The following is a 72,089-nucleotide window of genomic DNA, read 5'->3' on the forward strand; positions in this document are numbered from 1 at the left end:
CCAATTTCTGGGCCACCTTGTCTCTCTTTAACTCCAAGTGAGGGGAAGTCCCGTTCAAAAGCAATTTTGTCCACATTGCTAACAACAGTACTGCGGTTAAAGAAACCATTGCCATTGGTGTAACTGCTTCTATTGGAATTGGTCAAGTGACTTGCTACCTTCCTTGGCCACATGTCACCCTGTTTTCCAGTCATTGGCAGCGAACCTTGCAATTTTTCTTTCTTGAACCTACTTAGTAAGATGCTCCCCAGTGAATCAGGAAGTTCATAGTGCTGTTGATCCCCCAAACCTGATTTATATGTATCACAATGATTGTTAATGTCCTCCCAATCCCTATCACAATAACTTCTACCAAAACTAATAAATGATGGCAGGTGAGTAGAACCATTACTACTGGTACTCTGGCGAAAATAAGTAGACCTACCAGAAGCAACTGTGGGGCCTATATCATAGTCACTACTCAGAGATGACTTATTCCTTTCATGCTTCGACACAAAGTGACCATCTACGAAAAAGAAACATCATTAGGATATTTATCTGAATGTCAATCAGAAAGCTCAAATTAATTCAATATGATAGATAAAATGAATATGAAACAGCATGCAAAAATATAATTTTATATTTTGTTTCACTTTTAGAAACATCACTACCATAAAAATAACAGAGAAAATCAAGGTTGTATCTAAGAGGAACTTCTTCCATGAAGTAGTGGTATCAATAAGAAAACAACTTTTTTCCAAGAATAGTTCTAAATTTATTACAAAACGCCAAAACATGGCTTTAAAAAACGTTATTAGAAATTCTTGAATGTCCTAAACTGTATTTGTAGAAATTTTGCCAGAAAGTCAATATTCTGCACATTTTGAGAATTTCAATGGGCTCATATGGACATTAAAACAATCAAGGTAAAAATTTTATTCCATAGCACGTGGGAAATTAAGCATCTAGATAATGACACTCAGAACAGAATTTGAGATACTTTTTTAATAAACATCAATAAACCCCTTAAAGCTGCAAAAGCCTTAACAAGACACCTGTAAACCATAAAACATTGAGTAGAGGTTCAAATTTTCATCAATCATTTCCATCCTTAACTTCAACTGCAGCCAAACATTAGGTGAATAATTCTATAAGTCAAGTAAACAAGTTTACCAGGATACAAATTCTGTGACCCGAAAGGCTGGCTTGCACGGCCACCACCAGTAACAGTTCCGCTGTTTTTCAACCATTCTGGCACTAAAGCAGGCTCACTTCTTTCCATCACGAGTACAAAACATGATCACATAGAAGAAAACCAAAAAACCAAAAAAAGAACTCTTCTTCCTCGTAAGTTCACTAAACTGCTACTTTCAGTTTCTTCGGAAACCCAACAAATTTCACCTTCAACCCACTCTCCGTTTCTTAAAATCCCACTCACATCCGCCTACTAAATACAAAAACGATTTGGATCAATAAAAATTCTGAAACCCCAAATTTTCCTAAATGTTCTGTACACTGAAAAAATTAGGGTTTCTATGTTCTCACTGTACACTTTTACTCCTTTACCCAACAAATTCTTGAGCCAAAAACAACTTCAATTAATAAATCAATCAACCAACCAACCAATCAACCAATTAAGTCAAAAACTAGAGCGTTCCTCTTAATCATGTTAAGAAAAAGAACTTAAATTCCAAAGGGCTTCTCCAAAAAACAATTTCGTCCAAATAAAAATAAATGAATTCTGTTAGAAATGCTAATTCTAGGGTTCTTCAGAGAACAATGAAGACTCTCATCCCTGCCAAACGAAACAAATATAGGTCTCAGAACACTCTTACCCTTACCCTTTCAATAATGAAGAACAAAACAATGCAATGCAACAACTACTATATAAACTCATTCTTCTAAAAAATCAAACAACTCAAAGAAACCTAAACTATTCCAACCCAAATCACTGTACTCCCCAAAAGCAAATAATAATTCTTTGAGAGAAAATTTGGATGATAATTTCCGGCAATTGCGGTAACTAACCCTCAACTGGATTAGAACCAACCCAGAACCAACACAACAAAAGAGATGAAACTAAATAGTACGCCTGCCAACGCCGGGCGTTTCAACTACTATGAACTTCAATTCATCGAAAGGAAATGGCAAACAGTTTTTTATAGATTTAAAAGGGCAAAAACTGAGTGTTGGGAGAAACAATTACTGATAAAGCGCACCACAGGGAAGATAAAGAGACAAGAAAATGGAATTCTTATAGAAAAGAGGAGGAAGTGTTTGTGTTTAGTTTTTCTTGTTTTCTTGGGTATCAACAGACGGCTGGGTTTGTCCTTCTACGATGCTGTTTCTTTAAAATAGTCACATGTCATGAGGGTCGGGGCCTTCAGCGTCGGCGTCCCGCAATTTGTGGGTGGCACTCGCCCTAGAAGCCATGTGGGTTGTACCGTGGGTCTTAGAGTTAGACTCGTTATATGGGTCTAGTTTACACAATTAATGAAAAATATTAAAAAAGTAATTAAAAATAATAAATAAATATAATATAGCGGGTTGCCGCATGTAAGCCACCCAGCCGAAGATCTACAAAGGGATGGCCTAGAGCCTAGGGCCTTGAGCCTTGCCAGGTCGCGGATTGGCATGACCAACAAAGTTCGCCTTTTGACAAGCTTTAACACAACACAATGAGAATTCAACATAGTCTGATATAGTTCGCGGACGCATCTGATTATATGTACGCACAAGTATCCCCTGTAAAGGCTGCCACGTAATTATCAGTATTATATAATATATAATATATAATATATATTATATATTATATATTTTAAATTATATCAAAATTTGATATAATATAATTTGTATTGTTAGAGTTAGTGTCTTAAAGTCAATCTTTATGATAATACAAATTTATTAATAAAAATCATATTTGTAATTTTTCATTATTTTCTTTCTATCCATTATAGCATATTAATCAATATATACTCAAATAAATGCTATAAGAATAGTTGAATCAGGTGAGAGGATCAATGCATGACACCTATTCATGATTACCTTATGTGTACATTAAGTGATTATTCTTAAAACATTTGTAACGTTGATATTACCATGACCAAGGATACAGGTAATAATCATAAAATTATCATAGTATTAAACAGTCTCATCGAAAAATGATAACAATTCTCACGTGTTAAAATTATTTGTTGATGACTTAGTACAACAAATAGGTGCACGTTGTAGACAGTTCTCACGCCTCAAGTATTTATGGAAAATATTCTCTTAGTGAACGAAAATACATGTAATTCTTAGACTTGAGGTCACTAGGCCGTCTTGCATAAAGATCGATATAGTATAACACTAACCCAACATAATCTAATCAAATGATTACCAAAAAGATGACGATTGGTCATATTGAGATTTGTACGAAGCAATAGTAGATCAATAAAAGATGCATCACTCTCAATCAATCATGGAATCTGATAACTTAGTTAAGATTTACTAATATATGTCAATGATCAACTAAATATGTGTTCACAGTTGGATTGAGTTGATATTTGATTCAATATTATTTGGTCATTGACAAAAGTCAATTTATGTAATTCAGAGACCCTTGAGGGAAACATTTAATCTATACCTTACCTCGAAGAGATATCATATGATCAAACAAGTAACCATATCATTAACAAGTTAAAAGAAGTCATATGTTGACCTCTATTAATTGGGTAGTCATGATGTCTTAATGTCGAGCCTATGGTCACACATAAAAGGTGTCTATGAACTCTAGAGGTATAAGGATTGTATAAATTGGATTCAATTCAAATTTCGAATAGAGAATCAAGAATCTTGGAAGGATTTATGGCCTTGAAATATATTGTATTGTATTTTAGGTCATTAGTGTAATAATCCCAAAGGCTAAGGGTGTTTACAAGAATAGACAAGATTAAGTTGGATTGACTCAAATCTACATTATCTAATTTGACATTCAAAATAAGCTAATGATAGAATTTTATCATATTTTGATTGATGTTGAAATCTTATGAATTTGGGTTGAATGCCAAAAATCATGGAGAATTGATTTGGGAATATACACGTTGACCAAAAGATAGCTTACATGGGCTATGCATGTACATGTACGAGTGGGAATTATTCCACCCGTATAATGTACACCTGAGGCACACATGCCCCCAAGGGTACATGTTTACCATGTACAGGTGAGACTTGTCCTACCCATACATGGTACACTAGAGAGAGGTTTATCTCCCTAGTGTACATGGTTACCATGTATAGGTGATACATGGTAATCGGGGAGAAGTTTATCTCCTGAGTGTACATGGTACCCCAGGGAGAGATTTATCTCTCGGGTTTACATGTATGGGTGGAAATTATCCCACCCATACATGGCACCCCCGGGAGAGTTAAGTCTCGGAGGTGCATGGGCAAACCTTCTAGACATATATAAGTCTCAGAATGAAGGCCCATGTGTCACATGTGTGCCCTATATATATATGTGTGTGTGTGTGTGTGTGTATACATATATATGCATGTGCGTGTGTGTGTGTGTATACATATGTATGTATGTATATATACACATACATGCATACATACATATATGTGTGTGTGTGTGTATATATATATATATACACACACACACACATATACACACACACATACATTTACCTTAGCCATCAAACGCCGAAAGTCTTTATTCAACCCTGTCATTATAAAAACTATTTTCAATCTCTAACAGGTTTCAAGTACAGTCAAGTCTCATTCCAAGTTGTTGTTTTGTGTGGATACTAAAGAGTAGACCTTTTACTTGGTTCTAAAAGCATGACTTCGTAACCTCTCACCATCAAAGAAAAATGAAAGAGTCGTCAATGTAAGTATATTGAAAACACCTTATGCATGTCATTCACATATTTGTAAATTAATCTTACTACAAGGATAATCTAGAAAAAAGTTGTGGAGTGTATGTGTTATTAAATTAAAATTTTAATTTGTTATTTCGCTACCAAATATTACAAAATCCCTACATGCATATCGTACAATACAACACATATTGGTTAATATCGGTAAAATTAACGATATGAACCGATACACCTTTTTAAACTAAATTAAACATGTAATTAGGGTGGATACAAATTGGGCCAAGCTCGAACACCCCTTGGCTCGAGTTTGAGTCAAATATAACATAATTTGATTTGGTTTAATTTGAATTGATGGCTTGAATTCATGACTTAATTCGATTCTGATTTATAGTTTGAATCGATTGTTCAAATTTGTAGTTCAAATTCATGACTCGAGTTCATGGCTCATTGACCAAAAAATATTATTTTACCAACAAAACGGTTGGTTCCAATCAAACTTTAGTCAAATCAAACGAAACACCCCCTAGGTTTGGTTTAAAAAACGAATAAAATCTTCTAATCCGAATTCAACTCAAATTCAAATTAAACAAATTTAAGTCGAATCAAACTGAGTCGAGCTAGCTTCCTAGACCGAGCTGACATAATTCAGATGTATCTCAAAACTAAGGCATGCAACTGAATCTATTTTCCTTTATTAAGTAGAAATGATTTAATTATTGTAATTATGTATTTAATATATAACTATATATTTTATTTATTTTCTATTGTATTTCTTATTTTGCATGATGAAACTTAATTATAATTCTTAATTTATATTCTTTTTTTACTAAGCTAGTAACAATTTGATAAAATGATTTTAGTGTTTTATTTATGTTTTGGAAACACTGGTGACATTAAATTGAAGTGGAAACCAAAATGAAAAATATAACAAAAAAAATTTTAATTTAATTTTTAATATTTTTTATTTTAAAAAAGATGTATCATATAATATGAGACGATACATAATATAAAAAATTAAGTTTTTGAAACACAATACGATACATAAGTCGACTATCAAAATTATACATTTTTCAATCTCAAACTCACGCTTATGCGCTAGCAAGCATTATGGTATAAAAGGGAAGTGACCTTTAGATCCCATTAGTTTCTCACATTGTCATATACATCTCTTATATATTTTAAAAAAGAGAAATTAAAGTAATCGGCCAAAAATGTCCTGCTTATCTGTAATGACCAAAATGCCCTTATATATAAAACAAGAATTTTACATATTCCATCCCAAATTTCCCTCGGTATACTGTTGAAAATTGAAGAAATTCACAGGTCTCCCACAGGCCTCTCATGACACAACGTCCCTTCGTGTTTTTTATCGACTTTTTCATGTTTTTTAGTGACCAAAAATGGAAAAGAAGATTAATACATCATCTCTAATCTTATTTGAATCAATTTATTGTTACGATTATTATGATTTGATAAAAATTTTGAGCGTTGAATGTTTAGGGTTTTAATTTTGAATAATGCATAAAATGTATTGATTCTTGATTGTTTTGATTAAAAATTTTTAGGGGTATTATGTTATAGGATGTGTAGATTTGATTTGTGTTAAAATTAGACGCTGAAATGACGATTTTGACTGAAAAATGCATTAGTTTGGCCAGAGATCCAACCTAGAAGACCTTTGGATTCCCCTGGGTGAATTAAATCTTGGTGAATTTTCACTTTTTCAAAAAATTAGGACCCAATTGAGGAGGGAAAAATTTTATAATAACCCGAGGGGTGATCTGTGGAACACGAGGAATACAGGGATGGGAAAAATTGACTTTTTCGAAATTATATAACCTATTGGAGATTAGAAAATTGATAAGAAGGTAAAGGAAAACTATAAAACATGTGTGAGAGTAGAAAATATATAAGGGAGTACATTGATATTTTTCACACCTAAGGTTTTTTGATGTATAGTTTTTGAATTTCATATCCGTTTTTCCCATTTTTAGGTTTTTCAATATGTAATTTTCAAATTTGAAGTCCGTTTCTTGATTTTTGTGTTTTCCTAGGCTTGTTACAATGTAATTATTAAATTTCAAATTGATTTTTTAGTTTTTGTCATACTACACTAATTCAACATTTAGTTTTCAAATTTCATATCTGTTTTTCCTGTTTAGGGTTCTTGGACGTGTCATTTTTTAATTTCATGTTTATTTCTTTGTTTTTGTGTTTTCTAGGCCGTTTTCTTATGTAATTTCTAAATTTCAGTTTGATATTTTGATTTTTTCGTTTCTAAGCTTTTTCAATATTTAGTTTTCGAAATTTAGATCCATTTTTTATTTTTAGTCATTTTAGGATATTTCGACTTGTATTTTTTAGATTTCTGAATAATTTTTTTATTTTTGACCTTCTAGGGTATCTCAACGTGTAGATTTTGAATTTTAATTTCGTTTTTTTAGATATTTGTCATTTCAAAGTTTTTGGATATGTAGCTTTCAAAATTTCATCTAATTTTTTAACTATTGTCATTCTAGTGTATTTTCATATGTACTTTTTGAGTTTTAAATTGATTTTTTAGTTTTTATCATTCTAGGGTTTTTTCACTTGTAAGTTTCGAATTTTGAGTGATTTTTTGGTTTTTGACATTTTAGGATATTTTAATATGTAGTTTTCGAATTTCAATTCTGTTTTCTGATATTTGTCATTTTTTAAGTTTTTGGACGTGTAATTTTCAAATTTTAGTTTAGTTTTTTTATTGTTGTTATTTTGGGATATTTCAATATGTACTTTTCAAATTTCAGTTTGACTTTTAGTTTTTGTCATTTTAGGGTATTTCAACGTTTAGTTTTTAAAATTTAGGGTCGTTTTTTTACTTTTGTCAGTTTAGGATATTTTGACTCGTACTTTTTAGATTTTTAAGTGATTTTTCGGTTTTTGACATTCCTGAATATTTCAACGTATAGATTTCAATTCCAGTTCCCTTTTTTTAATATTTGTTATTTCAAGGTTTTTCGACATGTAGTTTTCAAATTTTAGAGTAGTTTTTCGATTATTGTTATTCTAAAATATTTTGATATGTGTTTTTCAAATTTCAGTTTGATTTTTTAGTTTTTATCATTTTAGGGTATTTCAACATTTAGTTTTAAAACTTCAAGGTCTTTTTTTTTATTTTTATTATTTTAGGATGTTTTGACTCGTATTTTTGGAATTTCTAGGCAATTTTTTAGATTTTGACATTCTAGGATATTTCAACATGTAGTTTTTGTATTTTAGGTCTATTTTTTTATATTTGTCATTTTCATATCTATTTTTAATGAAATTCTTATAAACTTTAAAATTTTTTATAGGATATTTTTTATAAAAGAAAACGTCACGATAACGAGTTAAAAATCTTGGATGAGTCACAATACGTCTAAGTAGAGGTTATATGTCATGTCTAGTGCACCGCCATTTCGAATATTAGGTCTATATTAACATCGAAGCAGTTGTGGTGTCATTTTCATAGCTGTTGTATTATTTACATATGGTGTTGTTGAGGAATGATTGACGAAAAAAGGTATCTACAGAATACCTCCAATTAGTTGATCACTTGGATGAGTTTAATTCTTATCCCTGGGGTGTTCCACTGTGGCAGATGATATTTGAGTCGATGTCTTAGGCGAGTGACAGAGTCTACTCTGGCCAAATGTTTAACATGTGTAAATATAACATCTATACATTTCTCGTTGCATTCCAAATAAGTGTATATTTGTTGATTATCTCTATTGATTGACAAGAACAAAAATTAATTTAATTTAACCATTAATATGAGACGATGGACACCTTATATAATTGGGTGAATTTGGTTGATATCCATGCATCTCAATGGATTTTCAGGTGGCATACACAAGATATACCTGGTTGGAGTAATGGGCACTATTTTCACTAGTGATAGGGTATGTAATTGTTAATTGATTAGTTAATCGATACCTTGATTGTTGCAAATATGTTGAATTATTTATCTAATGAATAGAATGATGACACTTTTTTGCTCCAACTATCATCAATTGAGGAGGCTAAACCATGATATGCAGACATTATTCTATACACGGATATGTCAAATTTGTATTCCTCCTTATCCTCTTGAATACCCCCTAATAGGAGATAAAACATCTTCGATGATGCCACCTGTTGATATACCATTCGGTAGTCTTAAGACATCTGAGGAGCCCATTCAACCCTCTATTACGGAACATCTTGCATATTGATAATATAAAATTACTTTGTGCAATCCATCGAGGAGGTTCAAATGGTTGACTTAACAACAATAAAGGATTCCCTCACCAAACCTCCATTGTCATACATCGACAAGGTAACATTAACCGATTTAATTATAATTGTTAAATAAGATCAAATATTTAATTAATAGTTTTATATTATTTTTCAGTTGGTGTAGATTGCTCACAATAAGGTCATCTGGAAAGGTCTACTTGTTTTTATGCCATATACCAATCCAATCAAACTGAGGGTGAAACGCCAAATTTGGACCATTCCATCCTCTGTTGCAAAGCGTGAGGAATCTTTCCTCACGTGATATACCAGAGCTACAACATCTAATGAACACGAGGTTTATTTCATTAAAGCTCAGTTTAGAGACATTTTTTGGAGGATTGTTGTCAAGCTATGCGAGTGGCTGATTGATGATGTAAGTTTCCATTTCCATTTGATTTGGTTAAATATTTTATATATTTATCAAAAAACTAATACAATCCAAGTTTTATATATCCATTTCAGCATGTAGATTTTTTTTTTGGCACTATTACGCTAGGACCAGCACAAGTAACAAGCTGCCTTTCTAAAGATTTACATGACAACCCACACCTTCTTCGTGGGGCATATCAGGATGGCATTCGATAGTTAGACAACCACACTGCTAGAGGAGTACTAGTTTCCCAAGCTATTCATTAATATAGTTGAGGTAAATTATACCCTCAATTTGTTTTACAAACTATGGGAAGAGGTCGATAGAGTATAACATATAGTGTTTCCATTATAATTGACTTTGAATTAGCTTATATACAATATATGTATCTATTATAATTTCTCAATGTTTATATGTTTTTATCCCTATAAATTTCGACTATGTCTATTAGGTAGTCAGAGTCATAGATTTCCATGATTGGTCAATTATTGTATACGACTCTAAGGTATCGTATTCATAGAGTTATAAGGGGCTTACACGATAGATACGACCATACACGATATTCATACCAGTATTATTAGAGGTAAACAGTTTTTAGATGACTTAAGGGTGTCCCCTGGCAAGGCGAGAAGTCTGGTGATTGCGGCATTTTTATGTCACGGTTCATAAAGTGTATGGCATTATCACGGAGCCTGGATTTTTCCCAAAAGTCGTCTATCTTTATGCATCAACGTTTGACCTTGCAATTGTATTTTTACTACATCGAGTAGATCATGAATGTATATTTGTATTTATTATTGTTTATTTATTATATATGGTTATGAGTTTGATATATATTGTTTATCATTATATATAGCTATGCGTGTGATTTCATTTATTAATTTTTTTCAATTTTTTTTCCATTGTTTATTTTTCCATTTTATATATACATATATATATATATATATATATATATATATATATATATATATATATATATATATATATATATATATATATGGGGCTATATCTTGAACTCATAATATGTTGTTTTATTTGTTATGTTCATTTCAAACCTTACATGATTATAAGACAGGTTAAGATTTGCTTGTGCTGGTTTTATTTTTAACATTAGGCTTAGCAATATTTCAATTGATTTGATCACCTCCTAGGTAAAGTTTGAAGCAACATAACCACATAAATTTAATTTGTTATAAATATATAAAAGAAATTGAGAAAATAAGAAAAGACTATCATTCCCACATCAAAGCATCCAATCACATGACTAATAAACCAAACTTGGACAAATTACTTTGCAAAAAATGAATAAAAAGAAACATTATAGGTAGAATATTATGTGTTCCATTCATTGGTTTTAGGATTTTCCATACTTGAACTCAACTAACAATTTCTTACACAAAGTGTCACTTATTCATTATTTAATCTTTTATAAAAAAAGGGTAAGTTAGAAATTACTATTTCTCCAAATTATACTACTTTGCAATTTCTACAAATTAGGCCCCAAATGCAATTCCAATACATCCAAGCTTTATACACAAGTATTTATAACACCCTAAACTATCATATCATCAAGTGTTGTACAAATATTGATTAAAGCAAGACAATGAAGTGGGAAAAAAAATAACAATGACAATTTTGTAATTTTGATCCAACTCTCTGTCTTGGCAAATAAAACAATACACACACACACTCAAATGACATGAAATTGGAACACAAGCATAACCAAGACATAAAGGATAAATCCACCAACTTGAAACTTCACCACCACTCCCTAAACACAAGTAAATCATATATTAATCAAATCAAAAAATGTTCATTCTAACAATTACATAAATAATGTTCATTATAACAATTATATAATTAAAACATTATTCACACAAAATATATCACATCACATATGAACATAAGTACTAAAGTGAAAAATTAATCAAAGTACATCGATTACATATCATTTTAATAAATACATATATCATATATTTAATAAAACTAAATAGAAGGGTGACTTAAAGATACTATTCACTCCAAATTACACTACCTTACAATTTCATCAAATTAGGCCGCGAATGCAATTCCAATGCATCCAAGCTTCATACAGAAGTATTTATAACACTCTAAACACTCATATCATCAAATGTAGTACAAATAATGATAAAGGCAAGAAAATAAAAAATGGAAGAAAAGGTTAGTGGCAATTCTATAATTTTGATGCAAATCTGCCATGGCAAATAAAACAATACATACACATACACTCAAATGGCACCAAATTGGAACACAAACATAACTGAGATATAAAGGATAAATCCACCAACCTTGGAACTTTAACACCGCTCCTTGAACACAAGTAAATCATACATTAATCAAACCACAATCTGTTCATTTTAACAATTACATAAATAATACTCATTATAACAACTATGTAATTAAAACATTATTCACACTAAACATATTACATCGCATATGAACACAATTACTCAACTAAAATATTAATCAAAATACATCGATTACATATCATTTGAACAAATACTTAAATCATATAATTAATAAAACTAAATAGAAGGTTTTAAGATCTCGTTCCTTCACTTCTTCTAGATGAACCCTATAGGATGAAGTTTAGAACCAGTGTTGGGCTTTTACATTGTGTTCTGACATACCCTGGTTACTTACACCAACTACATACTTTAGATGTAACAATCTCCCCTAATGAAGGACGTCGATTTCTGTTTGAAAGATGACCTGGTCAATGATAATCGAGAACATGGGGCAAGATAACTTTTTCTTCTAGGGCATGCAACCATTTAGATTGGTTCCCAAATGGACTGATAGGTTTTGCATATATTACATAATACCACTCGATGGTGAAGAAAGGATAAACCCATGCATTGACATTTGTGAGCCATAGTGTCTTGCAACAATAATAACATACTTGCATAAAATGCATGAAAGCTAAAATTTCTTGCACGTACAAGAAATTTCATTAAATTCCACAATACCCATGTATCTATCAATACCAAGAACTTGAAACCGAACATTTGTAATTGGGCAAACTTCCAAGCATGCAACCTTCAACATATGGTGATTGAGTTTCTCCTCTATCCATAGGGTAACATAGTTAGGGCATTCATCTACAATTTGGAAAACGCAACATCACATCTGTTAATAACAAGCCTAAGGGAAGAAAAACATGCTCAAATAGATAATTATTAAAAACTTTGTACGTACCTGGATGGTTTCTCCTCTCGTAAAACCATCGTTATAATATGCCCCGAATATACTCGGTGAACATCGTGATAGGCAGACCTTGTGCATGTTTGATAAGGGCATTAAATGACTCTATAATATTAGTTGTCATTATGTTATACCAATACCCTAGAAAATATTCCTACTCCATCACTAAAACCCCACCTCACGTAGATGAGCCCTAACTTGAAAATGCATTGCATCAAGAGATCTCATCATAGCCTCAAAATCTACTTTTGTATATGACTTTACGACTTTCCAATATAAACATGCAACTTGCAAGGTTATAAATAATATAAACAAATCATTATGAAAATTTATAAATGTTAAACAGAATAAAAATTTTATACATGTGTAAACATGTTATCTATAAGTCACATTTGTACTTTGATCACATATTACAAAGAAGGTGATGGCAATAACACTTATGATGGACATCTAGAAAGACTTTAGTCATTATAGAGTATATAACATGATATTGATATGAGATTATTGCTAACTTTAGGATTTCATTAATACATTATTTAACTTTCTTAGAAACCAATACCATGTGTCATGATCTTCTTTTTTACCAATATCGAAAACAACTTGGTATATTTGGTTATTACCATCAGGGCCTACCGCAAGAAATGAATGTCTGAGATATCAACCTTTAATGAAAAAAACATTGATGCAAATAATAGGTTGAATATATCATTTAAAATGCACAGACGGAATATCCTAATGTCATAAAAAAATACTTAAATAGATGTTCATCGTCTGTTTCTATGGTTGTCATAGTTCTCAGATTAACATGTTCTAAATTACAACAATAATCAAGTAAGAGCATAAATGATTCTTCTGATGAGCCTCTCAATAAATTTAAAGCATAATTTCTTGTCTGTTAAGCTTGTGAATATGAAATGTCAATCTTATATCTATCGACGATGTCAACAATGATCTCTTTAGGTGATAAATTCGATCAATTAACATAAATTTTGACCTCATTAATTGACCTAAAGTTTAAACCCTAGCTTGTCAGTGATGTGACATTATTTGATCAACTGAACATGTGTGAGTTGGATTCATTTTATCAATTTGAAAGACTTCACTGGATTTGGCTCTACTTCCTGTTAGATACCATTGGCTTTTTTCATCATAACAGTGAATCTTCTATCGCTTCTTGTTAGACTTAAGTACCCTATATTAAAATCCTTTCTTTAGGACAAATTGGTCTACAACATCTTTCAAGTGATGTTTGTTACAGAAAATTTTACCAAGCTTTACAACATTCCCTTCTCAGATCAATTTTGTACCACTTGATGATATTAAAGGCTATGAAGGAAAATCAAGAAGCTATTTAAACGATCAGTGGGGACATTGTCAAAAAATAGTCTTGAATAATTTTTGCCACCCATAATAGGATCTTCAAGCTGCAAACTATTTATACCTCTGGTAATAGGTAACATATCCTTAGACTTTGTCTCATCAAGAAAAATATCAGTTATCTCATTTCCTTCAAAGTCACCTCAGTCAAAAACTCTATCTTTGTCTCAAAAAGTCTATTTATTTGCAATATAGAATACATCATTATCGAAATCAATCAAATCTTCCTAATTAGATTCTTTTTTCACTTCACCATTTTTTTTTTCTTTTTATCCTTCAATTGAGGTACATGTAACAAAAACAAGAATACATTCCTTGAAGTATTAAGACATGTTAATAAAACCTCAGACATCTTCATCATTTTGGATCTGTACAGGGCAATCGAGCTCAATTTTTCTTGGTTTCATAGATAGTTAAATATAGTTTCTGATTGGATCAAGATCGCAATGTTCACTCAAAAGTTGGATAAATCCCTCAAATGTTATTTCAAAGGGAATTTTATCCAATTGTTTAAACCTCCAATATACTTCTTTGTATTGTCATCATGTTGGATCTATTCTCCTTGAAAATGAACGGAAGTATAACCAATCATTTTAATTATGAATCCTACAATGAAAAATTTTGGAAAAAAATTAAACATATATAAGAAAAAACTCTACAATAACCATTTATTGATATATATGCCACCTCTTATTTCCTAAAATGTTTTTATCTACTTTTAACATATCATTTCAAACCATCTAAAAATGTTTTATATTAAAATGTTCTCCATATTTTTCTAATATTTCATTTACCCTATATAATTATTTAACATTTTATTTAATACCTTCATACGTTGTCTTGTATCGAAATGCATCTATCTACTCTTTGCATGTTATTTAAAACCATCTTAAAATGTTTAATATTAGAATGCCCTCATATTTTTTATCATTTCACTTAACCCTCTATAATTATCTAGTATTTTATTTAATACCCTTATATATTGTTTTGTATCAAAATGCACCTATTTACTCTTAACATGTCATTTACAACCGTATTAAAATATTTAATATTAAAATATCCTCATATTTTTTAAACATTTTATTTAATCTCTTATAATTATCTAGCATTTTTTTAACATCCTCATATGTTATCTTACACCGAAATACATCTATCTACTCCTAACATGTCATTAAAACCATTTTATCATGTTTAATATCAAAATGCCCTTATATTTTTCTAAGATTTCATTTAACCTCCAATAATTTTCTAGCATTTCATTTAAAACCCTCATATATTGTCTTGTATCGAAATGCATCTATCTATTTCTAACATGTCATTTAAAATTGTCTTACAATGTTTAATATCAAAATACCTCCATATTTTTCTAACAATTTTTTTAAGCCTCTATAATTATATATCATTTCATATAGTACTTTCATATGTTGTCTTATATCAAAATACATTTATCTACTCCTAACATATCATTTAAAACTATCTTACAATGTTTAATATCAAAATACCCCCATATTTTTTAACATTTATTTAACCCCCTATAATTATCTAACATTTTATTTAACATCTTCATATGTTGTCTTGTATCAAAATGATCAATCTATTTGTATCATTTCATTTAAAACCTTCTTACAATGTTTTTTTATCAAAATACTCCTATATTTTTCAACATTTCACTTAACCCCTTATAATTATCTAATATTTCTTTAATACCGTCATATGTTGTCTTGTGTGAAAATACATCTATCTATTCCTAACATTTTATTTAAATCTTTCATGCATTGTGTAATATCCAAATGCCTTCTATATTTTTTAACATTTCATTTAACCCCTAATTTATTATCAAATATCTAAATGCCCCATTTACATAACATACGAAATAGATTTAACAAATTAAATTAAATTTTAAGTTGAGATTCATATAAATACTTTTTTTCTCACAAATTGATTTTTCTTATACTTGAATTTAGAAATATCAATTTTTTTTCCAAATGAATCTGTAGTATTAAATATTGAGTGAAAATAAGAGTAAGAGTGAGTGTTTGAATGATACGAGAAATATATGTAAGTAAGAGTTTTATATAAATGTGATAAAGAGTAGTTTTGGTATTTTGAAAAATATTTAGGGCATTTTTACTTGAAAGTTTGAAAAGTGGGCATTTTTGCTTAATAAGGGGCAAAATGGCCAATTATTTTAATTTCCCCTTAAAAGAGTCTTATTAAAATTGATCCAAAATACCAATTCGAACAATCACGATCAACAACTAACTATAACAATAACAATTAAACATATATTTTGTTCCTAATTATCTAGAAATACAAATAAACTTTTCACTATGTAGTAGGAGAAGAACTCAATGAAGAATTATATCTTTTTATCATCAACAAGATTATTTCTCCTATTCCTCCCTTCTGTGTCTCTAAGGAAAATTTCTTTCTTTCTTCCCAATCAAGATAATGTTGTTATTGTACATATTTCATTTCATTTCAATTAAAATATAAATTAATCATAATAATTATATTTGAAATAGAAATACTTAGATATTTATATTTAAATGTAACTTCTTCTTTTTATCTTATATATATAAAGAACCAATACAGAGGAAGAGAGACAAAATGATACAAAAAGAGACACACAAACACATAGACACAAAGAGAGCCAAAAGGATACATGATATTATGCTACTATTCCTATTCACATTATTTTCAAGGCATTTCGTTCTATAACATTGACCAATTGCACATCGTTGATGTAAATTTTTTCACCATTAGGTTGACCCATGTTAAAAATTCGTTGTGTTCTTATTTTCTTTACAATTTTTTATATTACATTGTAGTGGATATTAAGATTCATTATCAAATCCTACCCAACGTTACCATAGCCTAACTTACGCAAAACTTTGAATTGCATACATTAGATACTGATGAAAAATCTCACCAAAAGTTTGGCTTTACAAAAAAGGGCTTCTTTTGTATCTCATTATTGTAAACTTCAATTATTTGGTGTACCGATCTTCTACGATGGCTCATAAAATGTGGCATAATAAAGCCTAGGATAACCAAACATCCAAGTAATCTAACACTAGTCTAGGATGGTCTAATTCCATTGTTCCCAGTTAGCCAACCTTAATGGCTAGTACATAACAACTAGGCAACAATTTGGTTACCTAATCATGATCAACCAAAAGTGATCTCTCTAATGATGTTTAGAGGACATATAATGCTACCCTAGTGGTATTTTCATCACTAAAAGAATTTGTCTTTTAAAAGGGGAACAATTATAAAAACATCCACACCTTATCCATCTACCACTCATTTTTGTTGTCAATAATAATGATGAGATACCATCAAGTAAATGATTCATTATGCTCCTTAGTGCGTTACTTGCCTTGAACCTATCGACTCTCACCTTTGATAAGGAATACATCAAAATACCTTTGAACATAGAACATTATATCTTACTTAATATTGTATTAGGCCTAACAATAGTTCAATACTTGCTAATGAAAACCTTAAGACCATCTGTAACTCCTACGAGTGAGTCTCATGAGCATATAGTCTTTTTGCATGTATTTAATGTATGATTATGATTGAGCTGGAATTAAAGTGAAATAAGTATTGAAATTTTAAAGAGATATATAACCGTACATGGAGGGTCTAAACTCATACATTGGGTGACACGTCAGCCAAATAGATCACATGTTATGCTAGAATTTTTAAATGGATGTATGACCATGCACGGGAGCATGCACAGTCGTAGATGACATTACAAAGACAAAGATTATATAAGGCATATTGTTGGAGATTATAGATTATTATCCTATTATCATAACAATGTCTTTATCTGCTCAATAGAGTAATTTGAGTGTTTCCAGTCTTGGTTGATAGCTTTGACATTCAATGACTTTTTTAGTGAATTTTGATTAAGTAAGAAAGGGAAGAACAAAATAGAAGAATTTCTACAACATTCATTATTTAACTTTGGTAATCCTAGTGGACTTCCTAGTGAATCAAAATCCCATTAAACCAACCCAACTGTTGCTTTGGCAAACAATCCAAAATTGGCCCAATAAGGTAAATCAATGAATTAATCACAAAAACAAATGCAATGTTAGGGTAATCTCTTAGAGTAAATCGTTGCAATTTATATTTAATGTAATCTTTGAGATTTAATTAATAAAAATGGCAATTGTATTATCTGTATTATATTTAAAATAGATAATTGTCTTAAGATAATTGAACCATGACGAGAGTATCAATGGTCGACACTTGATAATGAGAACCTTATGTGCATATTAGGTGAATGTTCTCATGTGTTTAAGTTGTTTGTTGACAACTTGGTGCAACACATAAGTACATATTGAGATATGTCTATTGACTAACCTGCCAAGACGATTCCATCTAAATGGTTGATATAATGTTTATGAAAAATACCTTTTAGTGAACGGAGGTACATGCAATCCTTATATTTGAGGTCACTAGACAGTCTTGTGCAATGATCAATATGGTTTGACACTAGCCTAACATAATCCAATTAGAAGATTGCCTTAAAGGTGGTGATTGGCCATATCGAGATTTGTTTAAAAGTTATAGTGGATCAATAAAGGATTTGTTACTCTTAAGCATGAGAGCTGATATCTTTGTTAGAGCTTACTAGCGGATGTCAATAACTAATTAAATCTACGACCACAGTGAGATTGAGTTGATGCTTAATCTGATATTATCCAATCATTGATAGAAGTTAATTTATGTAATTTGGGAAGTCTTGAGGGACATTCAATCTATACCTTAGCTTCAAAGAGATATCATATGATAAAATGATCTAATTGTACGAGTAACCGTATCACTAATAGTTTAAAGAAGTCACATGTTGACCTCTACTAATCAGGGGTCTATGATGTCTTGCTAGAAATCAATATTGGTCTATATCTAGACAGATATCGAGTTAAAAGCTTGATATAAATCTGATCATTACCAACTTAGTGGACAACTATGAGTCCCACACAAAAGGAGTCTAAGTTACATTCGTTCTAGATTTCAAATAGAGAATTTAAAACATTGGAAAGATTTTTGGAGCCGAAGTATATTTTATTGTATTTTGGGATCTTAGTGTAATAATCTTAATTTACTAGGGTGTATACAAGAATTGATAGGATTGAGTTAGAATAACTCAAATCCACATCACCTAATTTGAAATTCAAATTGGGATGATGATAGGATTTTATCTTATATTCATTAATATCATAATCTCATAATTTTGGGTTAGATGTCGAAAATTCATGGCAAAATTAATGAGAAATTAATGAGTGAATATACACATTAATGCATTGACTAAATATATAGCTCCTATGAGCTATATATGTGCAAACACAGGTTGGATGATTTTTACCCAATCAATGTCCACCCAAAATGCCTATAGGTTTCAGGTGTGGATGCATGTATAAGTCCCAGAAAAGACATGTGTTTGTGTTTATATATGTGTGCCTCTCACTTTAAAACATATAATATTTTTTTTTTACCACAACCTTAGTTGTCAAAAGAGTTTTTCCATCCCTTTCACCACAAGCATATCTTCAGGTTCTAGCAAGCCTTGAACACAGTGAAGCCTCAATTGTTACTACTTGTGTAGACACTAAGGAGTAGGCCTATGCTTTGCTTTGAAAGCATAACTTTTATCCATCAGAGAAAGACAAAGGAGCCACCTAGACAGGTATATCTTGTTAATACCTTATAAGTGTTATAGTATGTTTGTGAATTGATTATACTATAAGGATGGTCCAGAAATGGGTTTTATGGAATCTCTATGTTATTTAATTAAAATTTTAAGTTATTATGTTGCTGTTGAAGACCGCAAAATCCCCATATGCAATCCCTATACTGCTTCTAATACATTTAACATTTGTTTTGGCCAACTAGTTAAGTCAAACCCAATATAACCACTACCTGATTTTCCTTATGATAAAAGTGTACCTTTCACTTTAGCAAATAAAGTTCCAATGAACATGGGCTTAATCAAGGTGTCATATTGGAAAGTACCAACTATTCATCTTTAACTTAATAGTATTCGAGTGACTTGATTATTTGTGTCTCACCAGTTCTTAGTTCACATGTGAGGTGTTATTTGCGAAAAAAACATGCCTACTACAACGTAAAGCAAATGTGTTGATATACAACTTATTCTAATGTCAAGCCTCTTGAACCATTAGGGGTTTAACTAGTCAACCTAGATCCTACTCTGTGGGTCGTTAGTGATTCTACTTCATCTTTATTCTTCAAGTGTACATGATCTTGTTTTCTAGTTACACATTTTTCTAATTAAAGAAAATAAAACCTATTCTAATTTTACATTTATTAAAATCAAAAACCTCGAATTATATTTGAGGGGAGTTAAGTTAGAAGATAAGTACACCCAGAATAAAAGAGATGGCAGGACATGTATGTTATATTTTAAAATTATTATAAACAGATATTCCCAAAATTACATTTGTAGATTCATAGTTGTATAATGGACATCATGCATTTATTCTCATACATACATTCATCATAATCAAAATTAAATTGAATTAATCTTAGGCGAAAGGGCTTATTCTCTCTAAAGATTGTTGTTCTCTCAAATTCTCACCCTTTAACTATGAAAAATCTAAAGACCTACCTATAAATGGTTAAGTTTAACACTTTCTGTTAGTCTATGGTCAAAATGATTGTTTTACCCTATAAATTGAAATGACAAAAGTACCCTCCAAGCAAAAAGGCTGTTTTACCCTTTTTCAATAAATTGACCAAAATACCCTTTCAATTTAATTACCAAATTAATGTATTAATTAAATAATTCAATTTAAATAACCAATTTACTCATGACAATATTAATTACCATTTTACCTTTTAAGATGTAAATTTCCAAGTTACCAATTTACAATGTAATTGTTTTTTTTTAAATGTGATTCGTTCATTTTGTTCTTTGGCCGAAAACAATGTACTGAAATGTTGGATGACATGAAAAACTAGTTTGGATTCCATATGAGTTTACATAGAAGGTGCATAATGCACATTTTCAGACTGATCCTAGAAACGCATGGTAATTTTTAGGAATGCAATGCAAACCTAGAAATTTTCGAGTTTGCATTGCATTCTAGTTACAAGCAACTTGGAAATACATGAAAATTTTTGGGAATGCAAACCAAATACTAGAATGCAATGTAAACTTGGAAATCTTTAGGACAATTTCAAGAATGCAAGCTTGGAAAACTTGGACTTTTGATACCAAGTTACTGGAATGCAATGCAAAATCAACCTAGAATGCAATGCAGTTACAAGAAACTTGGAAATGCATGGAATTCTTGAATCCAAAATGCAAATAGTCTAATAGAAAGCATGATCTTGGACAGTATAATAATCCAACGATAATCTAACATGGAAATGCATGGAATTTTGATTCCATAATATAAATAGTATTGCCATGCATAAATCTACAGTTCTAAAACACAACATAAACAATCCATACCTGTGTAATCTATACAGACAACATAAATAATCCATACATGAACTATAGTAATGTAACAATAAATTCAAATTTATACATGTCTATGCAATCCAAATAAACTCCAACAAATTTGTGCAAACTCCAAGACTAAATTACTCCTTCAGATTCGTCCAATAAATCACCCAACTGCTATAAATAAACATAAATATTAAATGCAACTTTAGCAGATTTATCTTCACTCCAAAAAATCAACATAGTTGGTATTCAAAATAAAATATATATATATTCAGTAGAACTCCAATAGATTTATCTTTACTCTAGAAATTATTCATCTTGATGTTGTCTGGAAGATGAAGATGAAGCAATTTACTTCTAACATATTGACATGTTATGGTTGGAATAGTTTTTCTCTGATATTAAAAATTAATAATAATAAGGGTTAGAAGACTTATTCCTACCTAAGGAATAGTGAAATCCCAAGTTTATACCCTTTAACTTTCAAAAATCCAAAGACCCTTTAACTTTCAAAAATCCAAAGACCCTTTAACTTTCAAAAATCCAAAGACCCACCTATCATCCAAAATTTGTTAAACTTTTCTGTTAGAGTTAAGGGTAAAACCGTTATTTCATCAATAATATTAAAAATTATAATTTTATCTCATTTCCCTCTCTAAGTTTTGAAAACTAACAACTTCACTTTTGCCTAAACATTTCAAGTTTTAAAAAATGGCTATGTCCCCCCACCTAGGGTTTTCTCTTCTCCCATTTTTGACCACCACACCATCACTAACACCATCCTCTTCTCACCCTCATCGTTGGAATTGTTTGGACTACCATTGTGGGAGGTCGTCTCTCTTTGTTGAATAAAGAGACGATGTCTTTTCATCGAACAACCTCCCATGATAGTCATCCAAACAATTCTAATGGTGAGGGTGGGAAGAGGCTAGTGCCAACGACGGTGTGGCGGCTAAAGAGGGGAGAAGAGAAAAACCTAAGTGGGGGGAAATAGTCATTTTTTAGAACTTGAAATGTTTAGGTAGGGATGAAATTGTTAGTTTTCAAAACTTGGGGAGGGAAATGAGATACAATTATAATTTTTTTAATATTACTGGTAAAATGACGGTTTTATTTGTGACTCTAATAAGAAAGTTTAATAGATTTTGGGTGATAAGTGGATGTTTGAGTTTTTGAAAATTGGAGGATATGAGTTTGAGATTTCACTATACCTTGGGTGGGAATAAGTCTTTTAGCCTAATAATAATTAGGTTAAAAAAACGAAATAAACAGGAAAGAAAACAAAAGAATAATATAAAGAAAACAACATTACCTTTTGATATTTTGCTAGCAAGACCTCTTGTTTTGTCCTAATTTATGACAAAAACTATGTTTTAATGTTAACATATGTTTTCTCTTTCTTTCTTCATTGGGGTCTCTCCTATGGGCCTTTTTAGGCTTGCCAGGTTTGGCATGCCTAGTAAGTGGTTGTAGCTTGTCTTGATAGTCCTTTAGCCAACTGCTCTTCTTGGGAACAAGATGAATAATTTCAACATATGTTTTCATATATGTTGAAATCTACAACCTCTCATTTACAAACTCTTCAAAGGTCAAAATATTCATACAACTCTTGTAAGGCCATGAGCATATCGTACGCACTTAGCATGTTTTCATGTTTTGTTTAGAGCTTTTTGTTCATTAAAGCTAACATATAGCTTTTGGCTCTCAGATTATGATCTTGTCAGGCTTCAAAAACTTCTTTTTTCATCATCTGTGGCATTCAAAGCTAAGTCAAGTGGAATGAGTGCTTCTAATACATACGTAGCTTTTTCAAAGGTGAAAACAATTCTCAAATTTCTTAGCTAGTTTTTAAAGTTCAACCCGGTCAATATATTATTATCCAGAATTCGTAGTAAGACATTATTGCCCATTTCCTTTTATCTTATCATAATCCTTTAGAAAATGCTACAAAAAAAATTGAATTTTTATTAGTGTCTTGTATATGTATGAATTTAAACTCTTTTTATTGCATAATCTTATTAGCTCTTACTATTTTATTCGAATCCCACACTTTCTTAGACAGGATTCAGAAATTTTATTAGATTAAATTTCTTAGTGAGAAATCGAATTCTTATTAAATATAATTACCCTTACATAATAGAAATCTTGGTTGATTAGATTTAATAAGTAGGAAACTCTTTTCATTTATATCCCTTTATAAAACGCGATTCATTTAGCATGCACTTCACTTTAAATACCTCACATAATAGAATCCTTTGCACCCTTAGTTAGTTAAATCCGAACTATCACACTTTCCCAAAATGATATTTTCATTATGTCTTCACATAATAGAATTTTTTGTCATAATGAAAATATTCACTCAAGAACAAGATAAATTTAATTCAATGACATAAATCTTATATCTCTCACATAATAAAAATCTTGAGATATTAAAATTTATGTTATAGAATTTAATTATCCCATGATAGGATATAGATTTAATAATTTTAATTAGGGAGATTTAGGGTTAACTTAATTTTAAGTAAATTCAATTAAGCATGACATACATACATCTCATATATGCATAATTTAAAACATGGTGGGATGATCATGAGGTTTTCGAAATTACAACCTAATGACAAACTATTCACCTAGGTCTATGTCTTCATTCAGATCATTATCCAGATCATTTTTGGGTCCTTGTCCAATCATTTTGATTACATTCAAAACTAAGGCTTGAAGACTTGATAAAATAAAATTAAACAAATATGATAGGGTTATTTAATACAAACCTCCTTATTAAAAGAATATTATAACCCAATTTTTCCAATTTTTGAAAGAAGACAAATTACACCCATGATCATCTCGTAATCAATCATCCATCCAATATTCAGATTAACATTTAATATAAATTATGAACTTATGCATAATCTATTAAACATTAATCTATAAAATATGATCTAATAAAAAACATGCAATGATTCAATTATTTAAGCATAAATGGCTTATGTGTATTATCCAAATATTCACAATATTTATTTTAGGCAATATTTATCTAACATTAAACCATAACAACTTTCACATTTAATCAACATTAAATGTTAATTAACCTCATGCACCTTTATTAACTCTTACACTCAATCATATTGATACATGCACATAATGTCTCATTCAGCTAATGAATCTAATCACATTAATGCAAGTTGATTCTTATATACAATATTTTATTTAACTAATGCACCAAATCACATTAATGCAAGTTAATTCTTGCATGCAATTTTTCATTCAACTAACACACTTAATCACATTAATGCAAATTGATTCTTGTACACCCTCTTTCATTCAACTAAAATGAACAAAATCATGCACAAAATTTAGATTTATGTAATTACATTTATCACATACATCATAATCTTCACCCAAGTGTCTTAATCAATATTAAAACATTATTTAACATGTCCAAATGTGAACTTGAAAATTCATAATTTTTTTTATGAACATTTCAACACATGTATGCAAAAAACACATGTATGTCTAAATCAAGTACATATACATGCATCCTATAAACACTTCATCATACACATGCCTTAAAGCATATGTTTTTCATCTTAAAATCATTATAACATGGGAAAAGAAATAAAACTCAGCCAAGAGTTATGAAGCAAAACATGTTTGAAAAGCTTGATTTCCTAACAAACTAACAATGTGCATGTACACATATGAAACATATACATATCCTTATGCATAAAAATCATATATTTAGCCTAAAAAAACATGCAAGGAGTTGAACCAAGCTCTGATACCATTTTAAAATATTAGGTGAAGAGAATAAATGCAAAACAAATATATATGTCAAAAGAGAGAATCAAAGCAAGTATTTGCAAAAGAGAGAAAGGATAAAGATTTTATCTACTTCTTTATTTCTTAAACTGTGAGTCTCTTTTCAAATGATTCAAAAGTGTATTCAAAAACTCAACGACTAAGGTAAACATCTAACAATATGTCATAGCTCCTAAACTACGAGGAAGAAATATTCCATTGAACCTAAAATCTTCAATTGTACGTTTCATATAAATAATATCTTTCTATTGTCAAATCTAGATAAATTTAGACTAATGGATTATTAAAGTCTTAATTTTGATTCTTTATGAAACATCAATTTAAATATTCAGAATATGTCATAACTAACATCCTTCATATGACTTACATTATACTCTGGTCAGAGATTTGATTTCTAATATTTATCAATATTTACTTTAGAACTCATATCCGGATCGAATCAGTAGATATTCAAAACCTAATACTTTTCAAGTCAACAGACTTCTCTACATACAAATAATACATGACCAGTATGGTTTGTTTTATGGGATGTGACTAATCCCGTCTATATTCATCACGTGAATCACACATATCCATATCAGATCTGACCGTAATATCTCAAGTCAAAGAATTACTGTGTACACTAGTACGATCTTATGATAAGTCATTGAGTATAATTTAATGACCATGTGACTTATTGTTATTGGTCATATTCGAAAAACGGTTCTCTAACTGTTAATCCATATTAATACTCTAATTACATGTCATCATCATCATCCGCACTATGTCATCTAATGACATTCAACGAAGATATTCAATATATCTATTATGTAATATAATTATCTAAGTTATATCACGTCTATAAGAAACGATTTGATAATTTAGTTTGTATTAAGTGAGTTATTCAGAGAATTTATATACATACTTTATATTATAACAAAATAGTGAAAATAACTTATTTATATAAATAAAAAAAAAATTTTATTAATATATTATTTAAAAATTATATATAAAATAAAATATTCTAAAATCGGCAATGCAGATAATTTTTAGGATATATACTGACATTTTCTTTATTTATGGATGCAATCACGGTGGCGTCATGGGATGGGTTAGATTCTGTTGATTAACTAAAAAGACTCGCAGCAAACACGTGTAGGGTGTGTAAGTGGCTCATAGTATCATCGTCATTGTTCAATTATACCTTGTCGGGTATTCATTTATTTTTTGATGTTCTATTTTTTTTGGCTCTTGCTCGGGAGACCTTCTTCTGCATGGTCAGGCAAAAGAGAAATGACCCATCTGAAGTCAAAGGGCACGTGGGGGTAATGGGAATTTGCTCTTCAAAATATTATTTAATTCTTCAATGTGTTATATGCGGGTCAGCTCAGCTTAAAAAGACGACAAAAAATCTGCAAGCCAATAATTGCGTGAAACACTACAGTAGACAGCCAGCCAGCCAGCCAGCCAGCCGACTTTCGCTTACCTATAAAATAAAATATCTGGCTGTCAGTCAAGCCGATTCGCTATTTCTTCTTTTCTGCCTCTTCTTCCCTCCAATCGTTTTACAATTTCATGGACTCCCACCCCAATCCTCGCTCTCGCCCTCGCTCTCGCCCTCGTCCCAAACTCGATCGCCGAAACGCCATCAAAAACATCGAATACGAAGCTTCCTCTTCTTCTTCTTACGACGATCACCACTCCACCAATCTCCGTACTCTCTCTCTCGATTTATCCCCTTTGACCGATCACAAAACCAGCTTTCGAATTAAAGGCATCGACGGCGAATTCGACATAATTTGCCGCTCTTTGGGCCTCTCCGGCCCCGAAGACTTTGCTATTCCCGCCGCCGCTTGGGAGGCCCGAAAGGCGGCTCGCTCTTCTTCCGAAGTTGCCCCTGCTTCACGGTCTCGATTTAGTAAAGATGAGGAGTTAGGCCAACGTAATGATGGTTTTAAAGCTAGTGTCTTAGTTGATGAACCTCCAAGTAGTTTGAATTCAATTACTCAGAGGACCACTAACGGAATCAACGGAGATCGGCCGCCGGTGTTGGCACCTCCTCCTGCGAGGCTACGGCCAGTTCTTGATAATTTTGGCTCGACTTGGGATATATTGAAGTCTTTTGCGCCTGAGTCGGATGAGGATTCTTTAAACTCGCCTGTTCGGGCAGGTTTTGTTAGTTCTTTGGGTGAAATTGAACGAAATGCTCAGAGATTAGGAGAAGCTCATGATGATGATGCTGAATCGGATGAGGACTCTTTGAATTTGAACTCGCCTGTTCGGGTAGGGTTTGTTAGTTCTTTGGCTGAATTGGAACGAAATGCGCAGAGATTAGGAGAAGCTCGCGATGATGATGGCAATGATGGTGGTGGCGGTGGTGTTATTAAAAATCAAACTAGTTTGGTTTTGGAGCCAGTGTATAATGTTTCTCCGAATGGGAAATTTAGAAGAAATATTACTTCGTGGCAAAAGGGTGAGCTTTTGGGAAGTGGATCTTTTGGGACTGTTTATGAAGGCTTTACAGAGTGAGTATATTATATATTATATTTATAGTTTTGGAGATTCTTCAAGGTTATCTGAAGTTCATTTATATTGTGTTTCTCTTAATTACATGAAGTTGATAAAAGTATTTGATAATTAATAGGTTAAATAATGTTGGACTATAACAGAAAGTTCTAGGAACCGGTGAAATTCTTTTCATTCTTATTTTTAAAATTTTACAAGTATAAATGGACGAGATGTGATTTTGTGTAGAAGGGTAAAATAAATCGACAGAATGGAAATGACATTTATCTGTGTTGTTTTGAAGGCGTTCATAAATTATTGCAATAGTCTAGATGAAGAATTTTTCTAATCTTATGGAAGAGTTAGATAAAGAAATTGGTTTTCCCCTTTTGTCAAAGTGATCATTGTAGTTGGGCCCCCATATTTTCACTTTTATTCATGTCATGAATTACACTAACCTGTATGTATTACTAATCTATTGTTGGAGATTAGAAATGATAGAATATGATGATGACAGCAAGGAATGGGTGAAACCTTTAGAAAGTCTTGAAGACATAACCAATAAGCTTCCTTTCTGTTTCAATTAATTATAGACTAATCATTAATAAAATCAACAGCAATGCTACAATGAACTTTAGTATTCCTCCAAATGTCGACCAAAATTTATAGTGACTTTATATATCAAAATTTCCATCTCACTAACTGTTAGTACGTCTTCCTTCGATGTCCTCATGTATAAATGAACAGTTTTCCAGCATGTGAAAAGTTTAGTCAAGTGCAGATTATATCCTACGTAATGCTTTTGATTGCATTACCTTTGGATAGATATCTGTTCCTTGTCCTCTTCTGACTAAGGTGACAAAGCTGCTAAGAGCCAAAAAAAAAGTAACAAAAGGATTACTTACAGGTTGTATTCCATGCCAAATAATTCGAGTACCTGCTCTATATGATTTTGCAATAAGTATAACTCAACATTTGGTCAATCTCTGTAAATACTCATTCTCAAAATCTTATTAGTTACTTTTAAGACCATCATAAATTTAATACTTTTATTGCTTCTTGTTAATTTTGGGCATGTTTTTTAGCACAGTAAGTGTTATAAATAAGAATAATTGGGCAATTTGCATGCCTTTTACATTAACCAATTTCATGAAAGGTAAAATTAATCTCTTTATTTGACTTTTTGTACTTCAATGAGTTCTATGTTTTGTGGAGTATGTATTGTGTTCTTGAGTTTCAGCTTTTCATGTGTTAATTTATAGAAATTGATAGTTAAATAATATTTGGTATCGAAACCTTTGAATGAGTAAGAGACAACCTTGAATACATATATGGACCAACTCAAATGTTTAAGGTAACTAAAACAATTTAAGCCCAAGAGACACAGTTCAAAGATAGAGTTGTTAAAAATGAGAGTACTTGAGAAGGTAATAGAAAATTGGTTATATTGGGACTTGGGTTTTGAGAGCTATCCCACCAAATTCTGCCTTCAAATTGTTAGTAAAATTATCTATCTTCAACTGTGGATGTAACCTAAAAGGAACCATGAAACTTGTCTGCTTTGTGTGATTGTCACTATTATTTCCATTTTAACTCATCCCTTATTTTTCTCTTACACTAATCAAAATTGAAGTCTTTTATGGTAACGTCAACTATTGTGATTATCAAACAATCATTTACATGGCATTGAAGATCTTGGTGGCTTATATCTTGGATCTACTTTAAAAATGATTTTTAATGACCGAGTAGGAGCCTCTAAGTACCAAGAGGCAGAACTAAGATACTTCTAAAAGATAAGCTAGATTATGATTTATGTTTCAATGACACTTATATACAATTATAATTGCAAACACTAAGCATTTTCATATTATGTTAATTTGTGCTAAAGTTCAGACTAATAATTTCTGAGTTTTATTAATATGCCTTTTCATGTACACGTAATTTGTTGGTCTCTCTTATGCTTTTTTTATTCTTTCTTTCAGTGATGGATTCTTTTTTGCTGTAAAGGAGGTTTCTTTGTTGGATCAAGGAAATCAGGGAAAGCAGAGCATTCTCCAGCTTCAGCAGGTACAAAGAATGGTTTTGTCTTGAATGAAGTTCCTTAATTAAATCCTGCTAATTTATCTGCATCAGTTTGTTAAATTCATGTAGTTTTATAGTTTGGTTTTGCCTCTTACAACCATTGTGTTCTATTTAGCTGAATGAAAGATTGCTATCTTATACTCTGTTTACTGGCTCAGGAAATCTCTCTTTTAAGTCAGTTTGAACACGAAAACATTGTTCAATACTTAGGCACAGACAAGGTATGCATCTTATTTCAACAACTGGTTTCTTTCTTTCATTTCTGCAAAAAAATGCAAATGAAGTAAAGAACTATCGATTTTGTGCTTTAAAATACAAATAATTATTTTCAAAACAGCAAAATTATTGGATGAGATGTGTGGGAGGTGGAGATCTATATATCCATAAGAAAAAAAAATATTTTTATATTTGATTGATTAAATAAATGAGAAACATTTAAAGAATGATTGACATACATATTGTATTATCTTCTAAGGATTGTAAATACTTTTGACATGAAATAATAAAAAGCAAGAATTTTTTTTAAATATATGTATGTGTAATAAACTGATTTTGTCATACTATATTGGAGTAGTTTTGTTAAAATAACTAGACATCACTTAAAATATGGTGGCATTCCCATTAAACGAACCAAATTGGGCTATGAAGCTCAAGATGTAAATCTCAACTTTATACTTATCTTAACTTTCTTTTTTTTTTCCAAATATGTTTTAATAAACACTCAGCCTACTATAATGTTATTCAAATATTTAACTGAATGCATGCTTCTGTCCCTGTTTGACATCAACCCTGATGGACTTTTCTTTAATTTAGCATATGAAATTGTCTTGCCAATTGCACAACCAATTGGATTGAGGCATATACAACTTGAACCTGCTTAAAATAATATCTAATTTGCCATTATACCTCCAGTGTAGTCATAAAAAAGCCTATAATAAGATATGGTTTTGGACAAAATATAGGTATGAGGTCTAGTTTACAAACATACTTTATAAACACACACACGCACTCTCTCTCTCTACTTTACATTTTTTATATTGGATATTTTAAGAGTATTGCCCTGACTAGATGAGTTGGGTTAAATATTCTAGTGAAAGTCACAAAATTCTAACTTAGACTAGAATATTTAAATCTACCATAGAGTTGTAGACATTTAAATCGTACTTAAATAAGAAAATTATGTAAGGAAAATTAAAACTAACTAAAGAATCATTATCAAATACATCAGTTCCTGGATAACTACAAAAATATGGATTCTAGATTCCTCATCATCTGATTATTTACATCTTCGCCTATTTCTGTTCAATTTTTTTCGTGTTTAATTCTAGTCATGATTTCAGGATGATAAGATGCTTTATATCTTCCTTGAGCTTGTAACGAAAGGTTCACTTGCAAAGCTCTATCAAAAGTATCATTTGAGGGATTCTCAGGTTTCTGCATACACAAGGCAGATCCTTAGTGGTTTAAAGTATCTGCACGACCAAAATGTGGTTCACAGGTGATAAAATGGTTTTACTGATGAATTGTTTGTTTCTTTTCCCATTATAATGTGTTTGTTCTATAATCAATATGTTTTTGATCCCCTATATACTAACTTATTAATCTGCTTGGAAAGAGTTTTCGGTTGTTTCTTTTTCCTTATTTTGTATGCTAAGATGTTGAACTCAAATGGATTTAACTTCATGTGTGCCAACAAAGGTAGAATTGATTCTTCCTGTAGTTGAATGTTTGCCATAGTTTTTCTTTCCTGGGATGGAATTTGGCAAAATTAAGAAATAATGCAATTGAAATCATAGTTAAAGATTATGTAAGGTTGGATTTGAGCTCGAGCTCAAGCTTGGTTCAATCGAGTCTAGAACGAGCTCAGGTCACACGAGCTCAAGTTCAAGCTCGAGTTTTAAGGATGTTCAATTCATCAAACTTGCGAGTTTAAAAAATTCAATACAAATTTACTAAAACGATGTCATTAGACATCGTTTTAACTAATGCATCAAAAAGATATCGTTTTAGTACCGAACTGAACTTAAAACTTAGTTTGAACTTGAACTTAAGTCAAACTCAAATTCGGTTCCTTGCAAACGAGCCAAACTCGAATACCTTTGGGATAAGCTCGGTGAGTTCGAGTTTTGCTCCACTCAAGTTGAGCCGAGCTCAAGCTTAGGTGAGCTCAAACTTGGCTTGAATTTAACCCTAAGATTATGATAGTATTAGGATGTAATAGAATTGAAATCATAATTAAAGGTTGCGATAACAATGTGATTGAATTAGTTTGAGAGAAACAAGGAATTTAATGAGTTTGATTTAGGATAAGATTTTAGGATATGAGAGAATAAAAGGGGCAACAGCAGTAGGAATAAGGAAGAGAAGAAAAATATTGTCTTTTAGGCAGCTTAGGTTGTGGGCGGCCTCTTAGGGCTGATTGGGAGGTCTTTGTCGACTCAAACGGCTGGAAATGGGATTCCCTGACTCCTTAAATTACTGGTTTATCCATTGTAAACCCCCTTTATATCAATAAAAAGAGTTTCTATTCTCTTTATTGTTTGTGTTTTACTTTGGAGGGGGGGGGGTGTGGCACTAGAGATGGTGGTTGTGGAATAATTGGTTGGGATCCTATCAGAGCTTTTTGAAGCTAAAGCTAAATTAGTTTAGGAGCTTCCATTTTTTCAAATGTAAGTGCTGATGGCTTTTTAGTTCAATTTTCCTTCTTTTGATACCTGATATATTGTCTAATATACAGTGGAATATGAAAATTATTATAAGGAAGAGAAAAGACCAAAGAGAAGAGAAATGAGAATAAGCACTCAAGTTGATAGGATGTAATCATGCTGAATATGCTTTTAAAAGAATAATTTACCATTATTTCATTTACAGGTCAGGAAATATTAATTTCTTCTCCCACAGAGTTGAAATGCTTATATTGCCACAAATATCATGGTTTTGTTTTCTAGCTCAAGGTTAAACAATAGATAATAATAAGAGGTGGGTTAAAATGTTGGGGGATAATTTTCTTGACTGTTACCATTTGGCAGTGGAGTTTCTAAATAGGCTGGTTATAAATTATATTTAAATTGATATATACCATGATATCTTCACATATGAGGCTACTTCTCCTGCAAGAGTGCTTTGACATACCAGTTTTAAGTGTATACAGACATTTTGGCTCACATTTTACCTAAAATCTTTTCCCTTGTAATATATTTACTTTTTATGGTAGCCAAAACGTTAGTAAGTGTGCATAAGGAGTTTAGTTATTGTTTAAGGACATGCAAAAATACTTAAAAAGCAAGTACAGATGGGGAAAAAAATTTTATGTGAATCTACTTAAAGAAAAACTATGAAATCCAATGTACTGTCAGGCCAAGCCATGGACATATGAAGTTTTTGTGAAAATGGTCGATAGGTCCTAAACTAAACAAAGTAAACCTTGTTTCCAACTACATTGCATTTACTTAATAGACGCTTCTGCACCCTTATCCTTCTGATAGGTAATATCATTTTGTTTGGTGGAACTTGAAAATGACAAGTTAAATTTCTTTATTATAGTCCTCAATTTGCTAGTGTATCTTCTTTTAAAACTTCTCTTTCTGTTTTCAAGGGATATAAAATGTGCCAATATATTGGTGGATGCAAGTGGATCCGTCAAACTTGCAGATTTCGGGTTGGCAAAGGTAGGTTTGTTTTGCAACATATCTCTTGTTTATAAAATTCTTAACTGCTACACTTATTAATCTACTTTTGATCTTTTCAGGCAACTAAAATGAATGATGTTAAATCCAGCAAAGGGACTCCATTCTGGATGGCCCCTGAGGTTTGTCTCTTCTCTTGTTGTAATGTTCACCATATCTTAAATTGGTATTGATTTGAAGGTGATTGATTTGCTAAGTGTTGATTGTTACCTTATACTATCAGGCTCTTTTTGGGATATGTATTTTTCGAATTGACATGTTTGATTTAAAGTTATTCATCCTTTTATTCCTTCAATTTATTTCCTTTATATATCTTCTTGTAAAGACTAAATTGAATAGTTTACCTTTGTGCGTTTTTAATTTGGAATATGTTATCTTTCTTTGTATCTCTATCTCAAATGCAAGATATGTCTCCTCTGCTGTCCTTGTCCATTATGAAGGGTATTTAGGTCTAGTTGTATATTTGGGGATCTATTCTAGCTAAGGGCTGGTAAAGGTATGTGCAACCTGGCAGGAATGATGGATAGCACCAGAGATGGGAATGACAAGTTGATTGGAGGCTAGTGAGCTTGACTAGGGAGGAACATGTTAACAGACAAGCAGGGGTTGGTGACCCAGTCAACAAAATTCATTAGTTTTGCTTAGTTTTCTGTTCTGACTAGCTGTATATGTGTTAATGTTTCTAGATTTTACCCCAGTCACTAGTTTTCTGTTCTGACTAGGCTATATATGTGTTAATGTCTCTAGATTTGACCTGTCACTTTTTCACATGTATATTAAATTAGTTCCCACCCCACTCATTTAGTTTTCCTAGAATTATATGAAATGCTTAACTTGCCTGCTCTAGCATTAATTTCTAGGTCTTTTCTTGATCTTGAAGGTTCATAGAGATGTTTATGACTGTTTGGAGGGCTAGGAGGCATTTTTTGCTATTTAGGATATTTCATTTTGGGAACATGCCAATCAATTTCAGACTATGGTGTCAAATTGTTGGAGTGGTAGGAGAGAGATTGGAAAAGAGAAACTTGTAAGAAATAAAAGTCATTATTCAATGTATGTTCCCCAAGTCTTTTCTTGATCAAAATAATTAGGGCCTTTTATATGGGCTAAAACCATACAAAAACACACTCAAAACTCTGTTTATGCTGCGCAGAGCAACTAATTTAATATATGCTGATTACACAGCCATAAAAACATATTTGAAAACTAGATCAAGATAAGCCCTAAGGCTTCTGTTGTATAATTTTTCATACTTTAACTGTTAATTTATATTATAATTTAATTACCGAAAAAAATATATTATAGTTTGTGAAAATACTTAATAATTTGTCTTTTCATAACTATCTGGGGTGGCCATACATCCCTCTGAGGCATTTGAGGTTAACAAAAATGGTTGTCCAATTTAGGTTGTCAACTTAAGGAACCGTGGGTATGGACTAGCAGCTGATATATGGAGCCTTGGGTGCACAGTACTGGAGATGTTAACCAGTCAACCTCCTTACTCTGATTTGGAAGGCGTACGTATTCAGTTTACTGTGTGTTCAAATTATTTTTCCTTTCATTTGATTTCCCTGTTTTATGTAATGTGGCTTGTTTATATTAACATATTATGATTTTTTAAGTCGCTGATTTTTAAAGATTATGCCAAACTTGAGAATGTATTATTTCCTAAAACACCCAGCTTGTAACGATAAAAGGTCATGGAATTAACTCTTAATGATACTATATGGATAGATTATCCTTGTCCGATAGGATAAACTGTCACTGTCCCATTGCTTTGCAGAAACCTCATTGTAAATGTTCAATGTAGTACCCCAGAGTTCTCAACAACTAGAAAATGCCTGAATCAAGTCAATTCCTGTCTCAATAATATCTATCCATCTTCTTTCTCTCTTTAAAGCTGTATGTTTCTTATGATATATATCAAATCTCTTTTTTTCCTTAATTTCATTATATACATTACCCACAAATTTTGCTACTGTTTCCCTTTGAAAAATAAGTTGTTCTTAGAAGGTTGTTACCCATTCAGATGTGTTTTAGGTGGTGATATAATTTTGTATGTGTTGACAGATGCAAGCGTTATTTAGAATTGGCAGGGGTATAGCCCCTGAAGTACCTAGGTCACTTTCCAAAGATGCCCGAGGTTTCATCCTAAAATGCTTGCAAGTTAATCCAAGTGAGCGGCCTACTGCAGCACAGTTATTGGACCATCCATTTTTGAAGAGGCCACTGCAAACTTCCCATGGCCCTGCTTCTCCTTTTTATAACAGCAGATGGTCTTGAAAGCTTTTGATCAAGCTTTGGTGTAGACATGGAGGTAATCTACAAGCACTAGTATTTTGAACAGATATAAATAGTGTTGTAGGTTTGACATCTTGTTTGAATATTTGGTTGTGGATATACTTGAGTAGTCAAAGTTATGTGTATACCTACCTATATGGGGTTTGTTACTCTCCGGTTCATGTTAGGCAAAAAATTTGCAAGGGGTAGCATATGTTACAGATAAGGCTTATTTATTGTTAATTGGATAGGAAACAAGTAAAAGTGACTCCTTACTATGATGTAATGAAAAACCTTAGAGATTCACATTACCCATGAGAGGTTAGCTAAGTGGTTACACCTGTGTTTGCTCTAACAATGTATGGTCAAATGCCATTGTCTCACAGTACCTAAATATTATTGGGCTCTACTGAGGCTCTAATTTACTGAAGTTCACAAAGTGAGGTTGGGGGATTTTAAATTTGAAAAAGAAATTAGAGATTTACATGGAAAGTTAATGTAATTGTACTTTCGTGATATCAATATGCTTTTTTTTTTTTAATGCAAATTAGGCAAAAAAAAAGGTTACTATTTCAGTTGATTTCGATATTTTGAATTTGAGTTTGCATTTGCATCCTTTGTGCATAGGTGTTGTTGCCAGTAGTCTAATGTGCGTTGACAGAAGGCGAGCATGTTGTGAAATTTTTGGTATTACAGATTGAAATGGTGCAGTGTGGGGCAAAATTTGTTTTACACAAAGACAGCCAAGCATGTGTAAGCAATGGACAATGAAGGTAGAGTGTGCATGATTTCTGTTCTGTGGATTACGAAATAATTTCATTGGAAATTATTGTTCATTTTGGTGTGTGTTCTGTTATGATTTGTTTCCTTTGCTTTGATGTTCGGTAAACGGTAAAGGGGTGGCGGAGGGCTCAATTTTGTAGCAGTGTAAAATTGTAAATATGTGATTGGTGTAAATTAAGTTAGTTGGAAACATAACATAATCATTGTCAATTAAATGTACATAATAGCTTTTTCAGTTTATCTATTCTATTCTATTCTATTCTAATGGATGAGTTAGAAATTTGTTTGTTTTGTGTCGTGATTGTGGGCAGTTGGTATTTCATGTCAAATTTTTAGTAGTAATAATTTGTCATTTAAGATGCGCTATGAAACGTTTTTGTTTGTCATTGAAATGTGAACATCCTTATTTTGGCAATTGAATGTCTGGTTTTGAGTATTCATTCGGATACTCAATTGATGTGTTATTATATGATTGATAATTTTAAATTAGGCCAAAGGACTTAGTCCCACCCAAGGTTTCATGTTTTCTCAAATTCTTATCCTCTAATTATGAAAAAACTCAAAGATTTATCTATGGGAAGGTAAGTCTTAACATTTTTTAATAGTTTATAGGTAAAATGATTGTTTTATCTTTTATTCAATAAAATAACTAAAATACCCTTCATTTGAAAATATTATTTTACACTTTTTTAGAAAAATAACCAAAATATCCTCTAATTTAAATTACCATATTATTATAATAATTAAGTAATTCAATGTAAATTATTAATTTACATTTTACCATATAATCACCAAATTAATTTACCCTTTACCCTTTATCAATGCATGGAAATGTAAAGATATAAAACTTTTGAGCTACAACCAGAAGCTAGAATTATGGAATACATGCAATTGAGTAATGTGGAAGTGCAGAAATACAGAATTATGGAAATACATTGCCCAATGCTCGCATTTTCATAGTTATGGATATATATGAGTATAAAATATACTACCAAAATCTAGAATTATGAAAATACACTGTCAAAAATAACTTGTATGTAAAAAGAAAGTAATTAGCAGTACAGAGAAAGTAATTGCAACAAGAACCTGGAATTATGGAAATACATTGCCAAATATATATATATATGATTTATTCATTTTGACTCCAAAAATCAACACATTTGAGTTAAAAAAAGTAATTAGCAATACACAGAAAATAGAAAGTAATTAGCAGTATTCAAAAATTTGTATTCAACTTGCAGCTCCTTAAAATATATAAATGTTTTTATTAAACATTTATGGTCTTGTAAAGAACAGTAAATCCAGTATTCAACTTGAGGTTATATTCCATTTGCTGATTCTGGTCACCTGTCAAGGAGATAAGGGAAAAATTTCATCTCATGGCACTAAAGATTTAAAAATATGAAATTAAGAATTGAAATAGCTGCAAAATGTACCTATTTCATTAATGTACCTATTTCATTTATGTGTGCCTTTGGATGTTCTTTGGATGATAAAGCTGAAGCAAATTCAGATCAGTAGAATTACTTATCATGGTTGGAATAGTTCTCTCTCTCTCTCTCTATATATTTTTTTTGTAAAAAAAGGGAAAATTTAGTTATATAAAACTAAATACCAAGGATATGATCATGTAAAAATTAGTTATAAATAACAGAATTAATAAGATAACAGATAAGTAGTAATATTACCTTTTGTTTTTTCTTGTCTACATTGTTTAGCTTTCATTGGCAGGACCTTTTGTTGAGCCCCAGTTCATGGCATAAACTACATCGTAGTGTTGACACATATTTTCTCTTTCTCTCTTCAGTATCGTCTCTTCTCTTATCTTTTTTGGGTCTATCAGGGTTGGCATGCCTATAGGGTGGTTCTAGCTTGTCTTGACAATCCTCTAGCTAACTCTTTTTTTTTTTGAACTGGATGAATTTTCTCAACATATGTTTTCATATATGTTGAAATTCTCAGCCTCTTATCAACAAACTCTTCAAAGCTAGAAATATTTAAATGCAAGATTGAACAAACTGCATGTTGGCAACAAATCCCAAACAATTGCCACATACGATAATCACATATTTTTCTCTCCAAATCTAGAGTGTAAGTTCTACTAGGTATACTACTCATATTAATTACTTCAAATTCTTTCATACTAGCATATAAAAATAAAGACATTTCTAACTGACTCGATATTTTTGTTGAGTTTTTGATTAACCAGTGGTGGTATTAGGGTTATCCACTCACTACCAACTTTAAATCTACTTTGTAATATCCTCATAATTCTTCTTCGATACAACTCTAACAAACTAAGAATTAGGAGCTCACTATCTTCACCAAACCAACTATTGAATGTCTCACTCATATTATTGGTTATATGATCTTATTTGACTTTAATATCAAAGTCAAACCTAGACCATTAATCTAGTTCATTGTCAATTATCCACTTTTGAGCCTTATCATCAACCATTCTCACTTTAGTTAAGGCATCCTAGAAATCCATTTTATTTTATGCTCTAGAAATTGCCCAAAACAAATTCTTTAGGTGTATTCCTGGAAATTTTTTTCTAAAATTAGCATTTACATGCCTTATACAAAAACGACTCTTCGCAGTAGGCCACACAATTTGTAAAACATTTATTATTCCCCTTTGCCTATCATTTATGAAAGTGATAGGTAAAACATCACCAATGAAATCCTTCAACAACCTAAAGAAATACCCTCAAGTATTATTATTTTCAACTTCACACATGCATATTGCTAAAGGGAATATCCCATTATTGGTATCAGTCGTTACAACGGAGAGTAAGACTCTCCCAAAATAACCCTTCAAATGACATCCATCAACCTCTGCAAAATGTCTACATCCCTCTATAAACCCCTTCTTTTAGGTAGCAAAACTTAGAAAATTGATGAAATCAAGGGTTATAGGGAATTCTTCCCTTATTAACTTCAGGATAATTATAGATCCTGAATTACTCTTCAATAGAATGTGACAATATTTATACAACCAATTGAAAAACTGTGGTGCTTCTTGATTGACATTCTAGTGGCTATTTTTTTAGCCTTATACAACTTTTTTTTATTAATCTTCAAGAAATACTCCCTATCCAATTGTGTTGCTAGAGGCTTAATGTTGGATCCTCATTATGACCTTATAAAACTCCCAAGTTTTTCAAGAAATACACTATATGTAAAAGACTTTCCCTTCATATACCTAGATAATCTACTTGTTCCATTCTCATCTACCTCCTTAGATTCCTTATCACCATTATTAGATTCACAATTGCATAAATTCTCTAATTCCACGTTGCCAGCCTCAATATCATTTCTAAGATCAACTTCCTTGACAATAAAAATTTCATCACCTTGAGATGCATCACTCCAATGAAAATCATCATCCATGCACTCATTTTGTTGTATATGTGTTTCATCCTCATCAAAACTACCACTAATGTCATTTGGGTATGGTGTTTTGGGAGGTAGATTTTGTTGGTTGAGAGGTAGGTTTATTTGTTGGGCATTTGATTGAGTGTTTAGGGGTGGTAAAGTTGGTGTAAGTTCTGTATCTACTAGTATAAATTCAACATACATCTAAATATTTTGTTCCCGTGCCTTTTGGTTTTGTTTAAATACAAACATCATGTCTTCATTTTAGCCTCTCTATTAGACATTTTAACCTCAACCTTAATATTTTCATCAAGATAAAGTTGTACATCTTCATTTTCAATTGCTATATATTGTTTCATATCCTTTATGAACACAATGTAACTATAGTCCTCTAGATCAACCTTGTTATTTCACATGAAAGTTTAAATACTTCAAATTTGAGATTAAACAACATTGTAGAACACATCCTATAAAATACATCATAATTAAATACTATGCAAGCAATAATAAAACATTATGCAAACAGTAGTCATATAACAAACAATAGGCAAATACTAGAATGTAGTAATTTTGTTTTGTATGCAAACAATAGGCAATAATGCTCTAATTTCATTATTATGTATGTATATTATATATATCATTATTTTGTATATATATTATATAGTTGATTAGATATATCTTATATATCAGTATTCTGTATGTTATTTATGTAGATTTTTTTTTTAATTTTATAGATGTAGATGTTTGAGAAAATTTGTATACATATATTACTATTATTCTATAAAATATACAACAATAATAGAATATAAAAACTTTTTTTACTTTGTGGTTCAAATTATAAAAATTAAAATATTATTTAAAAATTTAATTGTATCATAATTTCTAATATTTTAAAATATGTTTATATACAATAATTTGAAATGATGTTACTGCATATGTCTATGTATGGAATAATTTGAAAAGATATAATAATTTCAAAAATTTAATAAATAACTTTATAGTTTTTAGCAAGACATGGACACTTTTACATATACAGTATCATAATGTCTGTTATGAAAAACAAAAACAAAAAATATAACAAGAAGTCTATTTTATAAAAAGTTGTATGAGTAAAATGATAAAGATTATAGTACACACATAACACAAACTAAAGAATCATCGGTACGTGGCATCGTTACACCTAAGAGAATAAAGGTGAAACCCTTCCTTCTTACCAATAGCACTGCACTTTTTGGGTTTCCAACCTATATTCAAGTTAAAAAGATTATAAAAGACACAACAACTACTAGTACTACTGTTAAACGCTAGTCTTAAACGAAATTATGTCAAGTTTTAAAGGGAAATGACACAAACCCCGAACAACTGTATTAAACATAGATAAATTAACTATTAGTTTGAATATTAGCAACAAAGAAGAAAACAAATAACTTTTTTAAAACATCACAATTCCTGAACAGGCACAAAATATATTACCCATCACCAACTAATTTTTTTACATATTAATTGATTAACCATATACTAACCAAAGAAAACCCTAAAAATATTTATTTACAATATGATATTCTTATGCAAAACACTTACATCAAAAACACTAAACATAACATATAGATATTATACAACAACATACCCTAAACCCTAACATCAACCATAAACATTCTAGATTTAAAAAAAAAACTAAACATAAAATATAAACAAAACCATAATAATGTTTACGTACATAAAATATACAACAACATCATGTTAAACAAATTTTAAACAATAAAGAACATCGAAAGAGCATACCTTGATCAGTGGAAAGACTTCCTGGAAACTTGTAGTGGGTGTAGTCATTGTCGTCGTTGTTGATAGGACCTGTAAGATGAATGTAACATCCTTCTCTAAGTACATGTCCCTGATGAAAATATACTAGAAGAGAGGTATATAATTAGACTATTTGAAAACTTTTAATACATGCTCATAATTATAAAGTGTACAAAAAAGTAATGTAATAAAAATAACTACTCTATTAATCAAATCCATAAAACAAAAGTATTTGAAATCTCTGTTATAAAAGACTGTATAAATTGTGAGTAAACCAATGTGTCTAAAAGTAATAATGATAATAATAAAAATGCTAAAAGTATGTCTGGTAAAATTGAAATGATATAAACACCCTTTTCCTCGTGTAACTACTAGCTAGACCACTAGATTCTTACCTGTCTTGCTACTCACATTTACCTGTAAAACATACAAAAGGAAACGTGTGAGTAAAACTCAATAAGTTGAAACCTTTTGATATCTATGGCTATTAAACTATCTAGTGGTAAAACTTGTATTCCATTTGTAAGCTAACTATTGTCACACTATAGCACCTCGGTGCCCTGACATAAATCATCTATAAAAACAACAGAGATCCAAGCTAAAATTGGTATATCTGATGCCCTAGTGAACGCTGCTAAGGTGTCTCACGCACATGTCAAATGACCTATTGGGTTATTTAACCAGGACACTCTGATTATACGAAAAAATCTCTTATAGTAGCTCATTCTCTTCCTACATAAGTTGATCGAAACTACTGACTAACCATTAGAAGATGACCCCTACCTCAAGTACATACTGTAAAACATACAAAAGGAAACGTGTGAGTAAAACTCAATAAATGGAGACCTTTTGATATCCATGGCTATTAAACTATCTAGTGGTAAAACTTGTATTCCATTTGTAAGCTAACTATTGTCACACTACGGCACCTCGGTGCCCTGACATAAATCATCTACAAAAACAACAGAGATTCAAGCTAAAATTGGTATATCTGATGCCCTAGTGAACGCTGCTAAGGTGTCTCGCGCACATGTCAAATGACCTATTAGGTTATTTAACCAAGACACTCTGATTATACGAAAAAATCTCTTATAATAGCTTTTTCCCTTACTACATAAATTGATCGAAACTACTGACTAACCATTAGAAGATGACCCCTACCTCAAGTACATATTGTAAAACATACAAAAGGAAACGTGTGAGTGAAACTCAATAAGTGAAGACCTTTTGATATCCATGGCTATTAAACTATCTAGTGGTAAAACTTGTATTCCATTTGTAAGCTAACTATTGTCACACTACAGCACCTCGGTGCCCTGACATAAATCATCTACAAAAACAACAGAGATCCAAGCTAAAATTAGTATATCTGATGCCCTAGTGAACGTTGTTAAAGTGTCTCACGCACATGTCAAATGACCTATTGGGTTATTTAACCAGGACACTCTGATTATACGAAAAAATCTCTTATAGTAGCTTCTTCCCTTACTACATAAGTTGATCGAAACTACTGACTAACCATTAGAAGATGACTCCTACCTTAAGTACATATTGTAAAACATACAAAAGGAAACGTGTGAGTAAAACTCAATAAGTGGAGACCTTTTGATATCCATGGCTATTAAACTATCTAGTGGTAAAACTTGTATTCCATTTGTAAGCTAACTATTGTCACACTACGACACCTCGGTGCCCTGACATAAATCATCTACAAAAACAACAGAGATCCAAGCTAAAACTGGTATATCTGATGCCCTAATGAACGCTACTAAGGTGTCTCGCGCATATGTCAAATGACCTATTGGGTTATTTAACCAGGACACTCTGATTATACAAAAAAAAGTCTCTTATAGTAGCTCTTTCCCTTACTATATAAGTTGATCGAAACTACTGACTAACCATTAGAAGATGACCCCTACCTTAAGTACATACTGTAAAACATACAAAAGGAAACGTGTGAGTAAAACTCAATAAATGAAGACCTTTTGATATCCATGGCTATTAAACTATCTAGTGGTAAAACTTGTATTCCATTTGTAAGCTAACTATTGTCACACTATAGCACCTCGGTGCCCTGACATAAATCATCTATAAAAACAACAGATATCCAAGCTAAAATTGGTATATCTGATGCCCTAGTGAACGCTGCTAAGGTGTCTCGCGCACATGTCAAATGACCTATTAGGTTATTTAACCAGGACACTCTGATTATACGAAAAAATCTCTTATAGTAGCTTCTTCCCTTACTACATAAGTTGATCGAAACTACTGACTAACCATTAGAAGATGACCCCTACCTCAAGTACATACTGTAAAACATACAAAAGGAAACGTGTGAGTAAAACTCAATAAGTGGAGACCTTTTGATATCCATGGCTATTAAACTATCTAGTGGTAAAACTTGTATGCCATTTGTAAGCTAACTATTGTCACACTACGGCACCTCGGTGCCCTGACATAAATCATCTACAAAAACAACAGAGATCCAAGCTAAAACTGGTATATCTGATGCCCTAGTGAACGCTACTAAGGTGTCTCACGCACATGTCAAATGACCTATTGGGTTATTTAACCAGGACACTCTGATTATACAAAAAAATCTCTTATAGTAGCTCTTTCCCTTACTATATAAGTTGATCGAAACTACTGACTAACCATTAGAAGATAACCCCTACCTTAAGTACATACTGTAAAACATACAAAAGGAAACGTGTGAGTAAAACTCAATAAGTGAAGACCTTTTGATATCCATAGCTATTAAACTATCTAGTGGTAAAACTTGTATTCCATTTGTAAGCTAACTATTGTCACACTATAGCACCTCGGTGCCCTGACATAAATCATCTACAAAAACAATAGAGATCCAAGCTAAAATTGGTATATCTGATGCCCTAGTGAACACTGCTAAGGTGTCTCGCACACATGTCAAATGACTTATTGGGTTATTTAACCAGGACACTCTGATTATATGAAAAAATCTCTTATAGTAGCTTTTTCCCTTACTATATAAGTTGATCGAAACTACTGACTAACCATTAGAAGATGACCCCTACCTCAGGTACATATGTGATGCATCTCACTGATCACATTAGGAATATCAGAAAACTACATTTTTATCATACACACCTGAACTGAATTGAGTGGTTATGTACCTTGGGAAAAAGTACATGATACATCTCATAGGTATCCAACCCTATTACTTTCACAAATATCATCACTTGTGCACATAGCTAGTGACTATTTAGTTGTGTGACATTATCTATAAAGTTACTAACTTTTTTTACTTGGATTTGACTCGATATGAGTTTGTGTCATTGTCTACATAATGGGGCATCTCATTTATGTCTCTCTTGAATTCTTTATCCTATATTAGTTCATTATTCTACTCATATAACTCCCTTTTTTTGCACATAGCCTAGGGTTACGATCGTCTTTTGACTTTGTCTAGGGGTCTATGGTCATGTGCTTCTTAAACTATGCCCATATGCCTCTTTAACCACATACACAAGCGTGTGACACTCAGCACATGGTCATTTATAGGGTAGATGCACACGAGGAGTTAACTTGGACATACCCCTATGTACTTAGATCCACGTGTCCTTTGATGCACGTCGTTTGCTTTTGGAAAGCCATACATGAGCATAATCGTATATTTCTCCTCTCAGAATGAGCTTAAGATCTTTGAACTTTCAAAATTTTGAAACGACCCAAGGGTGTGTATAAAACCACACACAACCGTATGTTGCAATCTGGAAATTGCATCTTAGGGTTTTTACATTGTTCCAGTCATGCAAATAGTCAATCAAACACATATTTAGGCCAACACAAAGAATCTCTAGGCAGTGTACTTTCTAAAGATCATGCTTTATAACCCACATAGACATCAAAATCAATAGCATTAACGAACTATCAACTCCAAACACATAATTATCATACACTCAAAAGACTAGGCAATCATATGGTTCATTATCATGGCATACAAGATTAGATACATCATACAAATCATCATACTCGGGTCTATACAACTCTAGATCTTGCTAATACTAAAGGACTTCAAAGATTTCATAATTGAAAAAAAAAAAAAAAACCATTCCACTTCCTAGACTCCGACGATAAAGCCTCATTTGCACAGTAATGGTGATTTCGATGACTATTGGTGGTTGTACAAGTAACAAAAATACCCCTCCTCTCTCTCACACTCTCTTTTTTTTACGGATATCAAAGGTAATGCCAGAGAGTTAGGGTTATTACGTTTTTATTTTAATTTCTAGAAGCAATACACGGGTGTGTATGGATCATACACGGTCGTGTGTCTAATTATACAACTAAAGCAACCTTCTGCTTCATCACGATCATGATCACGCTCACGATCTGATCTACTTATTGATTTTTTGTTGATTATACACAGTCGTATATATCTCTATATACCAGTGTGTATTATTAAAATTTAAAGAAATCATCGAATTTAAAACTAAAAAAAGATTGAAATACCTTTGAACTTATCTGTGGATATTACAATGAAACAATAAAATTTGTTGTTGTTGATGTTTTCAAAAAACGTATACACTATCTATAGAGTGAACGAACCACACTAGAGAGTTTTCCTATGTTGTCTAATGTGGTGTTATTAACATCAACATTATCGATAGTGGCGTCAATTGTTTCACAAATTTACAACTGAAATATTTTCTAGTAGAAGTCACTCAAAAGGCAAACCGAAGGAAAATGCAAGTCCAAAAGACTGCTTTCAAATTTTCCCAAATTTTTTTTACCATTAAGCATACGTGGTGAATTTTGATTTGTTTGTAGATTATAAATCTAGATTTTCAACTTGCTATCAAAGTTGCGGAACACGTCCAGACCTCAACTGACGTTGACCACTTCTCCATGTGTCACAAAGAGAGACGATAGTGTAAAAATATTCTCTGTAAATCTGCCACCCACATTAATTGGTTACAGAATTCTTTTAATAAATTATTTTTTTTGTACCTTTAAGGATATTCCACAGTAACTGGTTGTAGAATCCTTTTAATAAATTAATTTTTTATTCCTTTAAAGATATTTTAGGATCCAAATACAAATTACTAAATTACCCTTTTCACTGAAGAATTTTACCGTAATGTCCTCCAAATATCTACTATTAAATATTGATTATCCTCAATTCGATGGAACGCCTGCCAATTACCTTTTAATTGTCTAATATCAAATATCAATTACTCTCTATTAGAGGTAATGCCTACCAGTTACCCCTCAAATGTCTATTCCAAAACGTCAATTAATCCTCTCATTTGTTAAATAGCATTGATAAGCGTGATTTGATAGGTAAGTGTCATTGTGCCTATTCGGCAAATTACACCTACTGACAGTTTTTTTTCTCACTATTTTATGTGAAATCTATTATGATCTATCAAAAAATTACATCAGAATCCTTATTAAATTAATCTTCTGACAACATTGAAGTAATTTGATGTGTTTCAAAATTAATTGAAACTTTCAGATCAATAAATAGATGAGTTGATATAAGAAATAAATTAGTTTTCAAAAAGGATAATTTGGTCAAAGAAGGAAACAAACACAAACTAATAATATGTAAAGTTTTAAGAACTAAATGATCAAAGAGAATCCAAGGCTTAAAGGAATTATCGTCTACCAAGAATAATTAACACACAAAATGACAAGATAATTAACCAATAAATACCCAATGTTTAAAGGACAACCCACTAGCCAAGACGTTCCACCGCCAAACTTTGGCAAAAGAAGAAAATGGATAAAGGATCAAGATTGCTCAAGCAACAAACAAGTTTATCATTTAATGATGTTTACCCTTGATACATGATGCAAGTAAGCTTTTTATATGCTTCAAAATACAATAGTTTAATACATAAAATTCAAATAAAATTATAAACTAATACAATTGAATCTTCTGAGCAAAAAAAGTATTAATTTATGTAGTATCCAAAAGAGGAAAGGGACAAGGAGCCACCAAGGATGGTTAACCTTATCTTTGTCAAAAGAGGAAACCTTGAGCCACCCACATGTCTTCCTTGTCTCCTTCCATAAATGTTTCATTGACCTTGCTTGAGCTTTCCCATGAAGCACTAATACACTCTTAATAGAATTTAGCATAATTAAACATACAATTACACTAATGAAGGGCTAATTAAACATCAATTAAGCAAAGAGACAACTCAATTGGGCTAGGATGTTATTCTTGGACCCAAATGAGCACATTACAACCAATTGAGTGATTTAAACCAATTGGAGCTATTAAGGTCGAATGGCATAGGGAATGAGCACGGGTTGGTCATAGTTGTTAGAGCTTGATTGTAGCATATGACTCGAATTCATATCCCAATTTTCCCATAAAAAACACAACATTTATTCACTCAAATTCAAAAATACATTCGTCAAACGTATAACACGGTTTTAGACAACAAACATTATAGAAAATCAACACCAAACTCTTGAACTTCAAAATTGGAGAAACTTATAGCAGAAACTCTAAGGAAATTAGAGGGAAATAGATAACCGTTGATGAAGAAACTAGTAAGAGGAAGAACTCTAAAGAAATTAAAGGAAAATAGATAACAACTAACAACATTGCTAAAAAGTAGGATATGAGAAAGAAAAAGCTATAGTAAATAATAAGTACTGTAGACAAATTTGAAATCTCAAATCACTTGAAGCTAACAGAAACAAGAAAAGCACTATGGAAAGGCCTTGAGGCTCAATGTCGTATAGCTATAACAACATAGCAAAGCCAAACAGTGTTCGGTCAATCAATGCAAAAGCGAGTAATAAAACTAATGTGGCTCGAGTTGGATAAGATCTATTATGAAGAAGAACTTGCAAGAAGATCTATTCCTCGGACACAACTATTTTTAAAGGCTAGACTAATGAAAGAGATAGTTGAATTCAATATGCCTTATCTCAAATTAGTCACCTTGGAGACTTTAATTATCATTCTTTTTGAATGGAGCTATAAAATTACACATTCCAGGGAAATTCTTCAGAAAAGGATGTTATGGACAACTTTTGAGAAGAGGATGGATCGATAAAATTGACATAAATGTACACGAAAAGATGGTGGATCCAAAAATACTATATGCTATAAAACAAACACCCTATGTATTTGATAGAAGAATTCACATCTTTACTTACATTGTTACTTCCTTAGTACAAGAAGAAGACAATGTTCAACTTGTGTAGATATAGGAGTTTGTTATAGGAGAGTCATGGTATAATTTAATGATTCGAGAAGATGTCTCTATGGGACAATTTGCACTTTAAAAAATTTGGAAAACACTTGACAAAGAGGAATGGTATTAGACTAAGATACACATTAACAAGTTACTTTAAGTCCGTACCAAATTAAATGAACTCTCAAGGAAAGATAACACAATCCACATTGATAAAGGGATAATAGTCACCCTATCAAGAAAAATGCAAAAGTTTAAGATACTCTTTTCAAGGAAAACAAGGTTCGATTACAAGATATAGCAAATGGATTTAATCTCACCATCTTTCTAAGCAAGCTTTAATAGAAGAGACAAAAGATATTTTTTGATCAATCTTAACTCATGAGGCTGAACCCCAAACTGAGGATAAAGAAGCTTTAGAAGAATCTTTTGAAGTCTTCATGGACTTGATGGACAGATCCAATTCTATTTAAGCCTACAAAGGAGGGAAATTTGATCAACCCAAGAAAACAACCAACACGTTAACACATATCACATACCCTATATATAGATGACAAGTGGAAGATCAAGATGTTGCTGACACTTCCAAATCAACAATTGAGATGTAGTCAAAACTATTTCACTTGGATTAATAATTTTAGTTTTGTTAAACACATATGAGACCTAAACCGCAATGTCAGTTATAATTTATTTTAATGTTTAGCGTCGACTGATTACTTTGGGATAAGCTAGTACAATTATTTTATTGTTTACTATAATTACAGTGTCGGATGAATTTAAAACATGTTAAAGTTCGAACCCTTACTCTCCTCTATATAAAGGGAGAAGATGTAACTTATTCTATAAAAGTTTAAAATTTAAGGAAATTCTTCTACTTATTTTCTTCACTTAAGGATTCTTTTTACTTGTTTCAAGAAGTTATAAGGTAAACTTAAATCTCTTCCGATTATATTATATTCATGTATTTAATAGTATCATTGTCAATTTTTCATGATATATATACATGATATAACTCATTGATTTGGATTGCTAATGAATTTTAATGGAACGACTTATCAATTATCAATTATTAACTTGTGTTTGACTAAAATGGTATAAAAGTCATGTTTAAGTATAAATCTAAGATAAATAATAATAGTATATTCAGTTATTAACTTGTGTTTGACGTTAGAAACACTTTTATTGATTTTCTGATTATAGTATTATGAATAATGAACTAGACAGAAAAAGATATTTAAATAAATTTTGTTTTTATCTAGATCATGGAATCGAAAATAAACCTGAGATAGGTTTATTGAATATTATTATAGATAAAATTGAAAACTTGAATTCTAAGCTGAATAATCTTGATAGAAAACTGAATTATATAATTTATCATTTATTTTTAGTAAACCAATGGCTAACTTAAGTTAAGGAATCAATTGCAAAAGTTAGTTCTGATTTACAAAAGATTATCACTCTAGAACGTGTCTTGACTATTCTTTGAATAGGTAACAAAATTACATAACTTTGGCTAGAAACTCTAGTTTTGAGGTAACTACCATTAAGATAAAAAATTATTCTATGTCATTAACTCTGAGTGATATAGAACGAGTCTACCTTATTGAAGGATATACTGAAAAAGAGGTCAAAAGGTGTATATTAAACTTTTGTAACAAAAATCCAAATATTTGAAAGGATTATTTAGAGTGGTTAGAAGTTACAAGATTGTTAGACGCGATTCATCTAGCTTTAAGGCAAGGTGTTATGTGGATTCTACAATTTACTAATGGGGTAACAATTAGACATGTCAATTAGGCCTGACCAAAGCCCAAAATTTAGGTCTGACCTGATACTGTAGTATATCAAGCCTAACTTATAAGCTTTCTGGATCGGGCTATGGCCTAGATATTGGGCCCATGAGCTGGCCTAGCTTAGCCCATCATTATTTGTAATTTTAAAAAATTAAAAAAAAAAAGTAAATGATAGTTAGCTTCTGCATATGGTAGAAGTTGTTTTATTTTTTTTTAATTTTTTTCTTTTATATAAACAATCCAAATCTTCTCTATTTTCCAATTTTATTTATAAATCTCTCAATCTCGATTCTTTCTTTATATGTTCAATCTCATTTTCTCTTGTCAATTTTCTTTCGAAAACTGTCTGCATTCAGGAATAATAATTTTTTATGTTTATAATTTCGTTTTCATTTTAATTTTATCATTACAAAATATTACAAATGAATTCCATCCATTTAGATAAATCATACAATAGATATATTTTATTTATGTTTGTAATTATAGAGTATGTAAATTAATTTATTTGTTATTATGTTATAATATTTTTTATCATATAATTACGGTATTCATCCACCACAAGTGAGAGATTACAAATAAAATATTCAGAATACTGTCCTTAGTTTTAATAACTGAAAATAATTTGTACTTAAATTTTTTAATTATTTTTTTTAAATTGTTTAAATGTGCCGACCTAATTAAGGTCTAGCCCTATAAATATAGAGTTGACGCTTGGGCCATGAAAATTTTGTGGACCAACTTGACCCGAAAGCCCTTCATTATGCGGGCCTAAGGCCCGACCTATAGGCATGTCTAGTAACAACCATTGAAACGCACAAATTAAAATTCCAAAATAAATGGTTGGGTAAAGTGGAAATTGTAATAAGATATTGGTAGAATGAATCACAAAACTCGAAAGAACCAGTGAGTGCACCTAATCTATATCCAAATTGAGGATAGCATGGTAGATGAAGAAACACTAAAATAGTTGCTGCCAACCTACAAAGTACCCTACTTTGCCACCAGTATATGCAAACTTTATAACTCAGGAATCCTAATGAGATTGGGAAAAAGTCAAAAATATGTATTTAAAAACTATAAAAGAGAAATACTTTATTTCGAAAAAAAAAAAAGAAACAGAAGGTAGAAGGACTTTCGAAAATTACTCTTTCAAACACTAAAAAAATGAACAAATATTACGAAGAGAAATTAAAGAAACAAAGGAAAATATTTGAAAAAAGGGAAATCGAAGAAGATTTCTCTAGGTCCTAAAATGGAGGATTTAAAAAATCTAATCCTAATTTAAGAGAATCTGAGATTAAAGATGATCTTTTTTGAAAAATCCTTTACAATCTTTTAAGGGATTTCTCAAGGAAATTTATGAGCCTGAATATACACCCATGACTTATCCAACAAGGATAAAGTCATAATTCTTGTCAAGTATCATCTAGCGAAAGTTTTTTAAACATAAATTATGTAAGCAATATAGCATATGCAATTAGAGTTTGGGAAATGGTTAACTAAGTCCAAGTACAAAACAAAGTCTTTGACCTATGACAAACTTATCGTTTCTTATGGTTTACACTGCAAGAAGCTTTTGGGTAAGCTTAGAAGCTAATACAGGAATTCTTGATACAATATGGGACATGAAAAGTCAAGAAGGAATTTTCACCCTTTCTAAAGATATTCTCTCAAGAGAATTTACTAGAATAACCATAACTAATAGGAATCTTGCAAAGGTAGTAGCTTTAAAAGCTTCGACTTTGCGACATGTGCCAATTTAAAATTTTCAACTGTGAATATAGATGTTATTTTTACCAATTACTTGAAAGCACACAAAAAGTTATGAAAAATACCTTATTTGCAAAATTCCCCAACAAATGGGATAAAACGGCAAAAAAGGTTTACAAGCTCCTTCTAGAAAAGAATCAAATCATTAATTCTTTAGAATGAATGATAAAAGTTGTAAGACAACTTGTGAGGACCAAATATCTAAATGCTAAGCTTGATAAGGATCTCAAGAAGTTTAATTTTGATGACACTTGTTACAATTTTGAAGGAGTCCCAAGACAATACGATTGTAATAAATTGATTAGAACTCAAAATAAGAATACTCATAGGAAACGAGGAGGCTTCCATAAGCGAGATAGATTTAAATCTAGACACTTTCATACTATGAGGAAAAAACCTGTTTATAATAAGTCAAGTCTTCTAGATCATGTAAGGTTTATTAGAAAAACAGGGAAAAATTTGCTCTTAGTGAAGTAACGAAGAGCTAAGAAGTATTGTGCAACTTGCCCCTTGGGTAAAAACGCAATAAATTGTAATTGTTACTGGATATGTGGTAGTTAAGGATGACAATTTTGATTTAAATTTAGGAGCCTAACCCTCTCTGACCCTTAAGGAGAGGAGATTCCCCAATAAAAATAGGGAAAGGGACAAGGATAGAGACGAAAAAAATCCTGATAATCGGAGACGAAGATACATATGTCTCTGCCTCATCTCATCCCCACCCCACCCTGCCTCCTAAATCTAATATATTAATGTAATTCAATCTTCTCTTGTGGAAGTATTTTTTTTAAAACCTTTATGCACTTCTTCCTTTTTCTACAACATTTACCATTGTTTATGTTCAATCTCTGTTGAAAAAACCTTGTTTAGTGTTGTCTCTAATCTTGAGTTTACTTTGCAGGTGCATAAGTAACCAGGATTAGAAATATGTAACTGTGTAATTGATTTATATCTACTCTAATTAAAGAATTGTTGAAAGACAAAACTTTGTTAAACTCTTTGCATAAAATTTACATTTTTGCTTATTGGTTATAGCAAATTTAGTCTTTAATAATTTTTTGCATAGGGAGTTCTTCATCTTGATGATGAATATAGGATCCTATGGTTGTTTCCGTAGGTCTAGATCAAGACAAAAAATGTTCAAGTGAATGAAAGTGTTAATTTAATGTTATTACAAAATTACCCTAAATCAAATACATATTTACTAAGAACTATAACTTTAATAATTTTTATTACAAAATTGCCACCATCTTTTAACCCTAAATCTAAATCTCTTTTTTCCTTCCATTTTTCACTCCACAATCGCACACTTCTAGCCAGAGCTTTTTTACCCTGTGGAAAGCATTTCACAACTATTTATTGCTACATTTACCAGTGACATTTTATGGTAAAGTTACTTTTATCTTTCCATTATTATTTTTCGCTTTCAGGATATTTATTGTCTATTGCTAAAAATATTTAGGGAAACTAGATGTATAATTGGTGTGATTAGCATAGTGCATTACATGGTTTCTTGTGATGATTATAATTTTGTCTAGTTGTATTTGCACCCTATTTAAGTGCTTGTGTTTGACCCAAATTTATTGTTCTTTCAAGTGTGAATTGGAATTGTGTCAACTGCAAGAATATTTAGGCTAAACCTTAAAACTTGCTTATTTTTAGGATTTGTTGCTCTTTTTTTAATTGCTCCTGGAAGGATTTTAGCATTTTTATCATGACAATATATTGTTTTATTTAGATATGTTGTGTAATTCCTTTTATCTTCCTATTCTACTTATCAAGTTGCTTGACTTCTGAAGGGAAATGATGTTACAATGATTATCGTTTGCATTAAATTAATATACAATATGAGAAACCAAGAGTAGATAGGCATATAGGAGATTAACTTCTTGTAATTGTTAGTGTGGGTAAGATCTTTAGTGTATTTGTTGACATTCAACTGCTAAGTGTGTTGAAATATTATTGTTGGAACCTTGATAGAAGTTAAATAAGCCTAAATATCCAATCTTGCAGAAAATTGCTCGAAATATTCTTGTTATTTCAGTCTCTACTGTTGCTTTTGAGTCTACTTTTAGCACTATTGAAAAGGTAATAAGTCCACATCGCAATAAACTTCGTTCAAGTACATTAAAGGCATTAATGTATTCTAAAAATTGGTTATGAGCTGACCTAAAAAGTAATAAAATGAATTTTTATCAACTTTAATATAGAGTTAATAATTATTAAATTTTGTCTTTTTTTTTTAATTTTCTTGAAAAATGAAAAGTCTTATTCAACAATCTACGATAATAATGATTTAGAAGATAGTAAGTATTTTTTATTAATCTCTCTAATCAAATTAAATAATTAATTTTATTTTCAAGTGGAATATGAATAATTGGTTTTTAAAATATTATAAGAATTTATTACTTATTCTTTTGCATGTATTGTAGTTGATAATTGATGACATGGACTTGAGTTTCATTGCCCTACCTTGATGTTTGGCATATAAGTGGATTTCGATTTTTCAATATATTTCAGTTAATTTTATATTTTTAATTACAAATTCGTTGATATTCCTTATATAAACTGCTTTTAAAATTAATTATTGCAGATTAGTTTTTAAAATGTTGTTTCGTATCAACATGAAAAATTAATGAAGATATCAACATAAAGAATTAATAAAGATATTAACATAAAGAACTACTAATAAAGAGATTGGTTATTGCATAATAGATTTTATGAAAACTTTATATTTGAACTAAAATAACAAATAAATATTTTTGTAGCTCTTATAGTAAGTGATATTTTGAAAAAATATGATTTATTTTATCTATTCAAAAACAGGAAAGAATTGAAATTTATATTTGCAGATAGGGGGGGTGCTGTTTTTCCCCACGTGGACAGGAAGGGGATGAGGAGGGGATTTTCCTTCATGGAAAGAGGACAGGGATTATTTGTTATCCTCATAACGGGAACAAATCGAAAAGAGAAATTGATATCCCATACGGGAACGGGAATGAGAACAGGGACAGGGATAGGGATTGATATCCTCTTCTTGCACCTCCCCGTTGACATCCCTAGTGGTAGCAAAGATCATTATACGAACAAATGCCAAATAAGGCTAAAAAGAAGGCTAGTGTGAAACTACTAAATATTGATTTAGGGACTAGAACTTATGAATATGAGCCTATATTTGGATACAAGGTATACTCGAATGACGAATCAATATGTGAACTAATTTTGGAGTACTCTAAAGATTTAGAGGAAAAAGACTCATCTAATAATTCTGACGAGGAATACTCATTAGGATTAAGTGGAAAATCTTCGACCCTTCATTGGTTAAATATTTTTATGAATAGAAAAGAGAATTTAAATGAGCTCTCTAATCTATTCAACGATGATGAGAAACTTATATCACTCAATAATAAGGTTACTCCTAACTCGATAATTAGTTCTTCTACAAGTTACGAGGATACATTGATAAGCCATAAAGAATGAGCTATTCTAAAGCTTTCAACTTCTCAAGTCTTTAGAAGAACTTCACGATGGATGTTCAAGGCTCAAGGACTAGAAGACGTACATGAAAAACCTATAAGAGTAGCCCTAACTCAGTTAAATAAAGGAGAAATCATTTTATCAAATGATGAATGCCTACTTAAGGTGCAAGAACTTGTTAAATAAGCAAAGAACAAGTATCACTATGTACAAATAGGAACTGTATAAGTGCGAATACAGGGGTTATTCCATAGAGAAATGAATGTTCCTATTCAAGTGGGTTTACTAGATAGGAGATAAACCACTTTTAGTAAAGCTTTAATTGGCGGATTTCATGCTAACTTAGCTTTAGGTGATTCTCATGGCACTATCCGACCAAGATACATGGTTAGCCTTAAAGATCCCAATCTTAAAAGGATAATGGTTTTTCGAATTCACACTTATGGATTAAAAGATCTTTTACAATCCAATAACATAATAGCTATTCAATATAGGATGATATATAGATTAATAAATTTTGTCAATCCTATTTCAATGCACTCCCAATCAAATACTGAAGTGCATGGCCCAAGATCAAGCTTTATTATTCCAATAAATCTGACAATAGTTAATCCTCGACAATTAACTTGGCCAAGAAATTGGGTTTTAACATTTACTCTGCAACCTAACATGATAGATATGAAAATAAACCTAAGAATTAAAATAGAGAAAATTGATGATCAGATTGATATAACCCTTCCTGCTACAAGGATTTTGATTTTAGAAACGAGGATAAGGAAATATATCAAACTTAGTAAACCAGAGATTAATATACTAAAAAAGGATAACGATAGAGTCAATAACTCGAATACAAAAAATCACGCTAAACCCATTTACAACAAATTTTACCTTGAAAAGTCATAATTATTGGGCTAAAATTTCTTTACCTTCGTTGGATTCATAAGTTGAACATGTTTTTGTATGCTACAAAACTTTTTTTATATACATGAGTAAAATCATCCGACATTATTCTATTGGCTATATTAGTATAATCCTTAGAGTGTTAGCTAAATTCGTTTAAACACCCCCCTAACATGATCAGTTTAACTAATCACGCTATTCATAAACCCTTAACTTTTTGCATTTCATAATGTTCGTATCTTCACATTTTGTATCTTTCTAACTCTATATTATATAACCTCTTGGATTATAGTAGTAATTTATTCCCCTTGTCATACAAAAGATATAACAAATTTTTATTTTTTTTCTTGCGATCTTGTACGTTCTCCTTATGTTTTTTCTATTTAATTAATATAATGGTGTCAAATTTATAATAAAAAATAGTTTATAAGAAAAACTCAAATTTTGAGCTTGTCCGAAAAACCATAAAATATATCATTTTTATAATTGTATAAACACTTTTTAGATGCGATCAAACAATAAGTATAAAAAACCTTTTCCTGTAAAGAAGCCCAACCAAACAAGATGGAATATATATATATATACACACACACACAAATATATTGAAGTATAAAAGAAAGATGCATATCCACTATAATAAGACAGTTAAATCTCTACAAAAATCTTAGATAACTTGTGTTTATAAAAAATAATAATAATAAAAACCTACGAAGTCAGAACATTCTACTCAAAACCCTTATCCAGTTATGATAGGTTAAAAGGGAAGGTATCTTGGAAATCTCATGTAATTGACACCCAAATAATAGAAAAAAAATTTTGATTTTTCCCATAAAACAAACATTCGATTAAAAGAAATATTCCTGGATAAATGCAAATTCCTACACTGATTCTAATAACCAATCCTACAATGTCAAATGAATATACAGAATATGTTTTTATAACATTGATAGCACATACAAGCCATAAAGCAGCAAGCACAAATAAGGGGTCTAAGAAGAAACAATATCGTTAATAAGAAATATTACATTTAAGTTTACCTAGCTGCTTGCATCAAATGTTTTCCCAACTTGAGGTGGCAAGGAATTCTTGTAGGCTTCTGAGACAGTTAAAGCAGTTTCTGAGAGACTGCCCTTCATGTCTGAAATCTTCGACTCCATGTATTCTTTGTATTTTGACACTGAGTCAACTAGTGCAAACAGTTCACAAGCCCGTATCTGAATTTCTTCTTCGCTTTGTCTGATTGCTTCCTTCAACTTCAATTCAGAGACCTTCAAAGAAATAAAGTGGTAAAAGATTAGAATGTAACCACTTTACTGGGGCACATTTATCCAAAATAGCAAGTGAAACAAGACTCAACTAACAGTTTCACAAAAAGAAATAATAAACCAATACCTTTAGAACCTCAGCTGCTTCTTTTTCCACCATATCCAAGTTCTGAGCTTCTAATTTAACATCATCTGCCATCTTTCGGGATTCTGCTGCACATCTATACACATGCTCTTGCATCTCCTTCTTGAACAAGTTCAACTGGGCTTCCATCTGTTTGAAAACATTGATGAAGGATCAGATAAATCTTTAAAAGCTAACAAAGCGGCCACCTAAATTTGGCGATCATGGTTACATGATATGCCATCCAGGGATGGGGAAAAGGTAACAAGCAGTTAGTTTCACATTCAGAAGCTTAACATTGTTGACACAACCTCTGAAACCTTAATTTTGTAACTGATGGCTCAACAACAATCATTCTATACTTTTGATCTTTGCTTGCCATTGAGAAATTTTTAATTTTGAAGTACTTACTATTCATTCTCAAGTAAAAGCTATATGCTCACAAGCAGGTTGCATGAAAGTAGAAAGCCTACATTACAAAGATCCTTGTAGTATTGTAACCTTAAAGAAGTTCTTCTATGTAGGATGTAACCTGATCAGTCCACTTTGATCCTATAAATGAATCATTATGGAACAGTATCCATATAATAATCTGCATAAACTTTTAGTTCTGTAACTTTTTTTGGGGATCCATCTTATTCTGAAACAGTATCACATGGAAACAATTTTTTTTTTTATGTTTTTTCGTTATGAATCATAAAAAACATGCATCCAGCTTCAAGATGCCAAAAAGTTAGTATTTATACATAATAATTGACGATGAGATGCAAAAAAGCTTGACCTTTATGCGTTAGTATTATTGTATATAGAGCAACTATTCCTGCACTTACTTCATCAATATGGGATTGAAGTGCACCAATACGAATTCTTTTTCCCTCAATTTTGGTAGCCATTTCAGATGACTGTTGCTGCAGGGAAATCAACTCTTCATATTTTGCCATCGAGCTTTTTTTTATGTCATCAGCAAAGGACTCAAGGGCAGGCTTAAGTGTGGATTTGCAGTCAATACCCATTACCTCAGCAGGAGTAGAACCTTTCGCATTCAAGACGTACTGGATATCAATGCCAAGTTTTAGCCTAGTTGTAATGCAAGAAACACATAGAAAATCATTACAACATCAAATTATGGTTAAATTCCTGAGGTTCAAATACATCACGAATATGATTCAGCCTTCAAATACAATAGGCAGTCAGAGAAGCACAATTTGAATAAAAGTTGCAAAAGATAAGAAGCATTTCAAGAAACTAATTTAATTAGCCTACTCAAAAGGTTTTCCACCGCCAAAAACAAATGGATCAATGCATCTACATCACAAAGGACAGTTTGCATATAATAATTGATCCACAAAAACGACATCACAAGGAAAATCAGTACAATATTTACAAAATCGTCCTCAAAGATTTTAAATAACAAACGAAACACAGATAAAGTTCTCCTGCTTACTAGACTATGCATGTGCCCATGACCCTGAAGAGAGGGGAAGTTTTTCAAATGTTATCCACTGGTAATCACATGATACATTTTTTAATTTCATGTGACTAATTAATTGAGCTAAAACTGAAATTGCAGCATGAAGCTTCCTGCTACTCTCTATAGGGTCTGTATTGCACCCATATTTTCAAAACTGTAATATGGATTTAATTAACATTGATGTTGCACAAGGAAAAAAAATTTGACAGAAATCTCCAGTCTGTCTCTGTTAAATAGTCCTAATGCCTCCAAAGACATTGGTGAGTCCATCTGCTGCAGAAAGGAGTTTTTACCTTACCCAAGGTTTAATCAGCCAAGATTCTAGCAAAGATGACTGATCAAGACCCAGTATATAGAGGAAGGTAATGGTATAAACAATGCTAAATACAAAGTTTGACTATATTAACTAATTGTTATCAGTTTCTATTTTCATAAGATACTGATTGCTATGATATTTAGTTTATCCAATGGCTTGCAAAATGAGTTAGTGAAGAAAACTTTATAAATACAACACGCAATAGTAGCAAACATATCAAATTTTCAAACACAAACTAAGAATAAGTGATATAGGACCTTCTGATAGCATGATTGCACTCCATCGAAAGTGCCTCAAGTTCCTTAAACTTTTGTCCCAATAAAGCATCAAGATCCCAATTTTTGTCTTCCCAAGCATTTCTAGCAGTCTCTGCATCCCCAATATCTCTTTCCACCGCTTGCAACTCTCTCCTCATCCTCTCCATATCACGTGCATTAAATGTCTGCAACTCCACTCTCTTCTTTAACTCCTCATTCTCCTCACAAATCCTCTTATGCTCCTCCACTTTATCTGCCATTTCCCTCTCTTTCCCCTGCACTACTTTCTCCATCTTCTCTATCCTGGTATTAAACTCTGCTATCATCGCGTTGAACTTGTTCACATCCTCCTCCAAAACACTCTTCTCTTTCTCTAATTTCTCTCTTTCTGTTGGTTCTGCCTTCTTTTCCTCCAATTCTTTCACCTTTTTCTCCAATTCAATCACATTGTCACTTACACTATCTCTCTCTTTCTCTACCTTCCCAATAAACTCCTTGTCCAATTCCTCCACAGAATCATCATCTCCTCGTATATAATTCAAATAACTCTCCAAAGCATACAAATACATACTATTGTTTTCAGCAAATGAGCTCGAACTATTCAATAAGTGATTGGTATACGATGCGATTTGCACCAGCCAGTGTATCAAAGCCAGATACGAAGGCCAATTGTGAGGCGAATTCGGTGACCTAAGCGTAGATTTATTAATCTTGATAGGACAATTTAGGGATTTCAAAATTACAAACAGATCGTCTTCGAACTTAGCTGTAGAAGGATAATCGAGCTTCGTAACGAGAAATTTGATAATTTCCATTATGTCCTTGACGGAGGGGACTTGTTTGGGAGGTAGAAGGATCTGGAACGAGTGCGAGGAGAGGAAGGCGTTGATGGCGCGAATAGCTGAGCTTTGGTGGGACCGGTCCGAATAGAGGTCGGTAGCGATGGAGACGCGGCCAATGCCGGCGGACGAGGGGCGGCTGCTGGCAAAACTGGCATCGGAATCGCGTGAACCACCGAATCGAGATCCATAGAGATCGGGCGTTGGCTGCGGAGGTGGTGGTTGGTTGAAGGATTCCGTGGGACGACGTCGGTTTGCGCCTCTCATTTCCAGTGCAGGATGAGTAAGTTGAACTGTTTGAGAAGTATGGCACAGAGTGCGACTGACTACAGTGAAGCGGGGTTTTCAATTTTTAAATATGTTCTGGTTTCCCACTTTGGGAGGGCTTTTAAGATTTTAGAATGAGAACAAAATTAGGGCCCTGTAGTTTTCAAAAGTAAAATTTTGGATAATTATGAACTTTTCTGTCACTTATGCCATGAGTTTTAGAAAATATCCATCACCCCCTAGAACCCTAAGGTCGTCCAAAATTTGTTAAATGAATAAGGGTAATATAGTCTTTTGATTCCATTTTCACTTCCATTTTCATATTTTCTCCCTCTAATTCTCTTCTTTCTTTTCCTTTCTCCTTCTCACCTTGTGAAGTATACGAAGATTTTGGGTGATGATAAAAGTTTGGGAAAAGGACTATTTCCCACTCAAATTTTAATCCAATCTCAAAGTCACACCCACGGAAGATTAAAAACTCAAACTCTCACCTATGGTCAAACTGTCATCTGAATTTTCAATTAAAGACAAAGGTAAAATTGTTATTTTACTTATAAAATTTAAAACTTTAAAATTTTATTATTTTCCCACTTCAAGCTTTAAAAACTAATACTTCAACCCATCTTCAAAGTTTGAAAAGTTTATATTTTACCTCTAAGGTTTGCTTCCTTCTCCAGCCATCACCAATGACTGACTTTTTCCACTAATATCCCTTCTCCGACCACAAAGAACGATGAAGGACAAACCTTCGTCGCCCAGATCTAGATGACGAAGCGTCATCCAAATTTGGAAGAAAACGACATGACAAACGATGAAGGACAACAAAGTATCATCTTTTGTTATATGGGTTGTGCGACAAAGAGAATCTTTATCTCTTCGTCACACTGTGCGATGAAGAGATCTTTGTCTCTTCATCGCACCATGTGACAAGGGGATGAATATCTCTTCGTTGCACCACCGTCGTTGTACCAAGAGAAGGAAGAGGCCAGAGATGATATCGGAGATGACGTCGGAAGATGAAATTGAAGAGTGGGGATGAAACTGCTATTTTTGAAAGTTATGGGAGCGATTGAGCTTTGAAAAATATGAAAACCCTAGGTTTAGGGGTGAAAATGTTACTTTTCAAAGTTTAAAAACTTTAGGTAAAGGTGAAATGTTAGTTTTTAAAACCTAAGGGTGAAATGTAATAAACTTTATAATTTTTAATCTAAACATAAAATAACTATTTTAACCTTCCCTTTAATAGAAAAAGTTAACAAAAGTTTGGTCATGGGTAGGAGTTTGAGTTTTTCATCTCCTATGGGTATGAATTTGAAATTGGGCTAAAATTTGGGTGGGAAATAGTCTTTTTCCCTTAATATTATTGTGTTGATTGTTGACTTTTAGATGGGCAAATTTATGGGTTATTGTGGCAGGAAAGGTGGTTAACAATGAGTAGTCCAGTTTTAGATGCATTGATAAAATTGCTTCCTTATGGAATTATTGATGTTAGGATTAAAAATTGATTGCGCAAATGGAAATTGTCATTATTATATTATTCACTTGCAACCCCTGAACCTTTGTTCTAGTAGATGTCATAATCATCCTAATCATCTTTATAAAAGTGTGTAAACCTAACTGATCACATTTGTTCAATCTACAATCTTATTCTCCTTAAAACACCAAATCATAGTTTTTTTTTTAATAGTTTTGATGGATTTTTTTAGAAAATAGTCTCTTGGATGAAGCCCCATATAGTGAACTTGAAATCATCATCTTCAGTTTTGATGGTTTTTCCTTCTTTTTTTTTTTTTTTTGAAAAAAAATGGTCATCAGTAATCTTAAATTGAGTGTGTTTATACGATTTCTCCTCACCAACTAATATACATAATTTAGAGCATTACACATGATAAGTTATAGTAATAGCTATTAGAGTTGGAGAGGACCTAAATAAGTTTGTTATGGGGGTGCAAAATAATTATAAAGATGAATTGAGATAAGTTATAGAAAAATATATGATACAAGTTTTATATAGTTTAGTCTGATGATCGAAATACCTATGTCCATGATGTTCTCATAAAGGTGTTTGCACTAAGTTTTTTTTTAAGAGAAAAGTACATTTGTATCTTTCTTTTTCTCAGGGTCTTGTCCCATAATTTTGAATTTAGATAGATGGAATCATATCTACACTTATGACATTTTATGTATGTCAAAGTCAATATTCTTGCTAGATGAATGTTAAGAAGATGTTATGGTATAAGATATAGTGAGGGCCATATTATAATAACCGCAAAAAACTTACTTCTCATAACTTTTAGATATGATATTGTCTAGTAACTGAAGTTAGTCCTGATGTCCTAGTCTTGAATCTGTTGTAAGTTTTAGGCTAATGAATCAACTTGTGGCTATCTTTTATTTGATGCTTATAGTTATGCTTTGAGGTCTAACTTCAAAGTGTTTAGCTTATGTGACACTCATTGGCAAATCTTACATCGGCAAAACATGAGAGATGTTGGATTTATATGTGCATATCACATTAATTAAGGATGCTCAGATAGGATTGGTTAAATAGTATGTAAACTCCTAAAACTGTTTAAACACACTTTGAGTTACAAAACTCAAAAGCAAAATCGTAATAGATTGTATGTCTAAAATGGACAATATCTTGATAGTTGTAACACCCCTCTTCAAATACGTACCCTGATGGAAATATAACATAGAAAGACATGTACGACTAAACTATTTAAAACCATTAATGCATAATCATAATCAGGAAACGTGCAAAAAAGTTATGTAATAAAAATAATTGTTTTATTAATCAAAACTTATAAAATAGTAAGTATCTAAAAATCTTTCATATAAAATAACTGTATAAATCATGAGTGATCATTGTGTTTGAAAATAATAATAATAGTTATACGTTTGATAAAAAAACTAAAATGTCACTAGCGCCCCTCTTTCTCTGTAGTTGCTCACTAAACCGTTGGATCCCTTGTCTGTCCCGCTACTTATCTCTACTTGCAAAACATATGAAAAGAAATGCATGAGTAAAACTCAGTAAGTATAAACAATTGATAATAAAACTTATGTTTCATTCATAAGTTGAATATGGTCACACTACGTTACATCGGTGTCCTAATATGGATCATCCATGAAAACTAAGAAGACCCAAATTGAAATTGGCATATTTGATGCCCTGGTGAAAGCTATTATCGTGTCTTATACATAGGCCAAATGGTCTATTGGGCTAACAAATTGAGACATCATGATCACATGAAAAAATATATGGTAGTAGTTTATTCCCTTACCATATAAGTTAATCAGAATTGTTGACTAACATCCAAAGATAACCTTTATCTCGGGTACACATGTGGTGCATCTCGCTGATCATGTGAGGAATATCAAAAAGTCAAATCCTTACCATGCACACCTAAACTGAACTGGGTAGTTATGTGTCTTAGTGTTGAGTGTATGATGCATCTCATAGGTATCTATCTTTATTGTCTTTATGATTCTCATCACTTACGCACATAGTTGGTGACTATCTAAATATGTGACACTAGCCTTAAGGTTGTTGACTTTCAACCCAAATTCAATTCAAGCTTGTGTCGTCGTCTACGTAGTCAAGCACCTACACTAAGTCTTTCTTGAATTTTTTATCTCTAGTTGCTCATTATTCTTTTTTCTCTAGTTGCTCATTGTTTTTTTGTTTAACTATCCCCTTCTACGCAAATAGCCTAGGGGTATAATTATCTTTTGTCTTTGTTTAGGGGTACAAGATCAAGTGCTTCTTCACCTACACCTGTGTGCCTCTTAATCCATACACACATACATGTTTCACTCAGCACACAATCATGCATAAAACAAGTGCACAAGGGGAGATGACTTGGACACACTTCATGCACAATTATCCACATGTACAAATAACATGTCTTCTACCACACACGTTGTCCACTTTTGGAAAGTCATACAGAAGCGTGTGTCCTATATCACATGACCATGTATGTTTTCCCTCAGAACATATGTAAGAATCTTAGACTTTTAAAACTTTTGGAATGACACACGTTTGTGTGTCACGATATAGAATTCACACCCTAAGAGTTTCTATATTGTTTCAGTCATGCATGAGGTCATTCAAACACATAAATAGGTTAATACAAAAAGTCTCTAAGTCCCCTATGTAATTTATTTACTGAGAAACATGTATCATAACCAATATACAAAACACATCTATGACATTATTATATCAATAATCCCAAACAATCATAATTCATGCCATAAACATGTTAGTTCTATCCTCATATGAATGTATATCAATCATCAAGTCTGTTTAACACAGTAACTAAAATTCTTCAAGCACAAGCCGAAAATATATGCACGTGACATGGATTATGTTATGAAACCTTAGCCTTTTCAATTCCATACTTTTAAAACAAGACACACATATATAAATCACCATAATCGCATATATAATCAAGAATAAAAGATTAAATAACACTATCATGCCTCGACAACCCTAATTCATGTGTCTACAGATAAGAATATGAAGATATCATGACACAAAAAGGGTGTTGCATCACTTATTTAGCCTTCAGAGATTTGCTTCCCTCTTACCCAATGACAATGTCTACGACGATCAAAGACAATTTCTTAGGCATCTATGAGACTCTCCCGTCACTACTCTCTCAACCTATGTGGCTAATGAATGCAAAGAATGAAGAGAATCAGGTTATACTCAGTCACATATCAAGTTGTATAACTGCAGCAACTTCCTATTTCACTGCAATCACAATTTGATCCAAAAGTTTAACTTTTTGCTTACTACAGACAATCGTGTATGCCTCCATATAAGGGCATGTACCTTTGAAAAATCATCAATCATTGAATTTAAGCTAAAAAAAAAAGACTAAAATGCCTTGGATTTACTTGTGGGTGTTACAATAATGGGTGGTTGGGTTATATGGACCAAAGATTTTACAAATGGTATTAAAGTCACTCTATGTGTCCTTTTAAGAGAAACCTCATCGAGAATGCTAAGTCTTGAAAAGAGGTTGAATGTGACACCCCTAGACAAATCTTACGTTAATAAAGCATGAGAGAAATGTTGGCTCTGTATGTGCATCTTGCATTATTTGGGGATGCTAAATCAAACTAGTTAAATAATCTGTGACTTCTTAAAGTTGTTAAGACTTGTTTTGACTTGCAAAGCCCAAAAGTTAAACCATAATGGATTATATGTCCAAGTGAATAATATTTTGACGATGAGTCAGACTATTTGGACTAAGGATATTATAGTTTGACTATATAACATTTACCCTCCCCCCCAATTCTAAGAGTGCAAAGACTTCAAGAACTTTAATAATATGTCATTTAAAGATCTCATCAAATCTTTTGAGAGAAGGCAAGTTGGCATTATCATGATCCCTTATGTTATGAATGGTGTATCAATTTGATCACTTTACTTTTGATGAGTGTGTATTTTCATATATGTATTTCCCTTGCCATTAATCTTTTGGGAGTATTTTATGCTCTATTATGTTAGTTTAGGTTTATTTTTATGGTTAAGATATTGTTGGATAGGTTAGAATGAATTGAGCTTTTAATTAGAAAATTTCAATATTTTAGTGATTTGAAACATTTGTGCTTCTTGTAGGTGTTTAATCAACTTAGAGTCTCAGAATAATGAAGAGACTTTTAGAGTTTTTATAGAGGACATCCTAAGCTTTCCGTAATAGTATTATAGGCCAAAATCTGAGTTTGTTTAGGTTACGAAACATTACTTCAAAGGTAGATCTAGAAATCCTTATCAAATAAGGACTTTTGCCTGAACACTAAATCTTTAAAAGGTTGTATCTAAGGCTTCTGGTGTCTAATTGAGGTGATTCAAAAGCCCAAATTCATCTAAACATTCTACAATTCTTGTTGAAGGGGTTATAGACTAGAAATATCATTTTCCTATCTAAAATAGGATTGGAAGTTATTATTGGAATCTAAAAGCTCTAATCCTTAGTTGAATTGGATTATTTTTACATGGCTCACATAAAGACTTCGTCCAACTTCAAGATGTAGTCGAATATAGGTTTGGAATGCTGGAAAAACATATGCCTTGGCTGGAAATTTATTTGCCCTAATTTGAGGAGTTGGTTAAGAAACCCATGTATGTTCTTTTGACTTATAAATATAACTCTTAAATGGTTACGTAAAAAAAGAAGGTGGAGAAAACATAATTTTTATTTTCTTTCGTACTCTTCATTTCATAATGTCTAGCTAAGTTCTTTAGTTTGATTTAAGGGAACTTCATTTCAATTATCAAAATTGTGAGACTTTGTTCATAATCTCATTTATTTTTCTATTCAAATATCTATATTTCTTTATTTTATGTGTTAATAATTGCATGATTTACTTAATTAAGAGGTCTATTAATTGATTGAATTGTGTGGTCTATAGCCAAATTGAATCCATCCATAATTGTTATGATGTTCAGTTGGAGTAACAATTAAGCAAGAACAATTATGATCCAAGTTTTTGGTGTTTGTTTAAAGGAGACATAGTGTGAATTAAATAATCTGACGCTTATTGATTTTTATTCATCTTTAACTTCTTCTTAGTTTGTAATATTATCAATAAATTCATGAGGATTGCTTAAAACCAACTAGTTTATTGATAAGAATTAATTTGTGTGTTAGGCTTAGATTAATGAAATTGGGGAAGGTATAGATTGTCTTGCAATGGTAATCTAGGGCTGAATATTTGAATAAAGAATCGAATTTATATATTAAAGATCAGTGATCATTTTGCAATTATGGTAATTTTCCTTGAATCGAGATTGTCTTTATTAAATTTTTATTACTTAGATTCAATTTTTAGAAATCCAATTTTTTTTTGCAATTTGATTAATTAATCTCTATAGATTGACCTTTAGTTATTGTTATTACAAATTGTAAGTAGAGAAATTTAATTTGTAGTTACACTCAACCCATATCAACTTTTCTTGTAAATACGATTAAACATGCACTACTTACATCATGAGATGATCGACACATGTTCAAAGGTCATTTGAATAGACATTATGGATATTCTTTGACTCTAAAAAGAGGAGACTAAAATGCAGTTTCTTCATAAGTTCTTCTTTTGAATGCTTCATAAGTTGTTTTCTTAAGTCTAATGCTGGAGAGAAGTTCAAAATCTGATGCTCTTATAGAAGAAAAGTGGATGCAATCTCAGACCATAAAGAAAGATAACCATGCATTTTGAGTCAAAAGAGAGAACATGGGACTTGAACCAACTAAGCGAGTCTCAAATAGAGTTTCTAAAGAAACATCTATTTATAAAATTGCAAGAGTGTAACAGTTCTCTCTAGAAGTTCTACCCTTCAAAGAGAAATGTTACTTTCACTAGTTTATTAGTGTAATATAAAGAAAACTCAAATATATTCAAATAAATCAAATAACAAAAATGCTCTTCATACAATAAAAAGAAAAACTTTAGAAAATCAAAACCATAATAAATGTGTGCAAAATAAAATTCAAAACATCAATATAAAGTTGAGATATAAGAAATGAAAAAGACATGAATATCATCAAAGGTTCTTTCATGTCATCATCCAAGATGACCAGTCGACATGTAGCCACCAAATTCATCTCTCACCTATAAAATCATATGGATAAGGGTGATTGATAAAGACTCAATAAATATAAGCATCTATCATACAATCAATCAATCTATTTCTATCGGTCATATCCACATCTGATGAACTTGCCTTGATTGATACATCGGTTTCTGATGATATAGTTATTCATGTCTTGAAAATATTGGTCTTGAATTCAAAGAAATAGTAGCAACCATTCAAGCTCATGAGAATTCTACTCAAAAAGCTTAATAATAAGTTAATTGAATATGAAGATTTTTTTAAAAGAGTGAAATGCATCAATGATCAACTTCAATCACCACAAATGTCACCTGTAATCTCAACATCAAAACCATAAACCTAAAAACTCTTCATTTGTTTGAAACTTTCACGCTAATAATTATGGTTCCTACAACTTCAATAAAAAAGGAAGACTAAATCAAAATTTTTCCAATCATAGGCATCAAAAGCAAAGGCATCAAAGTGGATACCAGGGAAAATGTCAATTTTTTTATTAGCAAGGACATTCAACAAACAATTGTCCAAAACTTAAATCATGCCTATCTTGACAAAATCCAATTGCTAATTATGTTTCCTTCTCTTATGCCTCTAAAAAAGGATGAACTCTACATAGAGATGATGATGACTCTGACACTATTACAATTGGAAATGGACAAGGTTTACTCATTACACATACAATATCTACCTCTTTTAATTCACCCTTCAAATCTTTTTGGCTTAATAATGTCCTCCATGTTCTCTTTATGCAAAAATAATTTAATTTCAATTTTAAAATTTTGTAAATCTAATCAAACCTCTATTGAATTTTTTTCCATCCTTTTTTGTTGTGAAAGATCTCACCATAGGGACAATATTCAATCAAGGCCAAAATAAGGATGACATTCACAAGTGGCCACACAAACCATTTTCCTATATTTCAAAAACAGTTGCATGTACCATTGTGTGAATACCTATATTTGAGTGACATAATAGACTAGGACACCTTTCAACTAAAGTCCTTAACTTTTTAGTAAAGTCTTTAAATTTACCTATTGCGTCCAATTTCCTTAAGTCTTTTCCTTGTAATTCATGTCATTGTAATAAAAGTCATAAACTCCTAATTAATAATTCATCTTTCAAGAGTCATGGTCAACTAGATCTTATATACACTGATGTTTGGGGACTTGTGCCTGTTTTTCTATCAATAGTTTCAAGTATTTTGTCATTTTTATTGATTATTTCACTAAACACATATGGTTTTATTGAATGAAAAACAAATTAGATATATTTTCTTTTTTTTTCCAAATTTAAAGTTATCACTAAAAATTACTTCAAGAAGCCTATTGTTTCAATTTATTCTAATGGTGGAGTTGAATATGTTAAACTTAAGTAATTTTTTCAGTCTCATGGGATCACTTATCTAACCACGCCCTCCTTAAACACAATGGCATTGCTAAGTGTCATCATAGACACCTTGTTGAAACTAGACACATCATTCTTCATCAAGTTTCAATGTTATTCACATATTGGTCATTTGCTATTCAAACTATTATTTACCTTATCAACTACTTACCCACATATCCTCAACATAACCTATCCATTTTTTAAACTATTTAATGAATAAACTGTAACACCCATTTTCTGGACACTTATCCTTATTTGGAATATGCACCCTAAAAGACATGATTTATCAAACTTCCATAATATACTATCACAGTTATTAAATGTAATACATTGAAAACAGATCCATAATCCCAAAAGTGTATTATAAAATTTAATACAATGATTAAAACATTCTCTGAATAACTTATATGAAACCATCTCAACACAAATATGAGTACACATAAACCAATGCAAAACAAACATCTATCAAATCCAAATGCATTAATATATGTAAAAGAATTCATATGAATACAATGAACAATTCATAAATAAAGACATTTAAGCTCTTGCCCTCATGCAGTGTATCGCTAGTCTCCCCACTGCTCCAGAACCCTACCTACAAAATCATATAGCAAACAAGTAAGTGAATTTACACTTAATAAGTAGCAAAAGTCATATATGAAGTAATGTTATTTTCTTCATATGGAAATCCATGGATGTTTTTCTAGCATCCCAAATGCCCATTTGAATTAGGTTAGTGCTAGTGTTTTTATTGACATAACAAGGTCTCATCCCAAATGACTAACCCTTATGATGTATGTTGACATCCCAAATGTCATGTGAAAGCCTATGACATTCTGAATGTCATTCTTATGTGCAATTCATACATATGTCAATCAAACTTGGGCTTTTGAGATAATATTACTCATACAACAGGACCGTAGGCCTCTTCTATCTTCTCATACGCATCCTAAATGTTACAATGCTCATTGTCGGTATAAAATCATATAGATTTATTACCCTTGTTGTTTTCATTACCACTCTACATACAGTTTGGTGGTTTATGGCATTATTATACATTGTATACAAATTTTGACTCGGACATGATCTAGTTAGGGTATGTGCTATCGTCTACATAGTCGGACATACTTTTATTGATTTCTATCACCAATAACTCTCATTAAAGTCTTATCATTGGCTTTCTTCCATAAACATCCCTTATAAAAGTATTTGTCATTTCTCTAATATATTTATTCATAGCAAAGGTTCATATATTCTTTATCAATTCCAAATTTTCCTCAATATACATAGGTGTGTATCCTTTACACACAACAATGGTTTACCTAATTTACATGACATGTATCCTAAGCACACAAAAGTGTATCCTTGGTACAGGGCACACGACTATGTGTCTCACACCACACAAATGTGTATCTATTATTAATTCCATACTCTCGTGTATTCATTTTACATAGAAGTTTCCTAAAAACACACGGGCAAGTGTCTTAGACACAT

At 31.5% G+C, this 72,089-nt stretch overlaps 3 protein-coding genes across 5 annotated transcripts in view; 1 reads left to right on the forward strand and 2 right to left on the reverse strand.

The window, feature by feature from the left end:
• Positions 1–2,435, reverse strand: part of LOC123214586 — a 9,421-nt gene extending 6,986 nt beyond the window's left edge. For both annotated transcript variants that reach the window (XM_044634449.1, XM_044634448.1), the window contains exons 1-3: positions 1,153–2,435; positions 425–505; positions 1–289 (exon numbers count right to left, since the gene is read on the reverse strand). The exon at positions 1–289 is cut by the window's left edge. In XM_044634449.1, the coding sequence (XP_044490384.1) occupies positions 1–289; positions 425–505; positions 1,153–1,261 (479 nt within the window). In that variant the 5' untranslated portion in view covers positions 1,262–2,435. The remainder of the gene's footprint in view (positions 290–424; positions 506–1,152) is intronic.
• Positions 2,436–26,897: 24,462 nt separating this feature from the next.
• On the forward strand, positions 26,898–36,994 carry LOC123214600 (mitogen-activated protein kinase kinase kinase 1-like). 2 transcript variants are annotated; one of them, XM_044634471.1, is made up of 9 exons: positions 26,899–27,918; positions 29,881–29,965; positions 30,139–30,201; positions 31,321–31,478; positions 33,576–33,648; positions 33,729–33,788; positions 35,073–35,183; positions 35,737–35,983; positions 36,574–36,994. In XM_044634471.1, exons 1-8 carry the CDS (start codon positions 26,969–26,971, stop codon positions 35,947–35,949), a joined length of 1,713 nt encoding a protein of 570 aa, XP_044490406.1. In that variant the 5' UTR covers positions 26,899–26,968; the 3' UTR covers positions 35,950–35,983; positions 36,574–36,994. The 2 variants fall into 2 exon arrangements, with proteins under 2 accessions (XP_044490407.1, XP_044490406.1); XM_044634472.1 differs by lacking the exon at positions 35,073–35,183 and having other exon boundaries at positions 26,898–27,918.
• Positions 36,995–57,891: 20,897 nt separating this feature from the next.
• Positions 57,892–61,677, reverse strand: LOC123212924 (kinetochore protein NDC80 homolog). Its single transcript, XM_044632168.1, has 4 exons — positions 60,480–61,677; positions 59,266–59,512; positions 58,439–58,585; positions 57,892–58,314 (listed from the first exon to the last, which is right to left on the reverse strand). Exons 1-4 carry the CDS (start codon positions 61,583–61,585, stop codon positions 58,084–58,086), a joined length of 1,731 nt encoding a protein of 576 aa, XP_044488103.1. The 5' UTR covers positions 61,586–61,677; the 3' UTR covers positions 57,892–58,083.
• Positions 61,678–72,089: the final 10,412 nt, after the last annotated feature.

Source organism: Mangifera indica, chromosome 4 (assembly GCF_011075055.1).
Source record: "Mangifera indica cultivar Alphonso chromosome 4, CATAS_Mindica_2.1, whole genome shotgun sequence".
Lineage (NCBI taxonomy): Eukaryota > Viridiplantae > Streptophyta > Magnoliopsida > Sapindales > Anacardiaceae > Mangifera > Mangifera indica.

Excerpts from the sequence above, each read along its gene's own strand:
- LOC123214600 (XM_044634471.1), top strand. The coding sequence starts at position 26,969 with ATGGACTCCCACCCCAATCCTCGCTCTCGCCCTCGCTCTCGCCCTCGT. Across the intron at positions 27,919-29,880 it reads GTTTATGAAGGCTTTACAGA|TGATGGATTCTTTTTTGCTG; the intron begins GTGAGTATATTA and ends TCTTTCTTTCAG. Across the intron at positions 33,789-35,072 it reads CATTCTGGATGGCCCCTGAG|GTTGTCAACTTAAGGAACCG; the intron begins GTTTGTCTCTTC and ends TGTCCAATTTAG.
- LOC123212924 (XM_044632168.1), bottom strand. The coding sequence starts at position 61,585 with ATGAGAGGCGCAAACCGACGTCGTCCCACGGAATCCTTCAACCAACCA. Across the intron at positions 58,586-59,265 it reads TTCAATCCCATATTGATGAA|ATGGAAGCCCAGTTGAACTT; the intron begins GTAAGTGCAGGA and ends GTTTTCAAACAG. Across the intron at positions 58,315-58,438 it reads AAGCAGCTGAGGTTCTAAAG|GTCTCTGAATTGAAGTTGAA; the intron begins GTATTGGTTTAT and ends ATTTCTTTGAAG.